This window comes from Aquarana catesbeiana, linkage group LG02 (genome assembly GCF_042186555.1).
Source record: "Aquarana catesbeiana isolate 2022-GZ linkage group LG02, ASM4218655v1, whole genome shotgun sequence".
Taxonomy (NCBI): domain Eukaryota; kingdom Metazoa; phylum Chordata; class Amphibia; order Anura; family Ranidae; genus Aquarana; species Aquarana catesbeiana.
In genome coordinates, this window is record NC_133325.1 from 598,815,795 (window position 1) to 598,887,883 (window position 72,089).

The 72,089-nt window shown below is 44.4% G+C and overlaps 1 long non-coding RNA gene across 1 annotated transcript; it reads right to left on the minus strand.

The window, feature by feature from the left end:
• Window positions 1–18,907: 18,907 nt before the first annotated feature.
• On the minus strand, window positions 18,908–31,696 carry LOC141130037 (uncharacterized). The gene is made up of 3 exons (XR_012241960.1): window positions 31,292–31,696; window positions 21,247–21,310; window positions 18,908–19,073 (listed from the first exon to the last, which is right to left on the minus strand). It is a non-coding gene; the product is annotated as an uncharacterized lncRNA (long non-coding RNA).
• Window positions 31,697–72,089: the final 40,393 nt, after the last annotated feature.

Below are 72,089 nucleotides of genomic sequence, written 5' to 3' on the forward strand. Positions count from 1 at the left end.
CCTGACGTTCTTTCTAGTCTATTCCCCGCCCCTTTTCGTTCGGCGCAGTGGGGGAAGAGCACATGGCGGATACACAGCAGGATCGTGATAATTGTAGCAACGAGGAGGAGGAGGAAAGCCCGGATCCGGAGACGTCCCGATCCAGAAGGAGATTTAAGGCCTCAAATATGTCCTTTGGGGAGATGTTGGAGATGGTGGACATCCTGAAGAGGGCCGACTATGATGGAAAGTATGGGCCTTACCCCAACCCCAATGTCAGAAAGGCCAAGATCATGGCGAAAGTGGTCAGGAGTCTGCACCGGAAATTCGGGGTACGACGATCGAAAGATCAGCTCAGGAAGTGGTGGTTGCACCTCAAATTAAGAGAATATGAGCAGTACAGAAAGATCCGGAGAGTGCTGCAAAAAAGTAAGTAGTTGTGTTGTGTTCCTATTCTTTTGATGTTTAGTACGTTCGTGCTGCTCCATGTGCTTTTAGGAACTGTTGTACAGTTTAAAATGGCAACTTTCATGTTCATGGGCACATTATTCGTTCGTATCAAACATTTTTCTTTCGGCCTATAAAACACCATTGTTTAGGCCATATGCATTTGGTCACCATTTTTACGCCCTATACTTGTCTTAAAAGAATTTGGTTGTGTAGATGGCTTTGTTACTAGAATTAAATGCAAACTAGATTCTGTATAAGGAGAGGACACTCAGCAGCTGTTTTCACATCTGGACACTGGAGCACTAGTGTGGGACACAAGAACACCATTTTTATTAAGGGGCCCACACAGGTGCTCCAGTGTACACTATAGGGGGGTCTCCATCTGTGAAGCTTGTACCAAACAGGTAAAGTATTGCAGCTTGACAAAGGACACAGAAAATGCTACATTTTGGAACTCTGCTAAACTTGCCCATTGTACCCCACTTCCAAGCAATGTTTCCTATTTATAGTTCTGCCATCAAATATCTGTGTGCTAATTATACCTTTTTGTTTTACATAGGGGAGAAAAGACTCGGAGGATACCCCTCATCCAAGGAGACCAGAGCCCACCCCCCTCTGGAAGAAGGGGAAATCCACCCAACACAAGCAGAGCAGGAGGAGGAAGACGTGGTGGAACTAGTCACCACAACAGGTGAGTGTCTGCGACCACAGGCTCAGGTAAGAGATGGATGCCGGCATATTTTTGAGACCTAATTTTTTTTGGGGTTCCTCTCTTTTTAGGTGATCGTGATGTTGTGGATCCAGATCCTTTCACATCCGAAAGTGCCCAGATCCTGATCGGGTAGATCATGGGGTGTAATTTACAATTGGAAAACATCAAGAAAAACATCAATGATGTTATTGGAAAAACTAAAAACATCATTGATGTTTTGGGGCGAGTTTAAAGCCCCTCCAAATCCCTTTGTTTTTTGGTGTGCTACAATGTGCAAAATGATTTTGTGAGTTTTCCAAAAGCCAAATTTGGAGGATGCACACAGTGTGTCAACATGTGCTATCTGCCATCACGGGAGATCAATGGACGCGTTTTGGGGGTGTAACCCCTTCCTCAATAATAAAGTAGCTGAGAGGAAGGGGTTTATCATCCCAAACACGTCCCTTGATCCCCCGTGATGGCAGCTAGCACATGTTGAAATTTGTAAATTGCTGTGCATCTTCCAAATTTGGCTTTTCCTGGGGTGACTTCACACCATCTGAATGCAATATCAAACACAGTTCCTAAATACTCATGTCTGATATTGCCTTCAAGTTCTACAGTTTGTAAGTTCAAGATTTGTGTCTTTCTTGTTGGTTTTACACAGGCCTGTTTTATCGTAAATGGACATTTCTATTTTTGATAATGCTACCCCAAAAATTGGTATACAACATACATGTTGGTTTGTTTGAAAAACCTTTGGTAAATGCACATGTGATTGTGCAGGTATAAAAAAGTTTGTTAATCAAGAATGTGTGGATTATTGTCTCAATGCTACAACACTTTTTGGGTGATGTCATTGCTGTTTTCAGAGAAAATGGGGATTATTTACTAAGGGCAAATCCTCTTGACACTACAAGTGCAGTTTCAGTGCAGTTGCAAGTGCACTTGTAGTGAAATGTGTCTTTGCATTTAGTAAATAACAGCCAACAGTGCTTTGTATAAGGTTACACAATCACGCCATTTTCTGGAATAAACACATTTCTGTCAGGGTCAGCTAAAACAAACACAAGCAGTAAATGTCCACAAAGAATGTTTTTTTTTGTTTTTTTATTATAAAAAGGCTTCACATATTTGCTGGAATATTGATGGCCCCCCTTCCTGCAAAGAACTCCAGGTATCGTAACCGGACATCATGGGCACTCAAGGAGGGCAAGCCAGGACGGCCGCTTTCAAGCGCCGTCAGTGTGGCTTCATGTATCATTCCGGCCTCAGGCCCAACTGAGCCAGCATAGTTGGCCGAATGTTTCCTTAAAAAGTTATGGAGAATACAGCACGCCAGTATAATATGGTTCAGTTTATACTCCGCCATATGGATAGGTGTCAGAAATAGGCGGAACCGGCCGGCCAGGATCCCAAATGTGTTCTCCACCACTCTTCGGGCTCTGGCCAGCCGGTAATTAAAAACCCTCTGTTCCAGGGTGAGTGTCCTCATCGGGAATGGCCGCATCAGGTGGTCCCCCAGTGCAAATGCTTCATCAGCCACGAACACAAATGGGAGTCCTTCCACATTGTCCTCTGGAGCTGGCAAGTCCAAGCTACCATTCTGGAGACGCCTGTAGAACTCCGTCTGGGCGATGACTCCACCATCGGACATCCGGCCATTCTTCCCCACGTCCACATACAAGAAGTCATAATTAGCCGACACCACCGCCAACATCACAATACTATTGAACCCCTTATAGTTGAAATAGTACGACCCCGAGTTGGGTGGTGGGACGATGTGGACGTGTTTCCCATCAATTGCCCCTCCGCAGTTAGGAAAGTCCCACCGCTGGGAAAAGTGGGAGGCCACAGTCTGCCATTCCTGTGGCGTGGAAGGAAACTGTTGAGGGAAAAAAAAAAAATTACTATTTTTGCTCAGAAACATGGCAAGCAGATTAGGCACAAACATTATGGGGCAACCTCCAGATAGCATTTATTAAGGGGAATTTAACAACACCAAAGTATAAGGTACACCTATCATATCCCCGCCCCCTCTCATGGGCCATTTCTAACATTATGGGGTGTGTGGAAATCATGGACAGGTAACCCTCTTCACTTCATTGAGAGATGAATGCCTAAATACAGGGTATTACTTGGAACAGCCCCTCCTTAGTTACACTATTGGCAGCCCACTGGACAGGTAAGAAGTGTCATAATACAAAGATATAAATACACACTGTACACATTTGAGCACATTTGAACATTCTGCTATTACCTGTCAAGATAATAATAGGATACAAAAACTTGAAACAGTACCATTTGAAAGTATACAGGCAGGCCCTTGCACTACATGCTTTGGGTAATTCATCCATAAATCAGAGCAAAAAACAGATGGGTATAGTGTGTATGGGTTGGGCAAAGTCAGCAGATAGATGATTGAGGATAGATAGAGAATTGGGATCAGCTGACTTACCAGTTGGGGGAGGGAGGGTTACTAAAAATGATTTGGGGACACCACAAAAAAAAAAGCCTCTGGCACTCTGCCTGAATTTAAAGCTAAAATAGCATTTCTAAACATTTTAGGGGGTGTTTGGGGTAAAGCACTACTATGGAGCTGATAAAATACATTGTTAAGTGACTACATGAGGTGAATATATGGCAGGAGAGAACATTTTGGGGAGGTTATTGAAGGCCAGTCTGTATGAAGGACCTAAAAAAATAATTACATAAAAATCCAGCATGCATGAGAACAAAGGGGACATTCACAGCATATTCCAATCATGGTAATTAGGGAACGAGGAAAGAAATACAATATATTAGCAAACATTCAATACAATAAAATGTGATAGTAAAGGATAAAAATCTTACCTTCATATACTCCTTCTGCAGGACCTGGATGATGGCAGAACAGGTCTCTGGGATTATGATCCCCAGAGCCTGGGGGGAGATGCCTGTCGAGAACTTCAAGTCCTGCAGGCTTCTCCCTGTCGCCAAGTACCGCAGGGTAGCGACCAACCTCTGCTCTGAGTGATGGCCTGCCTCATGCAGGTATCCTGCCTGCTAATATAAGGGGTCAGCGAAGCCAACAGACGGTGAAATACGGGGTCCGTCATCCTGAGAAAGTTCCTGAAATCATCAGGATTATTCTCACGGATCTCACGGAGCAAAGGCATATGAGAGAACTGGTAACGCTGAAGCAACCAATTCTTGGTCCATGAACTCCTCCCCACCCTGTTCATGGACTGGACTTGTGTCAAGGTCAGGACCCCAACACCAAGCCCCTGCACAGCACGAACTCTACGAGGAGTACGCATACGCAACATGGCTAGAAAACGGTCGGCTGCTCAGAACGAAGTAACAGAACGCACTGAAGAACAGCAAGGCCTGTGAAGAGCGACCTGAAAAACAGTAACGAACGAACAAGAATACAATGACTAATTAAAGTCACACGGAACTTGCTTGCACGCACTGAAGAGCAGATACAAACCAACAAGCACAAACTGAACGGCAGAAAACGATCTGAAAGCCACGAGTCTGAAAAAGCGCGAATCGTCTTTCACCAAACTTTTACTAACACGAGATTAGCAAAAGGAGCCCAAAGGGTGCCACGCTTGGTTCTGAACTGGCCTTTTCTAGTCTCGTCGTACGTGCTTGACGTCACCGCGTTCTTGGCGATCGGAAATTCCGACAACTTTGTGCGACCGTGTGTACGCAAAACAAGTCTGAGCCAACATCCGTCGGAAAAAATCCTAGGATTTTGTTGTCGGAATGTCCGAACAAAGTCCGACCGTGTGTACGGGGCATAACAGTTATAGGCCAACAATTACATCATAAAATTGACTTAGGAAAAAGTCCCTAGCGAGACCTTACAATGTAAAAGTAAGACATATGAAACAAAAAATAAAAATGGACTGCCAGCAGTACCTGTATGTGTGCAGTGGTTTCTTGGCTGAAAGTAGAGAAGTTTTTGAATAGACAGATAAATGTAGGAGCTGTGAACTCAGATCATAGGCTAGTCTGGAGAAGTGAGTATTGAGAAACTGTTTAAAGACTTGAAGGAGAGCATCTCATGTCAGGAGGCAAGACACTCCACAGGAGGGTTTCAGTATGGGAAAAATCATTGATACCTCAGTGAGGTGATTAAATAAAATGGGAAGTAATCCCTGGCACTAATGAAGGCTCTTAAAACAGAAGTTATTATTATTATACAGGATTTGTATGTCTTTAGTGAAGTTTTTAGAAATAAGTGAGCTTGTATAACTAACAGAGTTATACATTGGGGAATCAGGTGAATTTAGTATATCTCATCTTTTCCAACAAATCTTGCTTTGCCTTAAAAAGAAACTCAAATGGTTCGTTGTAAATTTTGATAAGGTTTAAATAGGATATCTATATCTTTTCACTAAATTTGTGTTACAAAATTATGTATTACACAGTGCATCCATGACACTGGATATACAGAGGATTTTGTGTTTTTTTTTAATGAAACAGAGCAACAGAAGCAATTTGCTTTTGGATTTTCTCTGATTGGAATTGTCTATTGCCTCTTGTGCACAAATTAGGGAGAGAGGCAGACGAAGGGGGATGAGTTTCTCCTCTAAATCATTCAGTTCTGTGTGTAAGTTGAATCTTGTGCTACTAAGCTTTGTAAACAGCAAGGTTTTTCAACAAAGCAGATAATAACCAAAACATGTAAAAGAAAAGAAGCCTATTCTTGCACATGCTGGCTTGAAATGTAAATATGTGAAGAAAAGAAACCATTTTTAAAATGTAAATAATAAATTTAGTCCTGATGACAATAAAAAGAAATAACTCATTAACAAAATCACTATACTGTAGATGCCCTTAAATATACCTAAAAGAGTGTAGCACAATCAAAAATAAAATATATGAAAAAAGCACCCACTTCTATGTGTTAGTGCAAACACAACACTTAGACAGGCCACAGATGGTGCAAATTTCTTTTCTGCAACCTGCGTCTGTGGACAGATGTGCTCTTCTATCTGTCACAAAACCTCTGGCAGCACTGAATGCCCGTTCATAAAGCACGCTGGATGCAGGGAAACCCAGCAGCTCAATTGCATACTGGGCAAGTTCTGGCCAGTGGTCTATTCTCATGACCCAGTAACCCAGTGGATCGTTGACTTGAAAGCTCTCCATGTCTGTTTTCGCCCCTAGGTAATCCCCCATCATATGATGCAGATGCTGTTGATGGGATGTGAAAGCTGACAGCCCTGGGCACGAGGACTAAATTTTTTTTGAAATGCATCACTGAGGCAGCCCCCTTCTCCACCGCTCTTCCTTTGACCAACAGAAGCCTCAAAACTAGCTTTTCCATGAGACTGTAACCTACCAGAGTCTGGAAAGGTGTTATATAACTTCCTCTTTAAGGTATCCTCAAGATATTTCATCCTTTGCTCCCTCTGTGGGGGCATGATGAGTTCTGAGACCATTTCCCCGTTCAACAGTGGTCAAGGAGGGTTGCCAACCAATAATGATCCTTCTCCTTAATGCCATGAATGCTCGGGTACTTTCGCAGGCTTTGAAGAATGATAGGAAAAGTGATTTCAATTCCCCTTTTCCTCATGGGAGAGAAGCGGGAGTAGGCAGTTTCAAGTTCCCCTTGGGAGCTCGCCCTCCCAGGAGGATCTTATAGTGCGCACGTGGCTTGGGAGAGGGATACAGGTGACCTCTTCTGAGTCTCGTGTGTAAGCCCGGGAAAATCCAGTTCAAACTATTGAACTATCCAGTTTATCTGGCCCCATTAGTGCTATAAAAAGGGGGTTCCGTCCCGTCAGGCTCAATCGCCTCAGAAGACTGAGCTGTGGTCTTCTAGGGGTCATCCCCATTGAGCAAACAGTGTCTTCTGAGGCCGGAAGATGAGCCTGATGAGACGTCTGATTGAGCAGGCAGACAAAGAAGCCAGTGAAGCCTGGATCAGACAATGTTTGGACCTACCACGGTCGTCGGGTCAAGAGGCTTCGGTGGGAGCCACAACAGCATCAGCAGGAGTCTGAAGCCCGGCGGCCGAAGTCGGATTGTCGGCAGGAGAACTATCGCGCTGTGAGCCTGGGTCTCATCCGGAGGAAGAGGAATCGGAGCCGCGGGAAGAAGTTCCTAGTCGGAGGAGGAGAGGTGGCGTCACCTCATAAGCTGCAAGTGAATCAGCAAAGAGGAGGCGCATCCCGCGCCGCAGACACTCCCCTTCGCCACCTTGAGCAACTAGAAGACAGGGGAGGTTCTCTCCGAGACACAGCGGAGCAGCGGGATTTGTGGACGGAGGGGTGGCCACCAGCAGGGCTAGAAGAGCAACTGTAACCTCAGCGGTGGGCGCGGCAGAAGGCATATGCCTTATGTAATCCTGTCATGTAATCCGATGACCACGCCCCCTTGTGAGGTCACAGTCCCAGCATGCCCCGGGACTGTGACCTCACAAGGGGGCGGGTCACCGCCTATATAAGTCCGTTGCAGAGCGCTCAGAGAGCATTCCAGCTGGAGAGAGCGTCGTGTCAACATCTCTGGAAGAGAAGAGGGAAGAAGACGATCCAGAAGTCCGGGCCACCGCTTGCAAAAGAGCTGCAGAAGATAGCGGTGGAGCCGGCAGATGATCCGGACATCGGGAGAAGATGCCGGAGAGACCCCCGAGATAGTACAATGTACCCGACCAGTGCTGTTAATCACAATGTCCACATTCACCACAACGCTGGTGGCCTCATTTACATATGCAGTGCTCCCTGATGATCGATCTATGCTCAAAACGCTTGTCAGAGAGCATTTGACAGGTGGTGAGGAGTTGTATAACCTCCTCATTGACTGCTTTAACATTTTGGACCCTGTACAAGCATCTCTATTCACTTGAATGGGTTGCAGTCGGCGGTTGCTATGCCTGCTGAAAGTGACAGTGGGTACAATTTCTGCCATGCCTTTGAAGCAAAGCATTGCAGTCGTGACATAAATACACTCCTAACTGCTGTAGCTAAAGGGGGGAGGTGGTAAAACCATCCCAACCTAATGTGAGAACAAGTCTAGTAGTAATAGTGCAGCTAGTCAGTGTCCCTATTCACCACCACACCAGTTCCAGTGTCAGCATTAGACCTCGTTCACGTGCGCAGTGCTCTATGAAGTGCAATCCATATTTGGATCACTCTTCAGAGAGCATTTGACAGGCAGTGAGAAGCCATTGTATCATTTGGATGCAGTGTTGCATGATTAATTGTCATTCAAACTGTGACAGTGTAGAAAATGGAAAAAATGGCCAGGACTGGAAGGGGATGACGCAGTCTGGTCTTGAAATGGTAAAGGGAAGCACATTGCTCTCTAACATATAAGCACAATATATGCTTATTTTATATTGTGCAATATACATATATAGAAAAATATTATACTGTATATATATATAGTATATACACAAGAGTAACTCCACTTTTGATGAAAAAAAATTTCCCTCTGAGTGATCTATGTACATTAAAAGGATTTTAACAAACTTTGTTGCAGATTCCTACCTTTTGCTATTCTGAAGAAATCCCTGTGTGTTTCTCTGTGTCCATGTCCTAAGTAAATCTAATGGGAGTGGTTTCATAATTATCAACCAGCTGTTGCACCTTCAGGGCTCTAATGAGGAAAATTGCAGGGTCTGCACCCCTTTAGACATGATTTCCCATTGGGAATATCTTACCAAAAATGAAGTTTTTGCTGCAGGGGAAAAAAATCTGACTTGTATCTTAGTGCAAACTTGCTGAGAAAATCAGTGAGCCAATCACACAAGTAGGAAATTATGTTTACTGAAAACTACTGCAGATTGAAAAGGAAAGGTCATTTTTAATAACATTCAATCACAATATGACTTGTGTCGCAATTGTATATGCTATATTATTTTTTTTATTTGCCTTTTTTTTTGCCCATGAAAGAGGAATTACCTCTTAAGCCATACTGCAGGCAGAGCTTTTATTTTATCTACTTACCTTAAAAGGGAAATTTTTAGTTAATTTTTCTAATTGACGTACGTAACAAAAAAAATGTCCCTATAATGCCACTAGATGGTGCTATCACACCATTCATAGTAACAGAAAAAAGTCCTGCATGGAATGTGTGTTTAGTCGGGGAAGATGAAATTGGAATGTAGTCATTAATCCTTCTAGTTAGCAAGTGGGAAATGATAGAATGTGTCAAACTGGTCTGAGAGGAGATCTTGTATTTTCAATGGAAACCTTAAATAAGGAGATTTTCCTTGACCTCTGGGGGGCACTGTGTCGTAGGAAATAAGCGCACGCAAACATTTATTGTACTCCATTACATTTAAATTGAATGCTCCTGACCAATTTTGGATTAGGATTCTTAATTTGCCGATACCCAACAATTTGTGTTATGTCTGTTATTCATGAGAGCACATCAATATTATTTTCAGATTGTTTTGGCTGCGTTAGGCATTAAAACCACTATTTCTGTTACAGCAAAATTAACGTAAAAAAACCCAAAAAACAAAAAACTGCAACTAAAGGTCAGGGATACTGCGTTCAGAAAAAAATAAAATAAAAATAATTCTGTATTCTCTACATAGTGTCCGCAATTCAACCAATAAATTTGGTTTCCAGATATGGCGTTTTATTAGAACTGGTTAATTTTTTATAATGATAAAAACACAATTATCTGTATAGGTTCTTTGCGAAGGAATAAATGAGACACGGTACTGATGTATATGCATTTATCTTCTTATATATTTATTCATAGAGCGCTCATATTCTGCGGCACAGAGAACAGGGTACCATCAACATTAGTTACTGCCGCGGAGAAACTTGCAATCTAATATTTGTTCCACAGTCGCAGAGGCACGGATAGATTAAATTTCTGTTATTTGTCAGTTTGTGGGAAGAAATGGAAGCATCCGGAGGAAACCCACGCGAAACACAGGATGAATATAAACGCCATGCAGATAACGTATAAGAATCAGTCGGAATTAAACTCAGGATAACAGTGCTGCGCGGAGATCATTATTGAAACGACTTCGTATTATGCCTCATGTGAATACTTTACGCTTCCACGTTCCATTTGGCAGAGCCTTTAGGAACGTGATCCATGATTTACGTCCGTCTAGCGCTTGGCATTCTCAAAACACAGAAATATGGAAGTCTCCGATTCAGGTTCCCTCCGCTGATTTTTTTCAAGTACGCGACGGGTTAACTGTAGTCAGAGGGAAGGCGTCATTGTCGTGCGGTCTAACAGTTCCTTTGATACGCCGCCGCCTGCGTGAGTGATCAGCGTTGGAGGGGGCAGAGGAGGTGCAATTAATGTGACACATCTGATGATATTGGATTAGTCCGGAGTGCTATTGAGATTCTTCGCTATGGCTTACCAACGGTCTCCTTTCTAGATATTTAAATCAGAATGACTGACACTACTTAACTGCTTTTTAGCAGCATCGCTCCTCCAAGGCTAAGCAGCACGTTGCCTTGTTGGCCACTCTTACAGCAGAAGGATTAATCACAATATGCTCTCTGCCTGAATGCCTGCTCTTGAGAGTAGCAGTAATTCATAAATTTGTGCATAGCGCAAAAAGGATGGGCATCACATTCTGCCATGTCGTTGTTTCAAAGACATTGCTCAGCTTGTTCCAAGAAAGACTACGGCATAATGCATGCTAGGCTTGTCTGGAATCTAATTACATGGTTCAGTCTGTTTGGTTGTCTGTAGATAAAAGTGTCCTTTTTTTTTAATGACTTCAAACACGTGTCCTACATTTCATAAAGTTGGAAAACAGCCTGGTAGCGCAGTGTATAAGGAATGTACAGTAATAAGTTGAAGATGATGAGATGTTAAAGTGACCTGTCATCACTGCGTAAAGAGACATGGATTTATTTCCAAAGTGAACTGAAGATGTGTTGAGCAGTCTCTTGTTAACTGCCCTTTAATCCCATCACAATGTAACAGCAGCGGTCATCACTTTTTCAAAGGTCATATCCTCTCTCGGCTCTGGATAGGCACTAGTTGATTCACCTGCAAGATTTTGATATCACTTAGAGACTCCACTGGTGGCATTCTCCTGCAGAACTTTGACCCAGCCTTCTCCTACTAGACCATAGAGAAAGTGGATTCTCTAGCTTTTTCTCCTCTTTATTTTGCAGAATTCACCATAGTAGAACGACACCATCACTCGGCTTTGTACTGACTGTGGCAGGTTTGGTGGGGATGTCCTGCTATCGGAAATTGTTAGAGATAGAAGTAGCCAGAAAAAAAACCCCATGCAATACTTTAACCACTTCAATACAGGGCACTTCCACCCCCTTCCTGCCCAGGCCGATTTTCAGCTTTCAGCGCTGTTGCACTTTACATGACAATTGCGCGGTCATGCAACACTGTACCCATATGAAATTTTTATCATTTTTTTTTAAACAGATAGAGCTTTCTTTTGGAGGCATTTACTCATCACTGGGTTTTCTATTTTTTGCTAAGTAAACAAAGAAAAGATTGAAAATTTGGAAAAGAAAAAAAAACGTTTTCTTCGTTTCTGTTATACAATTTTGCAAATAAGTAATATTTCTTCTTCACTGATGTGAATAAAGCTACACTAATGATACTTAGCACTGATAGGCTGCATTTATGGGCACTGATGAGGCTGCACTGATAGGCGGCACTGATATGCTACACTGATTAGCACAGATATGCGGCACTGATGGGGCTGCACTAATAATCAGTGCCCTGATTATCATTGTAAGGTCACTTTCACACTGAGATGTTTTAAATGTGTTTTTGCGTTAAAAATAGCGCCTGTAAACTGCCTCTTCTGCAGCCCCAGTGTGAAAGCCTAAGTGCTATCACACTGGGGTGATGCGCTTGCAACAAAAAAAGTCCTGCCAGCAGCATCTTTGGGGTGGTGCGGGAGCGGTGAATACAGCGCTCTCAAAATGCCCCTGCCATTGAAATCAGTGGCCAGTACTGCTGAAGTGCCTGCAAAGTGCTTTGGCAGCAGCAATTTGCGGGTGCTTTTAACCCTTTTTCAGCTGCAGCGGGGGTTAAAAGCACTCCGCTAGCGGCCTAAAAGTGCAGCTAAAATGACTGTAAAGCGCAGCTAAAACTAGCGCCGCTTTACCATCAACGCTGCCAGCGCCTCAGTGTGAAAGTGGCCTAAATGTCCCTTGTAACTGGAAAGCCAGTTATCGGCTCACCTTTCCTCAGACACTAACAGCACTGAGGAAAGGAAATGTCGATAACTGGCATTTGTTTACATGTGATAAACTATGATTGGACACAGCTGAGGTAAGGTAAAGAGCCTACGTCATTGGCTCTTTACCCTGATTGGTGATGCGCTGTGTTCGAGGGACACAGCTCACCACTGATCACCCCACGCTGGGCGACCCCGAGGACTCGCACGATGGACGTTATATGATATCCAGTCAGAACGGTAAAGCCACCACCTGGCAGTCATTCCGCTATAGGCTGGGCGGGAAGGTGTTATAGTATGTGTAAACCCAATCAATATAACCTCATAAAAGCCTTCTTGTGTTAATTTAATCTGAAAAGTAGTTTTTACATTTGCAGCTCCCTTTACGAATACCTGGTGATCATGCCATGAAGGTCCCTGTACAGGCTTTTTCTATTACAGGTGGTGCCCGGGTTACAAACAAGATAGGGTCTGTAGGTTCGTTTTTTAAGTTGAATCTGTTTGTAAGTCAGAACAGGTACATTTTTTAAGTGTAGCTACAGCCAAAAAAACTTTTTTAAAGCTTTTTGGATAGCATAGGGAATGGTTAACAATCCTGTAATGTTTGTTTTGCTGTCTGTGCCCCTGTTCAGAAGATTTCACCTCACTTTCTGTCCCAATGACAATTGGATTTTGAAAATTTTGTTATGGAAACAAGCCGATATACCATCAGTGGAGGTACCTTTTTCCCATAATAACTCTTACAGGAATGAATTTCCCTTCCTAGGGGTAGATATCCTCTCACTTCCTGTTGTCTCCCTCCGTTTGTAAGTAGGAGTCGTTTGTAAGTCGGATATTTGTAACTAGGGGACCCCCGGTATAGGGTGAAAATGCTGTGTCTCGACTTCCCAACTGTACTTCTGTGCTGTCACCCTGTCACGATGTTTCAACACACATTATGCAGGCAGGATCCACCGTTGTTTCTGTTGTCAAACCCAACATTAGAAATGCCATGCAGCCTTTGTTGGAGATGTAGACTGAAAGTGGTTGCAATGATGCTGCAAAAGATCAGCAGCACTGAGTCCCAACAAGTGATCAAAGAAAGGTCTCAACAGACTTCTATTTAAAAAAACATGTTTATGATACAGTGATTTGACAAACAAAATGTAATTTAGATAGGGTTTACATGAACTTTTACAATGGAATTCTGGGCTAAACCTAACTAGTCCTAAAAAACGTCACCTCCTCCCTTCTAACATCTATGCTGATTAACTGGTGTAAATAAGATGCATATAGTCCTATTATCAGCTGGCTCCGGTCCGGTCACATGATCCCCTCTGTCACCCAGTGGCAGCTGCAGGGGAGAGTGCTTAAAACAGGCAGGAATGCCTGACAGTGGCTCCCATGTTCCAGCAATTGTTGGCGCATAGATCATGCTTTCCTTGTTTTTTTTTGCCTTCCTCTGGATCAGCTGTGGGTATAAGAATTGTGTATATGGGATTGTATGTTTTTTTTGTTCTTTTTTCTCCCTTGGTTGAAATAGATGGATTTGTATCTTTTTTCAACTTGACTAACTAGGTATAACTATGTACTATGTATTTTAGAATCATAGTTACCCAGGTCGATGCAGCAGTGGTCCAATGCTGCCTCTAAGGCTGAGAACCAAGTGATCAAACACTGCCGATCGCTTGGTGCTCCCTGAGCAGAGAGCTGGTGACTGTCTGTCACCTCTGCCTGTTATGCCCCTCTAGCGCTCACTGGAGCCCTGGGCTGTGGAGGAAGAGGGAGCGGCCGGCTCAGGCTCTCAGCAGCTCATTGAGAGGCTGAGCCGGGTGCCGGTCTAGGCATGTGGGCTAATCCCAACCAGATGGTCACAATCTTTCCCAGGCCTGGACTGGCTCTGTGACGTCAGCCAACAGCATTCTTCAGCCCGCTGTCTGCTAAGAATGGGTCACAGGAGTGCAGAACGAATTGCACTCCTGTAATCCACAGGCGAAGTTGAGCCAATCGAGCTTTGGCTGTACTTCTCCTTTAAAGATTTCTTTTTTACATGGTTATCACTGGCACTGGGAAGAAACAGCATCAAACTCTTCCTGTTCACTGCAGTCCTATTACCGTTTTACATTATGTCCTTGCATGGTAGCTTCCACTAATTTAGGCTTTGGGAAATGTTTTAGTTTTTTGTAATGCGTGCACTGCCAGGTTGTTGTGTACTTATGCTAATATTGCTTGTGTCAGATTACAGTATTTTCAAGTACAAATACCTTGTTCAAATCTGAAGTCAGGCTTTAACAGGTTGGGCTTAAATACAAATGAGGCACTGGCCTGAAGTAGGCATGCAGCAAGGGAGGTCAGAGCTTCTGATCTGCATACTTGTTCTGGGTCATAGATAGTATTAAGGCCAATGATTCAACATGACAGCCTGGGAAATAATACTTTTAAAGGAAAAGCTGGCAATTGCAGCTCCATATTTCCTCAGTACAAGTTTACTTTAAAGTAGTACTGTGTCTAAATGTTTTTTTTACCGGGATGCATTTTCTGAATCAAGATAAAAAAATACCCCACCTGTTCTACTTCCCATCTTTCCTACACACCTATCTGGCTTCATATGACTTCTTCAAGGCTTTCTCCCGCTCCAGGGACGCTATCCTCAGTTCCTGTGAAGTGGTGTGACTTACCAGCGCTGTGTGTGTCTTTGATTGCAGACAGCTCGGCACTGGACCCGACAGTAGCGCACACACGCTTGGTTTGCTTCAGGAGTCACCTGAAGGAGGAGAGGGGCCTACAGCGCCAGCGGGGACTGCGAGAAGAGAAGGAAATCGACATTTCTATTCAATACCATTGCACAGGGTAAGTGTTATCTTTTTTTTATTTATGTATTTATTTTGACTTAAATGTCACTTTAAGCTACTTTTCATGAAAATTCCATTTGACAACTACATTTAAGGCCCTTAACAGTGCAAAAATGGTGGGCCACACTGAGTACTGGGACAAGGTTCTCTGACCCAAAGGTGAAGAAATCGAAGCGTGGCACGTTTTCCAAGTTGAGTAGGGTGGGGCTTGGTCACATACAATGGCAGAAATTACAGCTGCTGTCTCCTGACATTATGGTTACCACCTTTTGGTCCAAGGACAACTGAAAAGGATGGAGTAGGGGGTGTTACATCGTAGTTAAACCAGTGTGGTATAATCATAATAAAAGTGTTATTTTGTAAAGTGCTGAGCAAACTTGTTCGTTCTATATATAAAGTGATCAAAAATACCATTAGATGTGGGTAGACTAAAGCCTCGTACACATGATCAGATTGTTGGCCAACAAAACCGTGGACTTTTGTCCGAAGGGCGTTGGCCCAAACTTGTCTTGCATACAAACGGCAAGGAATTGTCGGCCAACAAACACGAACGTACTGGCGTACTACGTAGTTTGTCAGCTCTTTAGCGCCACCCTTTGGGCTCCTTCTGCTAATTTCGTGTCAGTAGAAGTTTGGTGAGTGTTGATTCACGCTTTTCATTTCGCACTTTTCGTTCAGTTCATTTCTGAACGGCCGTTCGTCAACCAGACATGTTGCGGAATCGGAGGAGATAACGTGTTATTTTTTTTATTGGCCTTGGAGTTATTGCTTTGACATTATTTTTTTAGTTGAATAATGATTTGATTTGGTATATGTTCTATATTTTGGATGCATAGAATGCACTTTTTGGTTAAGTTCTATTGGCAGATAGCATGTCTAATTTTATTTGTTTTCTTTTTTTAACACACAATAAAAAAATTGTGTAAAATAATACTTGGCTATGTGTTTTACTTCAAATGACAGTTTGGGAGTAGGCAGTTACATTTAAAAAAATACAATGTAAAATTGACAAGGGACACCAACATAGTTGTATCTTTGATCTTAAAAACTACGGGATAATGGTGTTGTGGTAACTTGCCCAAAAAAAGAAAAAAAAAAAAGCATAATAATATTATTCTTGATATTAATAGAAAAAAAAGCCTTTGAAAATTAGTTTGCAATAACTCCATCAGTATCACCAGCAAAGCAGCTTCATTATTATCCCATTAAAGAAGACGAGAATGTGCGCTGCATTTCGAGATTTCATAATTTGCCACGTCACGAATGTTAATTCTCCATTACGAACGTTAGTTTACAAGACCGACTGCTTCCGACTCGTCCTTGCTTCCGAGCATGCATGTTTGTACTTTGGACTTTTGTCCAAGGAACTTGTGTACACACACTCGGAAAATCCGACAACAGACATTTGTCCACGGAAAATTTTAAAACCTGCAATCCAACATTTGTCTGTGGAAAATCCGACAACAATTGTCCGATGGAGCGTACACACGGTCAGATTTTCCGCCAACAGCCTGTCAACACACAATTCCCGTCTTAAAATCCAATCGTGTCTACGAGGCTTAAGGAAGGGTTATCTCTTCCATCAAGTTTTTATTGCTACCTGTGTACCTGTTGGACAGAATTTTCCTTATATCTGTCATAATCACCTTAATTACCAGGACATCGCTAGGAGTTGAACTTCCGGTTTCCCCTTTTTGGAGAGGATTCTCTTAAAACCTATCTGTATTTTAATACGTATTCTTTAGGAGAATCCACTAGCTGCTGGTGATGATGATTTTAGTGATTGGTGACAGATTTCACAGACTAGTCGTAGCACAATTTCCCAACCTGCCAAAGTTTGGTTTGTACTTGAAAGATCTCGAGAACACTTTCTCTTAATTAGAATTGATTTGACATCCAGATATCCGCTTTTCCAGAGTTCATTGCTCCCAAGTCTAATCAAAGTCAGCAGCCTTCTGTCCTGCATGCGTACCATACGGCTTGTTAAACCCACACGTCTCAATGGGACGAGAAGACGTTTAGCTGTACACCTTTGTACGTCTTTGCTCGTAACAATTTATTTTGATAAAGGATACAGCCCCCTACCGGCTCCTCCCTCAAAGAGTTTACAGAACTGTCTGTCATATTAAACTGTTAAAGGCAGGAAATTCCTGGTATGCAGGAGACATTCTTGCTTACTTATCTAGATACCTGTATAGTTTACATTAAAGTGATATTAAACCCTAAGTTTTTTTTTGTTTACAAACTATTTTTATTTATAAAAAGTACAATACAGGTAGTTTACACATAAGGACTTATCACAATATATTGTGTGTTTGTTGATAGATATTACTTTATTTATTTATTTTTTGGAAAGTCTTTAAGCATTTTCAGCAGCTGATTTATTCACTTATTGAGTATGTAGCTTTTTCTTTTTATCTCTTAATCCTTGCTTGTGTTCCAGTTAAAGCTGATGTCATGATCATAGCCCCTAGTTTCATGCTTCAGAGTGGCTTCTTTCTCTTGCACCATCCTATGGTGCCACCCTTACATGCAGGGACTAGAGTTGTGTCTCCCTAGACTGTGTGCATCAATGGAAACACACAGTCCTGTTGCCCAGAATGACAAGGCATTCCACTGTTTCTCCCTCCTCCTCCCCCTCCCTTCTCCAGGCTAACAGACTGACTGGAGACTGCACTGTCCACTATTAACTCTTATCTTTGAAGACCGGAAGTTCAGGAAGCAGCACTGAGGCTGGATTCACAGCTATGCATTTTTAGTGCTTTTTGCATTTTGCGGATTTGCACTGCAGAACATGTTCCATAGGAAACAATGGTAAATGGACTGTAGTGCAAATCTGTCAAAAGCACTAAAAATGCATAGGTGTGAATCCAGCCTGAGGCTGGATTCACACTAATCCGTTTTTTGATGCATTTTGCAGAAATGCAGGGAAATATTTTAACATGGGTTCCTATGGAACATGTTCACATCAATGCATTTTTGTGCCTCTGCGTTTTTTGAAAGGGTCGGTGACTTTTTTTCCCGCAAAATGCAGCGTTTTGCATGTAATAGAATTCAATAGACCCGCATCCAAAATGCAAGTACTGCGTTTTTACCGCGATTTTGCCCCGATTTTGCCACAATTTGCGTTTTTTTATTTTATTTTTTACACTGTATATAGCTGGTTGCTAAGGAGGGGGCTGAGAAGCCGCCTGCTGTGTACTTTACAACCAATGAGTCATCAGCTGTCAGCTGGCTTCCCACTCAATGTAAAAAAAAAATGCCGGGTAAAAAAAAAATTATGAAAAAAACCAGTGTGGGGTCCCCCCCGAGGTCCATACCAGGACCTTGGGTCTAGTATGGATTTGGAGGGGACCCCCACACACCAAATTTAAAAAAAAAATGGCGGGGGGGTCCCCCCATAATCCATACCAGACCCTTATCCGAGCATGCAGCCCTGCAGGTCAGGAAAGGGAGGGGAGGGGAAAGGGAGGTTCCCCTCCTGAACCATACCAGGCCGCATGCCCTCAACATGGGGGGATGGGTGCTTTGGGGCAGGGGGGCTCTGCGCCCCCCACCCCAAAGCACCTTGCTCCCATGTTGATAGGGACAAGGGCCTCTTCCCGTCAAAACTTGCCTGGTGGTTGTCGGGGTCTGCGGGCGGGGGGCTTATTGGAATCTGGAAGCCCCCTCCATGTGAATGAGTATGGGGTACATTGTACCCCTACCCATTCACTAAAAAAAAAAGTAGTGTAGTGTTAAAAAATACAGTAGACAGTTTTTGACAAGTTTTTTATTAAAACTCTTCTTCTTCTCCGCTTCTTCCTCCGGTCTTCCTCCATCTTCTCCCGCATCTTCATCCTCCGGTCTTCTCCTTCTCCCCCTGCTTCTTCTTCCGCTTTTCTTCTGTCTTCTTTGTCTGGTGTTCTTCTTCCTCTGCTGCCGCTCCCGTTGACAAACCTCCTCTGATGCTGCGTCCCGCTGATCTGTTGGCGCCGATGTCCTGCTGGAGAATGTTGATAATATTATGCTCAACTTTCAATGTTGAGAGTTTAATACTACTTTAACTACTGTTATGTTCACCACTACAAGTGGGGAAGCGGAAAAAATGTTTCAGGTTGCATTCAGGCTCTGTTCACACCTACAAGCTTTTTTCTGCTGTAAGCCTCAGCTCTAAAAACGCCCAACAAGACAAATCCCATTCATTTCAATGGCCCTTATTCACATCTGTGCATTTTATCATCTGAAGCAAAATGCCTGAAGCTCAAAAAAGTACAGGAGCTTCTCTTTTTGGCAGATTACAGGCGTTTTCTGCTTTTTACATTGATGACCTTTTGACCTGTACAAAAACGTGGCAAAATCGCAGCAAAAATCACAGCAAAAAACGTATGACTTTCTGCCTGAAAATAAAATGCCTAGGTGTGAACAGAGCCTAAGCTCAAAAAAGAACATGAGCTTCTTTGGGGCAGATTATAGGCGTTTTCTTGCTTTTTACATTGGTGACCTGTACAAGATTGCAGCAAAAATTGTGACAAAAAAATGCGTGACTTTCTGCCTGAAACAAAAACGCTTAGGTGTGAACAGAGCCTCACACCTGAGCATTTTTTAGCTCATAAAACGCTCGCAAAACACCCAAAAAAAGCCTGAAAAACGCCCAACAAGCAAAATCCCATTCATTTCAAAGCCCCCTGTTCACATCTGAGCGTTTTATCATCTGAAGCAAAATGCCTGAAGCTCAAAAAAGTACAGGAGCTTCTCTTTTTGGCAGATTACAGGCGTTTTCTGCTTTTTACATTGGTGACCTTTTGACCTGTACAAAAACGCAGCAAAATCGCAGCAAAAAATCATGGCAAAAAAGTGCGACTTTCTGCCTGAAAACAAAATGCCTAGGTGTGAACAGAGCCTAAGCTCAAAAAAGAACATGAGCTTCTTTGGGGCAGATTACAGGCGTTTTCCTGCTTTTTACATTGGTGACCTGTACAAGATTGCGGCAAAAATTGCTACAAAAAAATGCGTGACTTTCTGCCTGAAACAAAAATGCCTAGGTGTGAACAGAGCCTCACACCTGAGCATTTTTAGCTCATAAAACGCTCGCAAAAACACCCAAAAAACGCCTGAAAAACACCCAACAAGCAAAATCCCATTCATTTCAATAGCACCTGTTCACATCTGAGTGTTTTGTCACCTAAAGCATAACGCCTGAAAAATGCCTTAGTCCCCTTTCACACTACCACGACTTCAAAGTTGCGCGATTTTGCCGCGATTTTACAACAATTTCAGGGAATGTCTGTGTAACTCGTATCAAAGTTGGACCAAAGTAGTACAGGAACTACTTTGAAGTTGTTGCAGATATGAATGGTACTCATTGGAAATCATAGGGTACAACTTGTCATGTGACTTTGCAGTCCCAAGTCGCAGGACAAGTCGCACAAGTGTGAAAGGGGACTAAATCAGCATATGGAGGCCCCGCCCCTTATGACGTCACCACCCATCATGCCCCAGGCAGCGACGTCATAAGGCCTCCGGGTGACATCGCCTGATGACCCCACCCCATGCCAATATAAGCAGTGGCACACCGCGCACCCAGCATTAGAGCTGGAGAGAGAGTTGAGTCAACGCCGGAGCTGGCTTAATAAATTACTTTAAAAACCTGTGTACTGTGTTTTATTTTGGACACTTTTTTTTAGGTGAATAGGTAGGGGTACAATGTATCCGATACTCATTCACATAGGGTGGGGGCCGGGATCTGGGGGCCCCCTTGTTAAATTGCAGATTACGATAAGCCCCCGTCCACAGACCCGACAATCAGCGGCCAGGGTTGTCGGGAAGAGGCCCTTGTCCTCATCAACATGGTGACAAGGTGCTTTGGGGTGGTGCAGGGCCCCCCATATTGCGGGCATGCAGCTTCGTACGGTTCAGGAGGGTGGTCGCTCGCTCGTCCCCACCCCCTTTACTGACCTGCTGTGCTGTGTGCTCGGATAAGGGTCTGGTCTTTTTTTTTTTTTTTTTTTTAAATGTTAATTCCTGGCTGTCGTGCTGATGGACTTTTTGAGTCACTGACCTGGAACATGTATAGATGTAAGAATTTCCTTACACCATTCTGGCATTCATTTGCTTATTCCAGTTCTGATTTTAAAAACACAGAAACCAGACACAGATAGGCAACTAACACTTACATAAGGATACCAGCATTGGCAAACCATATGGCTGGTGTACTTTCACGCATTGGTGACTGTTCACCTGCAAATAAGCACATCAAATACAATTTTATTTATCATTTGTTCTAAATCACTAAGCATGAACAAAGTATGACTTCTAAGAACAAATTCAAAGAAATGCATTTCTTGCATAGACCTATGAAGCTGAGTCACACAACGCAGATGGATAGGGAGTTAATTGAATCAGCGTGATGCTGAGCTCCACCCTCCAATTATGTTTAAGGGCCCGGCGATAGACTCACAGAGGGATTTTCAAAGGCAAAGAAAACACTGAGTCAGTGTTCAGAAAAGAAGCCGTGTTAGGGCAGGTTTTAAAGAATGAATGTTAATCTGTTTTTATTGACATGCCAACATATTAGGGTGTTCTGTGCGGTGATGCCCAGGCAAGACGCACTAGAGCTATTGCTGTGCATTTTTTTCTGATGATAAGATGCTATAAGAAGTGTGAATACAAGTTTTCAATTTTTTGTGTTCAAAAAGATGGTCTGCTAAAATTTGCATCTAGTGTCTAAAGCCCCATACACACTATTAGATTTTCTGCAGATTTTTGTCTTCAGATTTATCAAAACTATGTAGTGCAAGGGCCTGCCTGATCGCATACAAATTGAAACTATTAATGTTTGACCTCATATTACATGATCAGAAAAAAAGGGGGGATTAACTGTGCATAGGTGAAAATGTGTAAACAATAAGAAAATTGAAAAAGCTGCGGATTCCTATATGTAACACAAAGTAAAATCGTCTTCGAAAAAATGGAATCGCGCTAATGAGAAACTGGTGTGCGTACAAGTGACGCTCAGTTCTCCTTTGGGGTAAATCCCAAATAAAGTGTGTAAACATATGAATTATATAAATCACCAATATATAAAGTAGAATGACAAATAAGTAAATCATCAAAAGTGCAATCTTGATGTGCAACAGTGAAAGGAATACATATGTAAGTCCATATAAAACAACAAGATCAATCACTCAGGTGTTTGTTGAAATTCAATTGAGATCCTGCTAAATAAGGACAAGGTGCTTAGGTCCACCACCACATATAGAGTGACTGGCCGCTTACCAGAAACTCATGACCCCCGCTACAGAGGGTCTGAGTAAGCTGTTAGATCTGATTGCTCCGGACCACCACCGAAAAACCGAACATTGGCACTGGGATGGAACGTCAGGTGCCTTGATGGGGATGGATGGATCGGCTGGACGTCAGACTCTCAGCAGAGTGATAAAACCATATACGGAAAAAAGCTCCAATAGTGTAAAATCTTAAGGCTTTATTGAATCAAAATAAATGTATATACTCACATGTAAAGTGCAGAGATAAGCGCCTAGAAAGAGGTCTGGAGCACCAACGGTATGCTCACAGACAGCCCGTCCTGCTGGTATCACAACATCGGTGGGAGGTGACGCGGACACGTCGCTCTGCCCTACGTGGCGTTTCGTAATAAAATTAATAAAATTACATCTTCCAGGGGCCACTGGAAGACGTAATTTTATTACAGAACGCGCGTAGGGCAGACCGATGTTGTGATACCAGCAGGACGGGCTGTCTGTGAGCATCCGGCTGGTGCTCCAGACCTCTTTCTAGGCGCTTAACTCTGCACTTTACATGTGAGTGTATACATTTATTTTGATTCAATAAAGCCGTAAGATTTTACACTATTGGAGACTTTTTCCGTATATGGTTTTATCACTCTGCTGAGAGTCTGACATCCTGCCGATCCATCCATCCCCATCAAGGCCCCTGACGTTCCATCCCAGTGCCAATGTTCGGATTTTCGGTGGTGGTCCGGAGCAATCAGATCTAAGGCCCCATTCACACTAGCGCGTTTTTTGATGCATTTTGCATTTTGCAGAAATGCACGGGAATTTTTTAACATGGGTTCCTATGGAACATGTTCACATCAATGCTTTTTTGTATCTCAGCGTTTTTGGAAAGGGTCGGGGACTTTTTTTCATGCAAAAAGCAGCGTTTTGCATGTAATGGTTTTCAATGGACAAGCATCAAAAACGCAAGTGCTGCGTTTTTGCAGCGTTTTTGCAGCGTTTTTGATGCGTTTTTGCCGTGTTTTTTTTATTTTTTTTTATTTTTTTTTTTTTGTAATTTTTTTTTAAGACTGTAAAAAAAAATGAAAAAAAAAAAAAAAAAAAAAAACGCAAAACGCAAATCGCGGCAAAAACGCGGCAAAAACGCCGCAAAAACGCGGCAAAAACGCGGCTCAAAAACATGGCAAGCATGAAAAAAAACCTCCAAAAACGCTCAAAAGCAACATGCATAGGTGTGAATCGAGCCTTACAGCTTACTCAGACCCTCTGTAGCAGGGGGTCATGAGTTTCAGGTAAGCGGCCAGTCACTCTATATGTGGTGGTGGACCTAAGCACCTTGTCCTTATTTAGCAGGACCTCAACTGAATTTGAACAAACACCCGGGTGATTCATCTTGTTTCATATGGTATTCCTTTCACCGTTGCACATCAAGATTGCACTTTTGATGATTTACTTATTTGTCATTCTACTTTATATATTGGTGATTTATATAATTCATATGTTTACACACTTTATTTGAGATTTACCCCAAAGGAGAACTGATCGTCACTTGTACGCATACCAGTTTCTTATTAGCGCGATTCCATTTTCTCATATTACATGGTTTTGGTAAATCTGAAGACAAAAATCTGCAGAAAATCTAATACTGTGTATGGGGTCTTAGGCTGGGTTCACACCTATGCAAAAAATAGCAGGAGAATGTGACTGGCTCTCTATGGAGCCGGTTCCCATATCTCCGCAGCAGGTCCCGTGCGTTTTGCACTAAAAACATGTGCCTTTTTTGGTCCCTTTCAAGTCTGAATTCAGCCCAAAATTTGGGCTGAAATCGGACCTGAAACGGTGAACCAGCACGCACCGGACCCCTGCCGTGAGGAGGATGCGGCTCAGCCTTAATCTCTTTTTGGGCTGCATTCATCTTCAACTGAATAACTGCTAAATTCAATCCATATTCATTTACCTATTTCAATTCTCTTCTGTTTGGTGGCAGAACACAGTATGGCTGGGTAGAGGGCTGCATGGGTAATGTTGGAATAACAAGAACACGTAATTGGTGATACTACCTTACAATGTGCAAAAAGTGAAAGGTTTACTGTTAATTTTCAGTTGTCAGAAAAAAAACCAAACTATCCTAAAGCCCCGCACACACTATCAGAAAATCGTACAAAAAATACAGCTTTTGAAGCGATCATACAATAGATACTCTGATCGTTAGTACACAGATGTTGTCTGAAATTTTCTGAAGGGACAAACAAGAACATTTTTCTCGTACGGTACCAGATCGTACGATTTTCATCTAATCAGTACAGTTTTCGGCTGAAAATATAATACAAATACACTACAACACATTACGTTACTCTAGAATTTTTATTCTGTCGTACGAGAATTTTCGTACTTTAGTAACCTATTCGTTTTTGATATGGAGATTAGCATCCAAAAAAAAAAATTGGACAATCATTCTTCCTATAGTCTCATTGTGTGCACTAGGCTTTAATGGGATATGGCGCTCACCTAAGTCACAATAAGGATAGAATTGCTTCACAAACACACAAACAAATCAAGATCACAGATGGAAAATGTACCCTTAGGCCTGATTCACACCTATGCATTTTTAGTGCTTTTTGCATTTTGCAGATTTGCACTACAGAACGTGTTCCATAGGAAACCATGTGAAATGGACTGTAGTGCAAATCTGCAAAATGCAAAAAGCACTAAAACTGCATAGGTGTGAATCCAGCCTTGTGCCCCGTACACACGGTCGGATTTTCCGACGGAAAATGTGTGATAGGACCTTGTTGTCGGAAATTCCGACCGTGTGTAGGCTCCATCACACATTTTCCATCGGATTTTCCGAAACACAAAGTTTGAGAGCAGAATATAAAATTTTCCGACAACAAAATCCGTTGTCGGAAATTCCGATCGTGTCTACACAAATCCGACTGACAAAGTGCCACGCATGCTCAGAATAAATTAAGAGATGAAAGCTATTGGCCACTGCCCCGTTTATAGTCCAGACGTATGTGTTTTACGTCACCGCGTTTAGAACGATCGGATTTTCTGACAACTTTGTGTGACCGTGTGTATGCAAGACAAGTTTGAGCCAACATCCGTCGGAAAAAATCCTAGGATTTTGTTGTCGGAATGTCCGAACAAAGTCCGACCGTGTGTACGGGGCATTAATGTGATTGTAAAGTCAGAAGGTTTTTATCGTAATGCATTCTATGCATTACGATAAAAAGCCTTCTGCGTGCAGTAGCCCCTTCGGCCCTTTAAGGCCTCGTACACATGGTACTAAAATCAAAAGTGAAAAGTCTGAAGACGAGCTGTCTGCAGATTTTCGACAGACAATTTGACTTTTACATCAGACAAAAGCTGGATGTGCAGGCTATAAAATTTTTGTCTGATGTGAACTCAACATCTAAATTTTTGGATGGTCCGTACAGAAATCCGTCACACAAAAGTCGAAAGTACAAACACACATGATCGGAATCAAGGAATGACTGGAAAGAGTTTGGTCTTGTAAACTACCGTTCGTAATCTAGAATTAACATTCGTGACGTGGCAATTGATGAAATGTCAAAATTTTCATCTTCTTTAATGGGATAATAATGAAGCTGCTTTGCATGTAGTTATGCCAAACATATTTTAAAAGGCATTTGTTTTGTACGATCTAAAAATCGCGAATCAACGCTCACCAAACTTCTACTAACATGAAATTAGCATAAGGGGCCCAAAGGGTGGCGCATGAGAAATTAACTTCCTCTTTATACTCTCATAGTACGTCACTATGTTCGTGTTTGTCAAATGACAATTTGCGGATAGTTAGTATGCTAGACAAAATCCTGCACACGCCCTTTTGACAAAAATCAGACGCTCGATTGTCCAACAATCAAACCATGTGTATGAGGCCTAATACTTACCGGAGCCTTATCTCTGTCCAGCGATGTCCACGAGTGCCTCAGCCATCTGGGCCTGGCTGAGACACAGCAGCGGTACCATTGGCTCAAAGGCAACTAACCAATCAAGAGAGAGAGGGGACGAGGCCGAACTGCAGCTCCATGCCTGAATGGACACACAGAGCTGCAGCTCGGCTTGGGTGCCCCCATAGCAAGCTGATTTCTGTGGGGGCACTGAACGGGAGGGAGGGGCCAGGAGCACAGAAGAGGGACCCGAGAAGAGGAGGATCGGGGCTGCTCTGTGCAAATCCACTGCAACAGATCAGGTAAGTATAACATGTTTGTTATTTTTATATTAAAAAAAAACAAGACTTTACAATCACTTTAAGCCTGGTACATACTGATAGTTTGTTCAATAGTTTTTCAACCTGCTGGATTTAACAAAAAAATAACTGACATCTCTGGTCGGAGCCGCTGTACTAACAGTCTGATGTTAGTACAGCGATCTTCCCCGCTGTGTTGCTGTGTTCTGACAGGGGGATGCCCCCCCGCCAGAACACTCCAGTCAGTGCTCTCCGCCACTGGCTGAGACCACTGCTGATCGGGAGCTGGTCAACTGCAAGTTTTTAGTCCAGACAATCGGCCCATGTGTACTACGCATTAGATTTATTAATAAGTCTATGCTTTTATATATGTAAATAACCCTTAAAGCAGCAGTAAACCGTGGCATTAAAAAAAAAAATCCCTGCAAGACAATGACATAGTGTACTAGTATGCATAGCATACTAGCACAATATGAAATACTTACTGTACCTTAGAACAAAGCACTCTAGCGGTGCACTGTCACTGCTGACAGAGCTTTCATCTTTACCCAGTCTAACGTCCGGGTTTGCAGGCTTGAATGGCTAAACTGCATGATGATGTCACCACCGTATGCATGCCATGGCACAGAGCTCCGAAGGAACGGCACAGGTATGCAGCTCCATGGGAGCGCATGCACCAGTGATGTCACCGGCTGCCCAGTGGCGTAGCGTGGGTTGTCAGCACCCGGGGCAAGGCAAGTAATTTGCGCCCCCCCCCAACCTGCGGACTTTTAGCTATCCCTGAGTCCCTTCAAATACAATAGTACTGACCTACCTGATTCCTATACTGACCACTACACTACATTGTCCACTACACTGACCACTATACTATACTATACTGTCCACTATATTACACTGACCACTACACTGTCCACTATACTGACCACCATACTACACTGTCCACTATACTGACCACTATACTTCACTACACTGTTCACTATACTACACTGTCCACTATACTACACTACACTTGACCACCATACTACACTGATCACCATACTACACTGTCCACTATACTACACTACACTGTCTACTATACTACACTACACTGTCCACTATACTACACTACACTGTCCACTACACTACACTACACTATACTGACCACCATACTACACTGACCACTATACTACACTGTCCACTATACTACACTGACCACTATACTACACTGACCACTATACTACACTGACCACTATACTACACTGACCACTATACTATACTGTCCACTACACTAACCACTACACTACACTGACCACTATACTACACTACACTGACCACCATACTACACTGTCCACTATACTATACTGTCCACTACACTAACCACTACACTACACTATACTGACCACCATACTACACTGTCCACTGTACTACACTACACTGACCACCATACTACACTGTCCACTATACTACACTACACTGTCCACTATACTATACTGTCCACTACACTAACCACTACACTACACTACACTGACCACCATACTACACTGTCCACCATACTACACTATACTGTCCACTATACTACACTGTCCACTATACTATACTGTTCACTACACTAACCACTACACTACACTATACTGACCACCATACTACACTGTCCACTATACTACACTGACCACCATACTACACTGTCCACTATACTACACTACACTGACCACCATACTACACTGTCCACTATACTACACTGACCACCATACTACACTGACCAACATACTACACTGACCACTATACTACACTGACCACTATACTACACTGTCCTCCATACTAAACTACACTATACTGACCACTATACTAACCAGTATACTACACTACACTAACCACTATACTGACCACCATACTACACTAACCACTATACTACACTACACTGTCCACTACACTAACCACCATACTAACCACTATACTACACTACACTGACCTCCATACTAAACTACACTATACTGACCACTATACTACACTATACTGTCCACTACACTGCCCCCCATAGTGACCACTACACTGACCTCCATACTATACTACACTACACTGTCCTGCCTACACTAACCACTACACTACACTGACCACTATACTACACTACACTGACCACCATACTACACTGTCCTGCCTACACTAACCACTACACTACACTGACCACTATACTACACTACACTGACCACCATACTACACTGTCCACTATACTACACTACACTGACCACCATACTACACTGTCCACTATACTACACTACACTGACCACTATACTACACTGTCCACTATACTACACTACACTGACCACTATACTACACTGTCCACGATACTACACTGTCCTGTCTACAGTCTCTCGCGCCCCCCCCCCCCCCCCCCCCAGTAACAAGACTCTCACTCACCTTCTTATCCTGGCTGCTTCAATCCGGAGGAGAAGGAGAAGACAGCGGTGGCTCACATTCTTCTCTCCCCTGCGCTCTGCTTGCTGCCATGTTCAGTGTCCAGCGCCCTGTGATTGGGCGTATGGGGGGTCATGTGCGGAGGCGGGACTTCAGGAGCGATCGAGGACAGGCCAGCCCTACGCCTCACATGACCCCCATACACCCAATCACAGGGCACCGGACACTTAACATGGCGGCCGGAGCCCGGGGACACAGAATTAGAAATTAGGAGGAGGCAGCCAGTGACACATACTGGCGCCCCCCTAAATATCGCGCCCGGGGCCATGGCACCCCCTGCACCCCCCACGCTACGCCACTGCGGCTGCCAAAAGAGAAAATATTGCCCAAATGGTGCACATTTAGGAGATCTTCATTTTACCTACAGTTATTAGTTAGCTTTATTATAAACTTACCTCTAGGTAAAAATCACAAAGTGGACTTTACTACTGCTTCAAACAAATGACTTTCTGTAGTATCTATTTGGAACTGTGGAGGTCTAGGCAATCGCAGTGCACAAAGCTATGTCTGGTAATGTATGTTTGTGAGGTGTCTTGTAAAAAAGCGCTTTTCAGATCACACCACAGCATTTCAGAAGGATTGAGGTCAAGACTCTGTCTTTGCTTTGTTTTATATTGCAGAGTTTTCTTTTTTTTTTTTCTCCATGCTGTTGATTTACTCCTGTATTCTGAATATTTGTCATATTGCATGGTCCACCTCTTTGAGTTTTAAGTCCAGAACAAATGCCCTACTATTTTGCAGGCTCTGAAGGAGCAAAGCAACCAAAGTCCACGATCATTCCTCCACTATGCTACTGTAGATAAGCAGTATTTTGTTCTCTGAAAACATAACATTGTCTATGCAACCTTTGTCTCATTTCTCCACAGGAGACTATTCTATTAGCTCTGTAGAACATCTACGGCAGCGATGACAAACCTTGGCACCCCAGATGTTTTGAAACTACATTTCCCATGATGCTCAACTACACTGCAGAGTGCATGAGCATCATGGGAAATGTAGTTCCAAAACATCTGGGGTGCCAAGGTTCGCCATCACTGATCAACCCCGAGCTAACATGAAACTTGTTCTTCTTGGCAACCTTCAAATTACAACAGTGTGTTCCATATTTTTCTTATGGCAGATTTATTAACACAGATTCTTTCAAATGCAAGATACGCCTGATGGCCTCAGCTGTCAAATTTTTCATCTGTATGAAAACTTTAGGGCAAAATCCAGATAATGTTTAAACATTTATGGTAGTGTGGCTATCCAAACTACTTGTGTTTGAGTAGAGTGGGTCGTTAACTTTTCCAGTTCAAATGAATAGCCACTCACCTAATCTAAGTTGAATGTCAAGTTTGCCAACATTGAACAATGAATCTGACCAAATCCCTTGACAATATTAACAGGCTGTCTGTAATTGCCTTATTTTCACAGGTTAATCTGTGTATGCCTGTGTAGTCTTAACAGTTCTCACAATTCATGGTTTGCCAAGGATAAACTTTGTTTAACGCCTAGCCAGATGGAACTAGTCATATAAATACTATAGGGATGAGGGTTCCTTAGGTATTCCTTTATGCCATTAACCTTCAAATGATCATTCCAAGCTTTACACTACACAGGGGACTTGTTAACGCTATGGTTTTTATATAATGTGCTGCTATCAGCGTGCTGCAAAGAAACCTTATGCTTAGCCCGCCGCAGACAGGGGAACCTGTATATGCAGCCTAGTAGAGATTAAAACATGTAAACAATACTAAAATGATTAAATACAGCGAGCGAAGCACACAAAAGAAACCATAAAAGGCACATCTAAGAGACCTTTTTATATTACGCCACCCAATAGTAAATACACCCAGCAGCATTAGAATGCCCACACCTCCGCTTCATAAACACTTTATTGTTTCCATTTTACAATTAACCAACCCAACTAAGTTGAGCAATTAAGCACAGCGGGTGCTTCCTATTATTTTATATTATTTCAATCGCTTCCATAATCAATGTCAAAAGCAACATGATGGAAAGAGAAGCTACTTACTTTTTTACAATCAAACTACAAATAATTATATTACACAATAAACTGACAAGAACCAAAAAGAAAGACATTTAAATTTATAATAATACACTAGAGCTGCAGGTAAAAAAATAATAGCGCAGAAAATAATCCCATCAGTACTGCAGAATGTCAAACAGACATCATATTCTATAGTGTGCTGCTATTTTGTATTTTTCCAAGACTTTTCTCTCCTCTAAAGCAAATCCTTTATCTTTTGCTCTTCACCCTATGTCAGACGGCTTGCATTCTCTTTTGTATACCTGTCTAGGGATTCAAACGCTTCTTTTGGTTCAGTTCCAAGACCCTCAGCATCAAGCTCAAGGTCTTTTTTTTTTTTTGCAATCTTCAGATTCAATGCGGTTCGCAGACTCCCTTTCAGCCCCTGACTAGTGCAGTATGCCATTAGCCTATTCCCTATTGTCCTCACTACAGCCAGTGCTAGGCAGCACGTGCATGTGGCAGCGTGTCGTGCTGGTGTGCTGAAAGCCTGCTTTTCTCAGCGCAGACTGCAAAGTTCAGGCACAGCAGGGGAACATATAATTAAACAGAGCCAGACTGTTCAGTGGGCAGTCAGTCACGGATATTTAATTAGCCAAGGCTGGCGGCTGGTTGGTTTCTTGGCTGTGGTTTGAAGATCAACAACTGGCAGGTTTCATAGGTTTAATATACGCGGCGGTTGCATTAAATTTGAGATCACAAATGCTGGCTGATATGTCATCATGAAGCATTCCTAAATTGACAGACTTTTATGGCATTATGTTACACACAGAGACAAATTTTATAAGATGAGCTCTCATGAGCATTTCCACTCTGTTATCATTGTGTTATACTGTAGCTATTTTCTTCACTTTTCTTGATTTGTACAGAAAAAAATTCTTAATAAATATAGAATGGTTTATATTACACTATTCTAGAACCATGCAATACGCTGTTATTGCACTATAAATAAACTAAATATTTGCACAATGATTAATACCTTTTATTACAAAAATACAACTTGGGCCTTTTATTTAAAAGGTAAAGTATTATGGTTTTGTGTCAAAGTTACTGTTACGTTTATTTTTAAGTGTATATGTTTTTCAACTGAAATTTTTACATTTTTAATATGGACATTATTTGTTTTTCAAATAAACATTTAATGACAATGGATTCTCAGAGCACTATTGGTTTTCCATATAGAAACCACAGCAATCGTTTTTGACCTACTTGAACCACACTATGGGGTTTATTTACTAAAATTGGAGAGTGTAAAATCTGGTGCAGCTGTGCATGATAGCCAATCAGCCCCTAACTTCGGCTTGTTCAATTAAAGTGATTGTAAAGCTTTGTTTTTTGTTTTTTTTTAAATAACAAACATGTCATACTTACCCGCCACTGTGCAGTTCGTTTTGCAAAGAGTGGCACCGATCATTCTTTTCTGGGGTCCCTCGAAGACACTATCAGCTCCTCCCCGCATCGTATAACCCCCTTGGAGAAGCGCTCTCCTGGGGGGGTTACCTTGCGGGCACACTCCCAAGTCCAGCATTTGCGTCCATGGACGCAGAATGTAGGACTCGGCCCGCCCCCCTGGCGCCTGCATCATTGGATTTGATTGACAGCAGCGGGAGCCAATGGCTGCGCTGCTATCAATCTAACCAATCAGCTGCAAGCAAAGTTTGCAGTACATGAACTATCACTAAATGTGGACTGTTTAATGAGTTTGTAGCATGGATCACTTTATTGCAATATCATGATCGCTATATTAATTTCCATTATGAGAACTTTATATGTAATAAATGCAAAGTAAATATGCTGCTTGGCACACTCACATTACAAAAGTAATAGTGATATAAATTAATCAATTGTACCTTCTGTCCTGGCCTGGGGGTTCCCCTCGTGCTTCTCTCTCCCCCCTCCTCCTCCTCCTCACGTCACAGCCAGAACCCACCCCAGGCCGGGGAGAAGATGCAGTGAGGGAAAGCTGCGTGGAGGAGGGTAGACGGAGCATTAGGCTCCGCCTCCGCAAGTCACCTTACATGCAGCCAGTCACCGGCCGCCTATGGGGGCATGAGTCGCTCCCCCCTCGACCAAGCACGCCCATACAAACCATACTATTACCCATGATATTTGCAAGTGCCGGCGCCGCTACAGCAAGTGCACGGCCACCGGGGTCTGCATACGTGCGTGAGGCGGCTGCGGGATTCGGAAAGACGGGTCGGGGGGCTTTCTCTCAAGTGCCGCCCTAGGCCTAGGCCAAAAACACAGCACTGGTAGTAGGGGAGGTGCTTTTACTAGTGAAAGGCATGGATCCGTGTTCCTGCCTTACAGGAACACAGGATCCATGCCTTCTGTACTAACAGAACGACAGTCTGCCTTTTTTACATAGGCAGACTGCCGTTCTGTCAGTGGGTGCTGATGGACATTGGGTCCATGGAACCTGCTGATCAGCTCCCGCTGTGTAAAATCACAGTGGGAGCCGGCCGCCAGCAGCGCACACTTACGCCCAATACCCAGAAGTGCAGAATCATGTATATACGTGATTCTGCACAGCGCAGGTGCCCTGTAGCAGTAAATGTGCTATGGGGCGGTCGGCAAGTGAATAAACAAAACCTTGTATCTTGTACTTCCTTGTACTTGTAAAATATGCTTTGATTGCTATGCTATAAACATGAGTCTCACAGACACATATAAACCCAACCATAAACCTTAAAAAAGCTTCCAATACACACTGTACACACTGAATAAACAGAGAGCTAACATTTTGTCTGTCTGAAAAGAACTTAATTAAATAGTCAGGGACTGCAAAGCAACCAGCAACTGTTGAGACATTGAACACTTTGGTGAGAAGTATGGAATGTATGGTATAGTGCAGGAGTCCATAATGTACAGCATAGTGTATATAGTGCAGGAGTCTTTAAGGCAATGAGCAGGGGTCAGAGCTGTGCAATGCACAGAGTGCTGCAGTTAGTGTTGGCTTTAGAATGCATAACATAGAGTGCAGGGGTCCAGGGTGTGTAATGCAATGCGTTCAGGGATCAGGAGTATGAAACGCACGAATGTGGTATATAACACACAGAAAGCAGGGTCCAGGAGTACATAATGCACAGAATGCAAGGACAGGAGTGTGTAATGCACAGAATTCAGGGTCAGTATGATGTTATGCACAGAATGCAGGGGACAGGACAGAGTGTGTAATGCATAGTAGGAGTCAGGGGTAAAAAACAAAAAGAGTGCAGGAGTCAGGGGCGTATAGCACACAGTGTAGAGGTAAGGAGACTATAAAACTCCCAAGCAATACTCTCCCCTACTTTACACTTTCAGCAAAAATCCCCACTCCCTCCCCTCCAGGAAAAAAAATAATAAAAAAATCCAGCACTAATCTGCACACTCACCGCTCCCAGAACAAATCATTGCCCCCCCCAGCACAAATCCTCTTTCCCCCTCCCAGAACAATTCCCCCCAAATCTCCCCCCCAGAATAAATCCTCTTCTACCTCCCCAGTCCTCTCTGTCAGCACAACCCCCATTCCAGTAGAAACTTCCCTCACTGAATTTACCTCTCCAGATCACGCCAGCACAAATCCCTCTTCCTGTTATGAATCCTCTCCCCACTTCTACTACTAATCTACCCCCTCATCCCAGCACAAACCTTTCTTCATCCTCTTTCAAACCCTCCCAGCACAAAGCCTCCTTCCCCAATCCCTCCTCCCAGCACAAATCCTCCTTCCTCAATCCCTCCTCCCAGCACAAATCACCCTCCCCCAAATCCTTCTCCCGGTACAAATCCTCATCCCACTTCTAACACAAATCCTCTCTCCCAAATCCCCCTTCTAGCACAACCCCCATCCCAGAATAAATCCTCTCCCTGAATACTCTCCAGCACAAATCCTCTTAACCCCACACTCCCCCAAATCTCCCCTCCCAGCACAAAAGCCCCCATCCCACTTCAAATCCTTCCTTCCCCAATCCTCTCCAGCACAAATCCTCCTTCCAAATCCCCCACACCAGCACAAATCCTCTCCCCAGTTCTAGCAAATCCTCCCACCTAAATCCCTCTCCCAGTACAAACTCTCCCACCCAAACACAAATCCTTTCCCCCCCTTCTAGTACAAAGCCATACCTCCCAACTGTTCCAGTTTTGTCAGGACCTTCCTGAGATTTTAACAAAATCCTTAAGTCCTGTGAATTTTGGGCTGAGTCCTGAAGCCCAGTGCTGGAACAAATCACCACGCTAGCACTGGCACCTGGGACACTTGCTTGTATTGCTTGTGGGGTTACTGGGGTCTCACACCATCTCTCCAGCACAAATTCTCTTACCCCCCCAAATCCCCCCTCCCGGCACTAATCCTCCCTTGCCCCAATCCACTCCAGCACAAATCTTTCTTCCCCAAAATCCCCCACACCAGCACAAATCCTCTCCCCAGTTCTAGCACAAATACACCCACCCAAATCCTGCTCTCAGTACAAACCCTCCCCCAAAACACAAATCTTTCCAAACAAGTTCCAGCACTGGGCTCCACTAAGTGGAGCCCCGGGGCCCACTCACAGCCTTTATGGCAGCCAGCATCTCTTTGATTTGACGAGAAGGGGAAGGGGATATGTGCTGGGAGGCACTTTGGGTGGTGAGAGGATGTGCAATTCTAGAAAATGTCAAACCAATGGGCAGTAGCTTTTCCAGCAGTTTTTGTTAGTGTGTGTTGGAGTTGGAGTAAATAGGGATAAATGATAGAGCATTTTAAGGGAGAGAAAGTTACTGCTATACTGCGCCATATACAGAGCTATACAGTGCTGCCTAACAGTGAATCACAGTGTGGTGGGTTACAAAGTTTGGACTGTGAATTGTGCCCTCTGTATTCACTGTGATGTATTATGCATTCTTGGGGGTGGGCAGCAGCATTAACTTGCTGATGAAACAGACAAAGCTGTTTTTTTGTTAGCAGGACATCACCATATACTAGTGCTGTAAAGTTTAATGCACCAAATAACTACATTACGAAGTACACCAAAGCACCATGTCCTGCATTCCTATATTTTCATTACTGCTAATAAAGTTAGGGAATTCCCTCAGTTCACCATGTCTGATAGGCAGGGCAGGACTTAGGGTGGTGGGGGCTCCTGGGCTTGAGTCACTTTCGGGCCTACCTTCTATACATATGCACAGCTCTATAAAACAGAAATAGAAAAGGACAAGGTGTGCCAGACTCAGTGCAGTGTTAAAGAACTTCTGTTTAATTGGATAAGACAAAACAGCCAAATGGCTACTCACAGAAGTAGATAATATATAAGCGTATAAGCGGGGGATACTGTACTGGTATTCGTCCTAGGTCCCCGATTAATAAAAGCAATAAAAATGGACAAAATGATAATTACCGTATTTATCGGCGTATAACACGCGCCGGCGTATAACACGCACCCCAAGTTTAGGAGAGAATTTTAAGGAAAAAATTTTTTAGGAAGCAATTTTAAGGAAAAAAACTTACATTTAAATGCCCATTAATGCAGCCTTATCAGTGTCCATCTGCAGCCTTGTCAGTGTCATTGCAGCCTTGTCAGTGTCAGTGTAGCCTTGCCCCAGTGTCATTTGCAAACTTGTCAGTGTAGCCTTGCTCCAGTGTCATTGCTGCCTTCTCATTGCAGTCTTTCAGTTTTAAAATGGCGCCGCCGAGATACAGAGCCGGCTTTAGGCCGCTCTCGGCGGCTTTCGGCGGCTCTCGGCCGCCCTCGGCGGCTTGCGGGGCTGGCGGGGCCCGTGGGGCCCCCTATTGGCCAGGGCCCATGGGCTTGAGCCCCGTCAAGCCCAATGGAGAATCCGGAACTGCTGATAGGCAAAAAAGGAAAAGCAAAGGTTCATCACACGGAGCTAGAAAGGGGTGAGCAGGTTACGTATCTGCAGGACAAAGAAGTGGTCAGGATGCACCTTTGAAATGCAGGGCAAGTCTGCCTTTTCTTCCTGGCAGTGTGTCTATACAGCCAATGTATGCATAGGAAGTGGTGAAGTAGGTAACCAGGCCTTCCTTATCCTCGTTCCTCTTCTCTCAAGTGCAAAACAGCAGTTTCATCAGTAGTTGCAAATGCACCCTCTTCTCTCTTCTCTTCTACAGCAAATCCAGCTGTTGGCCTGAAAACTGGCTTGGAGGAGCCTGCAAAAAATATTTCAGCACAGCATTCAGTAGCATGCTGCAAGAGGATGCACAGGAATACATTTTTTTTCAAATTCTTTATTTGTAAAGAAAAATAAAGTATCCATCAATAAACAATATAACAAAGGCACCAAAGGTGCCATGGCACATCAACCGTAGTTACAGTTCAGGGTAATACAGTCAAATGTGGAGGTGCTCGGAAGCAAGTCAGTGCAGCATCACTGCCGCACAGACGAGCCTTCCATTTAAAAAAAAAAGAAAATCAGGTGGTGGTGACCATGTGCATTCTGCTTGTGTTGAGTTGTATGAATGAACGCTTCACATTTTAGGATAGAAGGAAGCTAGATGGTATAAACATAGGGTCACCGTGAAGGGTGCCGAGACAAGATGTGAAGAGGATGTGGAGGGGAAAAGGGAGAAAAGAAAAAGCAGGGGGGGGGGGGGGGGGGGTTTGGAACCAGGGTGATGGGACGCATACATGCTACAGTACGAATGACAGGAGGACCTCAGTCCCCAGAGCAGCTATCTAAGAGGGACTTCCGTTTATCTGAATACATGAACATGTTCCAGTATGCCCATGTTTTCATATATCGTTCTCTTTTGTTTTGTGCGCTAAGTACCAGATCTTCCAGAGTATTGACACTCCTGACCTTATTGAGCCACATGGCGATGGAAGGAGGATTGGGGTCTTTCCAACACAGCGTGACACAAGCTTTGGCAGCATTAGTCAAGTGGCAAAGGATTGATTTTTTGTATGTCCGGATCGGCATCTGTGAGCAGTGGAGCAGGAAGAAGACCGGATCCTGCTGGAATACATTTTATCAGATTTAAGAAAGAGAGTGCCAGGAGCATAGAGGGAGGAAACAATAGGGAGGGAGAAGCAATTGCAATTGATGTTCCTGTAGCTGCAGCTTACTGTCAAGAGATGAGGCAGGATATTGTCTGGGGCTGCATGAAGAGAACTGAAGGGAGCATCTGCCCTATTCCATTGAATGGCACTGCTATCCTCAGATTTGCTCCACAGAGCTCACTAGTCTGGGATTTATTTAATGCATCCTTTGCTGACAGTACCATAGTGATTTGCATGCAAAGTATCATATGTGGTAAATCTTACAGTCATTTGGGTACCACATACTTGAGGAGACACATGACTATTCACCACAAAGCTTGGTGAAAGCACCCCATGAATTATATAGGCTGCCAGATAAAGGCCAAGATTCCTTCTACTTGCCTACCCTTTTCACTGGTCTCTCCATAAGAATCTCCCTCTGCATTCACTCCAACATCTGTGGTCCAAAACAACAGGGATGGAAGTCTGACTAGGGGTTTTAGAAGCTTTCACTATGGCACATCAAGCAGGAAAAAATGTTGGCAATGGTTTATGCAGAGTAGGGCCAATAATAGGCTTCAACCTTGCTGTAGTTGTCCTAAACCCTCCACCATCTCCAGCAGCATACTTGACCAGGCAGGTATCTCTTTCCCAGGTTCGGTAGCAGAAGACAAAATTATTCACCCAATCATCAACATGCCCAGCATCTCAATGTCAGCTTGGCAAAATCTCTGGCTTTATAGCTGCTTCCTTCCAGGCTGGTGGAGTGACCCTTTCCTTATCTTTGCAGCCTATGCTGCACTCCAATATCAAGTATTCACAAACATTTTTTCTCCCAAAAGGCCATCTCTTCCCAGCATGTGGAAGCAAATGTCTTCATATCACTGGACCATGCAGTCAGTGGCAGGTTCCATATACACATGATCTAGCAAACATGGGCAGGGATATTACATATCTTTTATGGCGGAGCAACGTTGACAATCTGTAAGGATCCAGGATGAGGCACACTGCTGGAGCTGGTGGTGCCTCCCTGTGTCCTTCAACTTGGTTATGATGACAGACCCCCCTCCTCCTCAATGGCTTCAGCCAATGACTTGTCAGAACCACCAGTCCCCCCCCCCACCAAGAGACCAAGAACCTAGGCAAAATTTTTTTAGGTTGTTTTGCTGCTAGTATATCTGGGGGACAGAAGCCACATTAGGATAGAGATTTTGTCAACTCTGCAGGGGCAAGCTAAGAGGTGATTGACCCCATGCCACCTTGTCCCAGGAAAGGTTGAATGCATTTGCACCAACCTGCTCTCTTTCCTTTGGCAGGGAAGTTTACACACCTTCCTTGCCTGGCACATTTCTCAACCTGGTGGTACAGTGGTGCCTAGTAAACTACCACCTCATATGCGATATGCCCATGTGCTGGAACTCAATAATGGTCATGCGGCAGTGGCTGCACTTGCAGCAGTGAGCAGTCAATGAGTATTTATGTGCATATGGAACAAGGATGGGATAAGGTGCTTGCCTAAATTAGGCTTTAAGGTTCTTCTTTACTTCACATTGGGCAGGCCTAGCTACTAACAGCAGCCAAAGGCAGCACCTAAACCATATTATCTTTGATTATATGGGGTCAAAGTAGGATGCCTTTTTAACGAACAACCCCCTGGACTTTTAATTGTCAAAGATAGGCCACTAGACCGCTAGCTAGAGCTTGTCCAGTATGCAATCCAGCTGCTGGAATGCCCTGTGGCCTGTGTGCATTCAGAACAGGCATTTAAAGCAGTGGGTGGTTTTGTTACAGTAAAAAGTATCCACCTGACCCCATACAACAAAAAACATGAAATCACCCCCGGACTTAAAATGAGGTGAATGCGGTTAGCCAATAATTGACAATGAGTAAATGCAGTCTCAAAATGTATTAAAATTGTCATGCAAACATAAACAACATGAATCATAGCCAAGCCACTGAAATTATACATACAGTAAAAAATGTCATTACACGTATCATGGTATAAAATGTAGATTGCAAAGTACACAGGCATAAAAAGTATCCCAACGTTTTGCAAGACCATGCTCGCTTCATCAGGGGTAGAGGCGTGTGTAGTACATATGTAGGGGGTATAATAAACCAAATAAGTATCAACATAGAGATGGTATCATGACAATTAGTCAAGAGGGTCCAAAACGCATGGCCCTATACTCACCAGAGGCTGGATCGGATTACCAAATGCTGAATACCCTATACAAAGTTGACCAGCAATGACAAGGTGCCACACCTGTTTCCACAGATGCTCCTCAGCTACCTCATTTGTGAAATAGTTTTCTTCAGGGTCAATCATGCATTGTACCTTAAAGTTTTTGGTGTATTCTGGTGCTTACCTTAAAATTATTTTTAGGGTTAGGGGGGTCCTGCTTGTGAGAGCTTACATTCTGAAGTTTCCAAAGCTGCTCTACAGCTGCCAAATTTTGGCATTTTCTTCTGCAGAGTCAATGCTGCGTTGTACCTCACAGTTTGCGGTGTATTCCAGTGCTTTGGCACTGTCAAGGTGCCATACATAATCTTTCTACAGCAGCTTCTCAACTACAAAATTTGGCCAATTTTTTGTCAGGGTCAATCCTGCATTGCACCCCAAAGTTTGCTGTGTATTTATGGCTATTGAGTCTCTGAAATAGTATACTCTAAGGCTAGATTCACACAAACCTGTACGGTAGAGCTTGCGGGCAGTCGTCAGTGTTTGTTCTGGTAGGCAACAGTGTCATGCATATTTTAGTGCATCATGCTGTCTACTTTTTTTCCTTTTTTTTCCTTTATTTGAAGTGTCACACAGTGTCAAGTCTCTGGTGCAAAGCCGGATTGCTGAGAGCAGCACCATCTTGAATGTAAAGCATTTTAGGGTGTGCCCCCCAAGTATATTTTTGTATATTGTATGGACCCTGACCAGATCTCTTGGGCTGGAGCACCCCTCCCTCTCTTCATTATCTCTTATTAGTGGTCACCATTGCATAGGAGGAATCCCTTCAGTTCTCCCACATAGAGGAGTTTATCTCCCATGGTTCAGACACAGGTACTTTCATTCTATTACTAGGGTAGGACCCACTAATTCAGGGTACTTTGTCGCAGTAAGTATAGTGTGACCAAACCCCCGTATTTTTGAATATGTTCAGGTGTTTTTAACTAGCCTTGCAGGATAAATGTAATTTTTTATGTGTGCGCTGTAATCTGTTTTGTACTGTTTTTGGTCTTATAGCAGCACCATCTTGAATGTAAAGCATTTTAGGGTGAGCCCCCCAAGTATGTTTTTGTATATTGTATGGACCCTGACCAGGTCTCTTGGGCTCCCTCTCTTCATTATCTCTTATTAGTGGCCACCATTGCATAGGAGGCATCCCTTCAGTTCTCTCACATAGAAGAGTTTATCTCCCATGGTTGAGACACAGGTACTTTCATTCTATTAGTACCGTAGGACCCACTAATTCGGAGTACTTTGTCGCAATAAGTGGGCTTAGCACTATATGACCATATAGTGTGACCAAACCCCCCCGTATTTTTGAATATGTTCAGGTGTTTTTAACTAGCCTTGCAGGGTAAATGTCATTTTTTATGTGTGCACTGTAATCTGTTTTGTACGGATTGCTGAGAGGGCGCCCCTTGTGGCTAAAAGGAACGTGCCCCTTGGGAGTGATACAGGGAGTACGGTGCCCAAACGAGCAGGGGTTGCTTGTGCTGCTGCTGGGCAAGCTGGTAAGCAGAAGGCAGCTGGGGTGCGCTGGGTGAGCTGTGTTGGCAACCATGCGAAGAAGGATCTCAGGTATGGATCAGCAGGATAAACCAGGAGCAGAATCAATAGCCAGGCCAGGGGGTCATACACAGCGAGATCAGTCCGAGATGAGTAAGCAACAAGCCAGGTCATACACAGCAGGCAGGACATAGTAGAGTAGTCAGCCAAGCCGGGGTTAAATATGAGGAGACAGACAGGAGCACGGATAAGGACGTAAGCCAGGGGTCAAGCCAGAGATTTAGGATGACGGATATAACAAGCCGGGTCGGTATTGGGAAGTCCAAGAATAAAGATAAACAGGTACAGGAGACACAGGAAGCTGATGATAATCCAGCAACCTGCCTGTTTCAGCGGCAGGTTTAAATAGGCCAGGGACCCACCGTTGCGCATCTGCATGTACCCACTGTCATGCACCTGCGCACGCGCAAGTGCACAGGGATTCGCCTGGCGCCACCATGACGGGTACTGGCAGGATCACCCATCCTACAGCCATCTTCCTGACAGTGCCCCCCCCCAAAGGGAAGCCTTAGGATGCCTAATCGGGCCCATCTTCCGGGTTATTGGGTTCGAAATGTGTAGAAGTCTAGGAGCGTAAATACTACCTGCCAGTTCCCAAGAATTTTCTTCTACTGAGTAACTCTTCCATTTGATAAGAAATTGAATTGTCCTACCTCTCCTGCGGCAGTCCAGGATGGCTTTCACTTCGTACTCTGTTTCCTCTCCCACTGAGACTGGAGGCGGTGGAGCTTCTTCTCTCCCTGGAAATGGACTAGAAACAGATTTAAGCAGAGAAACATGGAACACCAGGTGGATCTTATAAGAACTTGGTAGTGCCAGTTCGAATGTCACTGGGTTCATTTCTCGTTTTATCGAGAATGGACTGATAAAGTTTTGGTCCCAACTTCCGGGAGGGGCAAGGAAGCCTGAGATTTGCCAAAGAGAGCCATACTTTATTGCCAACCTTAAAGACAGGGTTCCCTCTCTTCCTTTTGTCGTATTGCTTTTTTTAGTTCTCTTGGGCTCTTTGCATGGTTACCTGGAGGGTTTGGTAGTTAGTCTGGATAGAATATATCCTGTCTTGAACTGCTAGGACCAAGGCTTCCGGAATGACATTAGGCAGAAATGAGGGATGGAACCCATAATTGGCCCAAAAAGGTGACTGATTAGTGGTTGAATGTACTGAATTGTTGTATGCAAACTCCGCACACAGAAGTAAAGAGATCCAATCGTCCTGGGAAAGAGAGCAGAAACAGTGTAAATATAGTTCTAAGGTTTGATAAGTTCTTTCGGTTTAACCGTTGCTTTGGGGATGATAGGCTGAAGATAGTCATACTTCAATTGACAGCATCCTGAAGAGCTCTCTCCAGAATCTGGAGGTAAATTGTACCCCTCTATCAGACACAATGTTATCGGGTAGGCCGTGTAGTCTGACTATCTCCTTTAAGAAAATTTTTGCCGTGTCCGCAGCAGATGGTATACCTCTCATTGGCAAGAAGTGTGCCATCTTGGACAGACGGTCCACGACAACCAGGATAGTTGTAAACCCTTCTGAGGGAGGTAGCTCTACTATGAAGTCCATAGATATTTTTCTCCATGGTTGCTCTGGCACTGGCAGTGATCGTAACAAACCCCAAGACCTGACGATAGACCCTTTATTTTGCTGACAGGTAGTGCAGGAGCTAACATACTCAATGCAGTCGAATTTCAGAGTAGGCCACCAAAAAGATCGTTGGATAAGTTCCATTGTCTTTCCCACACCCTGAAGTGGCCAGCAAGTTGGTGATCATGCAATGACTTTAGGACCTGGATTCTGGCTTGCTGCGGGACAAAGATTTTGTCTTGATACCAAAGGAACCCTTCCTGGTTCCTTAAGGAGGATCCCTCTGGTTCCGAGCATTGGAAGGACGCCTGTTTAAGTGAAAAGATAAGATCAGATTGGATCATGAGAAAATTTTGTGGAGATAGGATTGTGCTGGGAGCTGTCTCTTTAGGAGCATCAGGAAACATCCGTGACAGAGCGTCAGCCTTCCCATTCTTGGACCCAGTGCAGTAGGTAATGTGAAAATTGAACCTAGCAAAGAACAGAGCCCATAGAGCTTGTCGGGGTTTTAAGTATTTGGCAGTACAAAGGTACTATAGGTTCCTGTGATCCGTGAATATCATAATAGGGTGAGTGGCACCTTCAAGGAGATATCACCACTCCTCCAAAGCTGTTTTGATGGCCAAGAGTTCTCGATCACCTACGTCATAATTCTTTTCTGACTGGCTCATCTTCTGTGAGGAGAAGGCCACGGGGTGAAGTAAAGATTTAGGCCCTGGTGTTGAGATAACACTGCAGCCTTTTTCCAAGTTTTCATCTATGTATTGTCGCAGTGTTCCTAACTCCATCTCACAGAAGGGAAATATGTGTCCAAAAGGGATCTTGGCCCCTGGGAGTAACTCGATAGGACAGTCATATGGCCGATGTGGTGGTGGAACATCAGCTTTTCTTTTGTCAAAGACATCCAGAAACTCCTGGTAAGCTGGTGGTACACTCTGGCTGTTGGCAGGTACAGGGTGAACTGTCAGGCAACTGGTAGCATCTCTGGATTCAGGAACAAAGCAGTGCTGCTGGCAGTAGGGAGAGGTGAACAAAACCTCCCTCTTGATCCAATTGATCTGGGGGTTTGTGCTTGGAGTCAGGGAATACCCAGGATGACTGGGAACATAGATGAACTCAGGATGTCAAAGCATATGAATTCCTGATGGCCATCAGGAGTAACAACAAGGAGAGGAGCAGTCTCTTGTGTGACGGGGCCAGAACAAGGCATGGTACCATCAGCCAGAAGAACTTCCAATCTACATTTCTTGTGGAGAAGGGGCAGCCTCAGGTTTCTTGCCAGGTTCAAGTCCAGGAAGCAGCTGCATGCCCCAGAATCAATTATGGCCCGAAGCTGAACCCCCTCTTCAGCCAACTGCAACGTGACGAGGAGAATGAGATGAGAAGGGGAAGTTCTGGAAACCTGGAAGTACACTGGAGTGTAATTGAGTGGCTTACTGGGCCTTATGGGACAATTGCATAGGAAGTGTCCATTTCCTCCACAATAGAGGCAGAGATTGGCTTGACGACGACGATGTTTCTCTTCAGGGGTCAGTGCAGATTGCACCAGGCCAACTTGCATAGAGTCAATTCCAGGAGCAGATGTACTGGAGGGCACAGTTACTGATGGAGTGGGAACCTTAGGCAGCATCCAGACGGGCCTGGAGGTCTGTGATCGTTCGGCCTGTCGCTCCCGCAAGCGTCTATCCAGCTGGATGGCCACTTCAATGAGACCCTCAAAAGAAGTAGGGGTCCCAACCCTGGCCAACTCATCCTTGAGGGACTCAGAAAGTCCTAGGTGGAACTGGTGTTTTAAAGCTGCCTCATTCCAGCCTGTGTCTGAAGACCAGTGACGGAAGTCCACGGTGTAGTCCTCCACCGGCCGCTTTCCCTGCTGTAGTGAGTGCAGAGCGGCTTCAGCGGTGGCCGTACGCTGGGGATCTTCGTAGAGCTGTGCCATAGCTGCAAAGAATGTATCCACTGTGTTAATGACTGGGTCTTTCCGTTCCCATAAACTGTGGGCCCATGCCTGGGGTTCATTGGACAATAGGGAAATGAGGAACGCAACTTTAACTGTCTCAGTCGAAAAAGTTCGGGGCTGCAAGGCCAGATACAGTAAGCAGGCATTCTTGAAGGATCTGAATTTTTTTTTGATCTAGGAGAATCACTCAGGAGTTGGTACTCGTGGTTCTTGGACTATTGCTGTGGAGCTGGCGGAAGATGGACCTAAACCTGCAGAAGTAGATGGCACTGTCAGTTGTTGCAGCCGACTCTCCAACTGGAGGTAACCTTCCTGTAGTCTTTGGACTGCTTGAGTCAGAGTAATGGCCTGTTGGCACAAAGCCTCTACCAGAGACACACCTCTGCCGGCCTCAGACATGGCTGGATTATACTGTCAAGTCTCTGGTGTGGGGCCGGATTGCTGAGAGGGCGCCCCTTGCAGCTAAGAGCAACGTACCCCTTGGGAGTGATACAGGGAGTACGATGCCCAAAGGAGCATGGGTTGCTGGTAATGCTGTTGGACAAGCTGGTAAGTAGAGGGCAGCTGGGATGTGCTGGGTGAGCTGTGTTGGCAACCATGCGAGGAAGGATCCCAGGTATGGATCAGCAGGATAAACCAGGAGCAGAGTCAATAGCCAGGCCAGGGGTCATACACAGCGGGATCAGTCTGAGATGAGTAACCAACAAGCCAGGTCATACACAGTGGGCAGGAGATAGTAGAGTAGTCAGCCAAGCCGGAGTCAAATATGAGGAGACAGAAAGGAGGTCGGATCAGGACGTAAGCCAGGGGTCAAGCCAGAGATTCAGGATAATGGATATAACAAGCCGGGTCAGTATCGGGAAGTCCAAGAATCAAGATAAACCGGTACAGGAGACACAGGAAGCTGATGATAATCCAGCAACCTGCCTGTGTTAGCGGCAGGTTTAAATAGGCCAGAGGGCGCCAACAATTGTCACGGTGTGTGCACCCACCGGTGCGCATCTGCATGCACCCGCTGTCGTGCACCTGTGTGCGTGCATGCACATGGGATTCACCTGGTGCCACCATGACGGGTACTGACAGGATCACCCATCCTACGGCCATCTTCCTGACACACAGTGACACTTTATTCATGGCTCCGCATAGCAGAATAGTGCATTGAGCTTCAGTGCAGGAAGATGCGATGCCAGTTTGTTCCTGAATAATTCAGATGCACTGAATATTTCTGCTCTGCACTGCACATCAGTGTTGTGGTGTGACTGAGTCACATAGAAAACAATTGTTTTCTATGTGCCCTAGAGGTGACTTGCATTTATCTAGTGCAGAAAAATGCAGGTCGCCATACATAGTGTGAACAAGCTCTAACTGTAGTTTTGTCATTGAAACCGACTGGCCTCTCCCTATTAAACTGCTCAGTAACAAAAAACCCTTACATAATGTGTATGGAGTCAATATAACATTCATCTTTCTTTTTATGTGAAATAGATACACTTTTTTTAAATTAAACTCTAACTGTTGTCCCTCCTGTTCAAAATGCAGCCTGCCAGCCTTTCCTTGCATGAAATATATACACTTAAATTTTAAATTTATTGCAAAACTGCATGTGGTCTGTTATATTTTAAATGAGGTCTACAAGAGATTATTGTTATAATGTCCATGCAGTATATACAATATGGGTTCATTTTAACGGTAAGAAATAAACACTTTTTTGGATTTTGTCCTCGCAAACTGCATGATGAAAGTATTTTATCAAACATGTTTTATATTTTCCCAGAAATGTATCAAAATAATGTCTATGCATTCCATATTCCTTTTTAATGTAAAAAAATGTAAATTTCAATGCAAGATTAAACCCCCACTTTGCATATGCGGCGGTTTTGCTGCAAAACATTATTCATTTTTTTGGTGGTATTACTACTGACAATAAATTAATACTTTCCACTGTGCAGGTGTCCTAGCAATCACTATCTCACTGCCTGCATCCCGGGCATCCTTAGAGACATTATTGACCAAATATAGTCATGGCCATGTGCAATATAGCTTTGGACAAATTTTTGGTTATTCGGAGTTTCGAATGTATCCGAATCTCTGAATGACATTAATAACAAATTTTGTTGCAATTTGTTTAGTTTCGTATATTCGTTTACTAACGAATTCAAATTTTTTGAAACGATTGGAACTGAATCAATCCAAAACTGATAGACTGATCTGAATTCTTTGTGAAGAATAGCTGGTTGTTAAGGGGCGGGCCGGTAAGCTGGCTGCCGTGTCCTTAACAACTGATGACTTATCAGCTGTCAATAGGTTGACAGCTGAACGTAAAGAAAAGAATTGCCAGCAATTGAAAATTCAGAAAAAAAAACTGCATGGGTGTTCCCACCAGGCCCTTCAGGTCTGGTATGAATTTTAAGGGGAACCCCACGCCAACATTTTTTAAAAAAATGGCATGGGGTCTTACCTCCTTTTATTACAAGGATTAGGCAAATCCTGGCTCCGAAATTTATGTCTGCTTTCAATTTTATTTTACAGGATAATCCTATCTCGAAGGACACCTCTCATGCTCATATCGTTAAGTCCATATATATTTGGACACGGGCACAATTTTTGTTTTTTCCAGGTATTTACCAAAGCATATTCAAACTATAGTTATATAATGGAATGTACATCCAAATCGGAGGAAGGGTTTAGGAATTACAGCTCTTAAGAATAGCCATCCCCATTTTACATGGGGCCAAAAGTAATTGGACAGTTGAATCAAAATCTGTTTCATGGCCAGGTGTGGGCTCCTCCTTCATTATTTCTTCATCAATTAAGCAGGTAAAAGGTCTGGAGTTGATTCTAAGTGTGGTATCTGCATTTGGACTCTTTTGCTGTGAACCTACAGTCAGGTCCATAAATATTGGGACATTGACACAATTCTAATCTTTTTGGCTCTATACACCACCACAATGGATTTGAAATGAAACGAACAAGATGTGCTTTAACTGCAGACTTTCAGCTTTAATTTGAGGGTATTTACATCCAAATCAGGTGAACAGTGTAGGAATTACAACAGTTTGTATATGTGCCTCCCACTTTTTAAGGGACCAAAAGTAATGGGGCAATTGGCTGCTCAGCTGTTCCATGGCCAGGTGTGTGTTATTCCCTCATTATCCCATTTACAAGGAGCAGATAAAAGGTCCAGAGTTCATTTCAAGTGTGCGATTTGCATTTGGAATCTGTTGCTGTCGACTCTCAATATGAGATCTGTGTCAGTGAAGCAAGCCATCATTAGGCTGAAAAAACAAAACATTAGGTGTGGCACAAATCAACTTTTTGGAACTTCCTTAAAAAGAAAGAACGCACTGGTGAGCTCAGCAACACCAAAAGACCTGGAAGACCACGGAAAACAACTGTGGTGGGTGACCGAAGAATTCTTTCCCTGGTGAAGAAAACACCCTTCACAACAGTTGGCCAGATCAAGAACACTCTCCAGGAGGTAGGTGTATGTGTGTCAAAGTCAACAATCAAGAGAAGACTTCACCAGAGTGAATACAGAGGGTTCACCACAAGATGTAAACCATTGGTGAGCCTCAAAAACAGGAAGGCCTGATTAGAATTTGCCACACAACATCTAAAAAAGCCTTCACAGTTCTGGAACAACATCCTATATACAGATGAGGCCAAGATCAACTTGTACCAGAGTGATGGGAAGAGAAGAGTATGGAGAAGGAAAGGAACTGCTCATGATCCAAAGCATACTACCTCATCAGTGAAGCATGGTGGTGGTAGTGTCATGGCATGGGCATGTATGGCTGCCAATGGAACTGGTTCTCTTGTATTTATTGATGATGCGACTGCTGATAAAAGCAGCAGCATGAATTCTGAAGTGTTTCGGGCAATATTATCTGCTCATATTCAGCAAAATGGACTCATTGGACGGCGCTTCACAGTGCAGATGGACAATGACCCGAAGCATACTGTGAAAGCAACCAAAGAGTTTTTTAAGGAAAAGAAGTGGAATTTTATGCAATGGCCAAGTCAATCACCTGACCTAAATCGGATTGAGCATGTATTTCACTTGCTGAAGACAAAACTGAAGAGAAAATGCCCTAAGAACAAGCAGGAACTGAAGACAGTTGCAGTAGAGGCCTGGCAGAGCATCACCAGGGATGAAACCCAACGTCTGGTGATGTCTATGCATTCCAGACTTCAGGCTGTAATTGACTGCAAAGGTATTTGCAATCAAGTATTAAAAAGTGAAAGTTTGATGGATGATTGTTAACCACTTCCCGCCCGGCCTATAGCAAAATGACGGCCAGGCGGTGGTTCAGTTATCCTGACTGGGCGTCATATGAAGTCCATCAGGATAACAGCCGCCTTGTGACCGTGGGGGCACACATCGTGGCGATCGGTGGTGCGGTGTGTCAGTCTGACACACCGCTACACCAATCTTGGTAAAGAGCTTCCGGCGGAGGCTCTTTACCATGTAATCAGCCGTGTCCAATCACGGCTGATCACGATGTCAACAGGAAAAGCCATTGATTGGCTTTTCCTCACTCGCGCCTGACAGACGCGAGTAGAGGAGAGCCGATCAGTGTCTCTCCTGACAGGGGGGGAGTGCGCTGATTGTTTATCAGCGCAGCCCCCCCTCGGATGCCCACACTAGATCACCAGGGAAGCCCCCAGGACCACCAGGGAAGGGGGCAATATGTGGATGGCCAGATATGTACCCCACGGCCATCCACATGTGCAAATTATGCCCAATCTGTGCCAATCAGTGCCCACAAATGGGCACTGACTGGCACCATTATATAAAATGTAACATCAGTGATGCCCAGCAATGCCACCCATCAGTGTCATCAGTGCCACCTATCAGTGCCCATCTGTGCCCATCAGTGCCTACCTATCAGTGCCCATCAGTGCCCATCCGTGCCACCTATCAGTGCCATCCATAAGTACCCATCAGTGCCACCCATAAGTGCCCATCAGTGCCACCTATGAGTGCCCATCAGTGCTGCATACCAGTGCCACCTATCAGTGCCCATCAGTGCCACCTATGAGTGCCCATCAGCGCCGCCTATTAGTGCCCGTCAGTGCCACCTCATCAGTGCCACCTCATCGATGCCCATCAGTGCAGCCATATCAGTGCCCGTTATTGAAGAAGAAAACGTACTTATTTACAAAAATTTTTAACAGAATCAAAGAAAAACTTGTTTTTTTTCAAAATTTTCGGTCTTTTTTTATTTGTTGCGCAAAAAATAAAAAACCGCAGAGGTGATCAAATACCACCAAAAGAAAGCTCTATTTGTGGGAACAAAATGATAAAAAATTTGTTTGGGTACAGTGTTGTATGACCGTGCAATTGTCATTCAAATTGCGACAGCGCTGAAAGCTGAAAATTGGCCTGGGCAGGAAGGTGTCTAAGTGCCTGGTATTGAAGTGGTTAATCTGTCCCATTACTTTTGGTCCCATAAAAAGTGGGAGGCACATATACAAACTGTTGTAATTCCTACACCGTTCACCTGATTTGGATGTAAATACCCTCAAATTAAAGCTGAAAGTCTGCAGTTAAAGCACATCTTGCTTGTTTCATTTCAAATCCATTCTGGTGGTGTATAGAGCCAAAAAGATTAGAATTGTGTCGATGTCCCAATATTTATGGACCTGACTGTACATCATGTGTTCAAAGGAGCTGTCCATGCAAGTAAAACAGGCCATTGTAAGGCTTCAAAAATGAAACAAATCCATCAGAGATAGCAGCGACGTTAGGGGTAGCCAAATCAACAGTTTGTTACATTCTGAGGAAAGATTAACGCACTGGTGAGCTCAGCAACATAAAAAGGCCTGGATGTCTATGGAAGACAACAGTGGTGGATGATCGCAGGATCCTCTCAATGGTAAAGAAAAAAACATTCACAACATCCAGATATGTGAAGGATACTCTCCAGGAGTTGGGCGTATCATTGTCAAAGTCTACAATTAAGAGAAGACTTTAGGAGAGCAAATACAGAGTGTTCACCACAAGGTTCAAACCATTCATAAGCCTGAAGAATAGATTAGACTTTGCCAAAAAAAATCTAAAAAAGCCAGTCCAGTTCTGCAAAAGCATTCTTTGGACGGATGAAACTAAGATTAATCTGTACCAGAATGACGGGAAGAAAAAAGTGTGGAGAAGGCTTGGAACAGCTCATGATCCAAAAGCACACAACGTCATCTGTAAAACATGGTGGAGGCAGTGTGACGGCATGGGCATGCATGTCCTCCAGTGGCACTGGGTCATTGGTGTTTATTGATGATGTGACAGGATACAGAAGCAGCCAAATGAATTCTGCAGTGTTTAGAGATATACTGTCAGCTCAGATTCAGCCAAATGCAGTAAAGTTGATTGGACAGCTCTTAACAGTACAGAAGGACAATGATCCAAAACACACTGCAAAAGTAACCTAGGAGCTTTTGAATGGAAAAGAATTGGAATATTCAGCAGTGGCCGAGTCAATCATCTGATCTCAACCCAATTGAGCATGCATTTCACTTTTGAGGCAAAATTAAAGGCAGAAAGATCCACAAACAAAAAACGTGAATATGGATAAGGGTGGTGCTGAGTTGGTCTAGAGAGTAGGGTAAACCCACATCCCCAATGTGTCTAGGCAAATGGAAATTTGTTCCTCTTGCGGGACTTTAAAGGGAGAACCTACTCCGGAGTAATAAGGAGTATAAGAAGTGTAGATTTGAAATGAAATTGGGTATTTATTGAGGTATAGACCTAAACAGATCTACAGTACACAGGGTAAATGTACAGGGAATACAAAGGGATACAGGATGCGTGATACAGACAAAAAAATGCAATACAGTGTGCAAAGATACACAATCATAGAACTCCGGTACATATGGGACCACACATGTGGGGAGTACTGACGCGTTTCGAGATATACTCTTCTTCAGGGGTGTCTGATTGGAATCAGCACAAACAGATGTATGTCTATAATTTAAAAAGACAGTTATGAGCCAAATGTGAAACATTGCATAATCAACATCAACATGAGAAAAGATGTGACCATTCTGGTGAAAACATATGATATGTATATAAGATAAGAGCAGTAAGTACTGACCATGTGGTATTGCTTGGGGGAATGTGTATATTGCTGCATCCATTTAAAAACATTCAAAAGGAGAGGGTTGGGGGGACATGTCGCCACTGAACACCGAGGTATATGCTCGCTCCTGGTCCAGGTCGGGCAGGCCGTGTGTACCTTGTCCCAGTCAATTTACCAGGGCAATATTCCCCCAAAAGAGGGCGTCAAAAACACCAGTGAGTATGGTAGTCCTGGGGTGGGCTCCAATCTGCAGGGAAGTAGGGGGATATGGGGGGTTAGGGCGGAGCTAAGTACATACCTGGGGGGGTCTGGGGCCACAGTTGTTGTACATGCCATATGTATACATGATTGTGCAACGGTAAAATGAGGGGATTACCTGGAGTGGGTGGTTGGTTCTGTGCGGGCAAAATCCTGTTCGGTATTTGCGAAGGGCTGGCACAGGCAGGTAATGCAGTTGCCCAATGTGGCAGAACATGGCACCCCAGCAGAGTGAAGCCCGGTGTCAGGGAGGTCAGAATGCCTAGTGCCGAACAAGAGGGCAGGGAGGCTGTCCAAGGGCACCAATGCACCTAGAATTGTAACATCAGGTACCAAGGCACCGCCACTCTATGCCCCCACTGACAATCGCATTGGCGGGCCTTCTCCGAACTCTGAACCTTTATGACATATGGACCAGGTAAGGACCGAACATCTCCCACCCACTGACCCTGCCACAGAGAACCTTAATGTCATTAATTTGTCATCTTACCCTTTATCAGACACACAGATACAAGTTCTGGCCAAGGGGTTAAGTTTCTGTCCCAACCAGGAGTTGGATCAATTTGAGGTCATCAAAGACATCCAACTCTTTGCAAGAAAACTAATACTCAAACAAATGTATACTAAAGAGATACCCACAAGACCCAATTTTGAGCAACATGAACTCAAGGCTCTGGACACCCTTGTAGAGCTTCTTGAGGAGAACGACACACCAGATCTCATTGATCGTATAGACCTAGAGCAGTTGCTCGGTTGATTCGACCAATCAGACCTCTCCCCCACCACGTGTCCTCAAAAATAAATCTGACAAATTTCCTAATCTAAACACCAATTCCAATGTAGCAGCATTTGTCAAACTCACCACCAGGGACATATGCAAAATCAAGTCACCTGACCTTAGGGATGACAACTTGACGAGATCTGAGCGCAAGGCTCTCCATCTACTATAAGACCACCCCACAATAACTATCAAGCCCTCCAACAAAGGAGGCAATATTGTGGTGATGGATAATGAGTTCTACATTAACATGTGCACCCGGATACTTAGCAACCAAGACTGGTATTGCAAGATACCGGCAATCAGAATCGAAAAATTCCATAGGGAATTTTACAACCTGATTGACCACGCCTATAGCGTAGGCGTTCTCAACAAGGCGGAATGGTATTTTATATGCACCCAACACCCACGCACACCTACCTTCTATTCCTTACCCAAAGTGCACAAAAGTCTGACCTGCCCACCTGGGAGACCGATCATTTCGGGCAAAGGCTCCCTCACGAGAGACTCAGCCAACTTGTAGATGGATACCTACGTCCCTGCGTTCTCAGACTTCCCAGCTATTTCCGGGACACATCACACCTCCTACAAAACATCGACGGCCTCTGCATCCCTCCCAAGTTATCATCGTGGCAGTGGATGTGGAGGCCCTCTACAGCTCAATACCGCATGACAAAGGTCTCTCCTGTGTACAACGCATCCTCTCTCTTAACAGTCAATACGACAAAAAGACCAATGAATTCCTACTGGCGGCACTGGAATTCATCCTCCAGCACAACTATTTCACGTTCAACGGCTCCCACTACCTCCAGGTGCAGGGCGTTGCGATGGGGACCTCATGTGCCCCATCATACACCAACCTGTACCTGGGGGAGTGGGAACACATGATACACAAATCCGCGCACTTCGCCCCATACATGGAGAGCGTCGTTATGTGGTACCGCTACATCGACGATGTTCTCCTTGTGTGGAACGGACCTACAGTCCTACTGCTTGCCTTCCTCGAATTACTTAATGACAATGACTTCAACCTGTCATTCACCATGACCTGGGATAAGGCGTCCGTCACCTTCCTTGATGTAACCATCCACAAGGGTAGTGACGGATCCCTCAGCACTAGCCTTTTCAGAAAATCTTCTACAGGCAACTCCATACTCCATGCCAGTAGCTTTCACCCTCAGCCTCTCATTGCTTCCATTCCGTACAGCCAATACTTGCGCACCAGAAGGAACTGTACCGATAAGGCAACTTTTTTTAAAGAGGCCAAGATTTTACAAACACGCCTACGAGCAAGTGGGTATTCCAATACCTGCCTCAAAAGAGCATACAAGTGGGTTTGTGCCAGAACCCGCAGTGACATACTGTACAATCCCTTGACCATAAAACCCAAGTCCAAACCCATTTCCATCATAATGAGGTTTTCTAACCAACATGCGGCAATCAAGAGAGTTGTATTCAAATACTGGCACGTGCTCACTATGGACCCCTCTATTGGTCCTTTTGTACCCACCACCCCTGCATTTACTTACAGGCGGGCTGGATCCCTTCAAGACCAGCTGGTCTCTAGTGAATTCAAAGGGAGGGGGAAACGTGACCCCTGCAAAAATAAAGGCACCTTTACGTGTGGTGGATGCAACTACTGCAGGTTCCTTAACACCTCCAAAAACATCACTCTGCCCAATGGCGAACCCTTCCAACCCAGGCATTATGCCAACTGCAAAACATGTTGGGTAGTTTACCTGCTCACATGTGAATGCACCAGCTTCTATGTAGGGAAAACCATCCAGGAGTTTTAGCGCAGGGCCTACACACACATTACAGCCATGCAAACTTGTAACCCCAACTTACCACTCGGCCGACATGTCACAAATGTACATGAGGGCATCTGCCCCAAATTTTGCTTCATAATTCTCGATCGCATACACACTGGTATGCGCGGAGGAGATGTGAACAAAATACTCTTACAGCTCGAGCAGAGGTGGATTTTCAGATTAAGAGCCACCCAACCCCCGGGACTCAATGCCTGCATATCCTACAGACCCTTCCTGGAAGGTTTTTCCTCAGGGGGCTCCGAGTGGGAACCTGATGAGGTTCCCCCTAGCCCTCCTACGGTCCAACCTCCACAGGTTCTATTTTTCCTTTTTTCTCCACCTTGTGTTCATGGCTCTACAGCAATCATCATGGACCCTTCTGACATAACAACCCACCCCCTGTTTTTTTTTTTGTTTTTGTTTTTTTTTGTTTTTTTTAGCACATCCATGCTATGTATATTTGTTGTACTTTCTTGTATATAATTGTATATAATGTACGCATGTTCTATGTTCTATGTACATGCCATTTTTTTTCTTTTTCGTAACATGATCTAGGCCATTTACATTTACTGACTGCCCCAGTGTGCTCTGCACTTTCCTACAGTCTTGCCCACATTTTTTAGTCAAGTAACCTTTTCATTTATCAATTATTTATTTTTTATTCAGTGATCTTGTTTTGCTTTCTTTTTCTGTGTGCTCCGTCGTGCTTCTTCCTGACCTCCAACCCACTGCCACACTGAGCTCGCCCCCCTGCCTCCAGATTGTGGGTGGCCGACCCACCCCAGATGTAGCACAAGGCTATTCTCCACTTGGCGCAGGGGGGCCGCCTGATGCAACATTTGTTGTCACAGGCGGCATCCCCACAAGTGGAAGATCCGGGTGGATTTCCCGACCTAGCTTTTTTTCCCGTTCCTGCATCGCGGGCCTTCGACGCGGGTCTTGGTTCCCGCCCCTGTGCACTATACTTCATCCCGCCGGGGGCTGTGTGTCACCGCGCCCAGAGGTACACATGCACTCCGGACGCGGTCTCCATGGGGACCGATGCACGCCCCCCAGGCTCGGGGGGCGTCTACCTTTCACCTATTGGCCGCACTTGCGACCTATCGCGAGCCCAGCCACACTATTTGAACTTAACATTTAGCACATACTCTCAGGCTCCCCTCATATCTGCACGCCAGCTGTACACACCGCTTCGTTCCCAGGACCTTCCTCAGGTAAACTTTTCTCCATGCATGGCCCTCTGGCGCCATCCCTTGGGCAGTCCCAGACCCAGATTCACTTCACAATACTTCATGCCTGGATCTTACCCCTATATTTTCTTCCAGGCTGGACACCCCGAGCCTCCCCCTGTTTGGACCCCTGGCCAGGCACCCATTCCTTGGTGCCCTTAGACAGCCTCCCTGCCCTCTTGTTCGGAACTAGGCATTCTGACCTCCCTGACACTGGGCTTCACACTGCCTGGGTGCCTGGTTCTGCCACATTGGGCAACCACATTACCTGCCTGTGCCGGCCCTTCCCACATACCGAACAGGATCTTGCCCGCACAGAACCAACCACCCACTCCAGGTAATCCCCTCATTTTACCGTTACACAATCATGTATACATATGGCATGTACAACACCTGTGGCCCCAGACCCCCCCAGGTATGTACACAGCTCCACCCTGACCCCCCCCATATCCCTCCTTCTTCCCTGCAGATTGGAGCCCACCCCAGGACTACCATACTCACTGGTGTTTTTGACACCCTCTGTTGTGGAATATTCCCCTGGTGACTTCACTGGGACAAGGTACACACGGCCTGCCCGACCTCAGTGTTCAGTGGCGACATGTCCCCCCCAACCCTCTCCTTTTGAATGTTTTTAAATGGATGCAGCAATATACACATTCCCCCAAGCAATACCACATGGTCAGCACTTACTGCTCTTATCTTATATACATATCACATGTTTTCACCACAACCACAATGGTCACATCTTTTCTCATGTTGATGTTGATTATGCAATGTTTCACATCTGGCTCATAACTGTCTTTTTAAATTATAGACATACATCTGTTTGTGCTGATTCCAATCAGACACCCCTGAAGAAGAGTATATCTCGAAACGCATCGGGTACTCCCCGCATGTGCGGTCCATATGTACCGGAGTTCTATGATTGTGTATCTTTGCACACTGTATTGCATTTTTCTGTCTGTATCACGCATCCTGTATCCCTTTGTATTCCCTGTACATTTACCCTGTGTACTGTAGATCTGTTTAGGTCTATACCTCAATAAATACCCAATTTCCTTTCAGATCTACACTTCTTATACTCCTTATTACTCCCGAGTAGGTTCTCCCTTTAAAATCCCACAAGAGGAACAAATTTCCATTTGCACAAACAAAAAACTAAAGACAGCTGCAGTTAGAGCCTGGCAAAGCATCAGAATTGCCAGTAAAGGATTCTCAACAAAATATTAAAAATTTACATTTTATTTATGATTATATTCATCTGTCCAATTGCATTTGAACCCCTGGGGGGCCTGCATTTGAGCCCTGGGGGGACTGTGTAAAAAAATGGTTGCAGTTCCTAAAATTTGGACTTGATATTTATTTTCAACCCTTTGAATTAAAGCTGAAAGTCTGCACCTCAAATTCATTTGGATTGTTTTGTTTTAATTTTATTCTGGTGGCATACAGATCCAAAAGTATGAAAATTGTGCCCGTGTCTAAATATATATAGACCTAACTGTATTACTGTACTTTTGAATCCTGATAAGGATCCCTTACTCTGTGCCAGCTATAAACCAATTTACTTAATACAGATTTATAATTACATGCATAAAAATTATTGCGGCGCTGAAAAGTTAAAGAATGAAATTGAAGAGTGGGAGGAATCCAATCACCAAATATATTGTGCAGATGTAGAAAGAGTCACTCGTCACCACGTGGTAATGTAGTCTGCTTACCAGAAGGTGTTAAGGATTAGGCATAGATGATAAATTCTCAATAGCATCCAGCAAATCCAGCCCACTGGAACCCCTCATCAGACCACAACATCCGTGGGATTTCCTTCACATATAAACATCTCCCAATGGTCTCTTCAGAATTAGGCATTCAGGCATGTAGTCATCATATATCCGAGAAAAGAAAATGAAGGACCCATAGTGAAGCCCGTAATGATAGATAAAAAAACTTTTATTGTAGTAACTTACAGTTGAAGCTTAAAACAGCATGCATCAATGATAGGAACAAACGGCTGCAGCAATCAGCGTACAGATGTCAGCCTGCCTGACATGTTTCATCATAACAGATGTCTTCAGAGGCATGGCTACAGCTACAACCGCACGCTATATATATGGTATGGTTAGTGGATAGATCAGAGGGGATATAATCAAACTCATCACTAACAGCTGGGTAAGATGTGTGTCTTGTGCAGCGCGCCCTGGTGCTGACAGGATAAACCTGGCTAGCAACTGATGACGTGACAGCGCACGGCCAATTAGAAAAAAGAGAAGATAGGAACAAAAAGAGGGTGGCAACAGATGACTTAGTGCCACCTCATTGGTTAACCTATCTCTCAGTGAACAGAAAAATTGAAAAATGCCAGATAAGCATGAACAGGCGACGAGGAAGAACGCCGGCTGTGCGGTCCGGCTCAGGGACATGAAAAAGGCTAAAAATGTATTTTTAATTGATCAGACAAAAACCTGATATCATATAACTATACAAAATAAAAAAATGGAAAAGAATTAACACCCGCACAGATAAGCTATGAAATTAACGCCTGTCATGCAGTATAGATCAAAGGCATAGAAAAAAACGCTAGACTTTGTATAAAAAAATCAAAATTTGAAGAGGGGGTACCATCCAATTATGTCACAAGAGTTGCCGCCATCCCTGATGTAAGGAGAAAAAGAAATAACCCCTCAGGAAATGGTGGGACTTTAAAGGCAATAAAAAGCAATTTTATTGGTACAAATATACAAAAATATACAAAAAATCTACTACAGTCACATAGAATAATAATTTTAACAATAAAATCAGGAATATACTGATGAGCGAACCAAATGTGTATTCATGTAGTCTGGACGCAGAGCACAGTGCAGGTTTGCGTACAGGCTGGGTGTAAAAGACAATTTGAGTGTTCATAGCTTACCCCAATGCTGGTATGTGAGGAATGTGGAAATTAGATGTAAATAGATGCCCGAGCGGGGGAGCGGATGTCCCTTAAGCACAAGCAGCTCCAGGAGTTGTAAAAGGTAGCAGCTTCATACAATGTATAATCTGTAGGGTAATACAGGAGAGGGAAGAGCTTACTCACCAGCAAGACAGGAGTATTTGCTGTGTGTTGAAATATCTAATGTGCATAAAAGGGAAACTCCATCAGAAGACACAATAAAAAGGCTCCCATGATTGGGGGTTGCCAGAAAAATGACAGTACTGACAAAAGGATGGAGGACAGCATTACCTTATCTGAGGTGCTGTGTTGCAGTATATTAGGTAGTTCAGATTGTGCAGTCTCTAACCACCGCCGCCGAGCCGGACTGTGAAACCGACACGGCGTCCGGTGGTTAAATATAGAGGGGAAGGGGAAACACTTGCGGTGCTGATTGGCGTCTGAGTTCCGCCAATCACACCGCCGCTCCAATCGAAATGTGGACACCATGGAGACCCCACAACGCTGATCCGCCTACGGACGCTGGGAGAGGGGATCCATGGCAACGCTGCGATGCCGCTCCATCCAGAGGGGAGGGGAAAACGAAAGCCCAGACAGCAGGGAAAAGGCATCCTGTGCAAAGGCGTTCCGCCCAGTCAATTAGTATGCAGACAGGGCATACAACAACCCGAGCGCTACAGCCCAATCCACAAAGGGGGCCGCTTGAGAAAAACATTGTAACCTAAAATTTAAAAATATGTACGAAGTGGGGAGTGGGTCAATAGAAGAAGGAGGAGCAGCGGCGATAAGTAAGCACAACTACCTAAATGAAATGGCTACGGAGTCACCAATCACATAGTACCCTCAGGTGATCACAAATCACATAGTACCCTCAGGTGGTCGCTGAATAGGCACCACCGGGGGGGAGTGGGACCCTGGGCGGGAACTGCACGGCACCCCCCCACAGCGGACTGTGGGAGGGGTCATGCAGTAACTGCCCACCGACGCATAAAGGGGCGACCGGATCCGCAGGCATGGATGGGCAGCCGTTGGCCGCCAACCACCCCGCGAGCATACCAAGGGCGCCCATAAAGAGGCCCCCCAAGGGACGGCAAATCCCGGGAGGCCCCCGTGCGCCGGGCGGGACAAAGAGGGGCCAGAACTGTGGTAGAAAAGTTATTCCCCGAGTAACGCCGACAGTGTGCCTCAAGTGATGATAGAACCCGGATACACTAAGGAGGAAAAAAAAAAAAAGGGGAAGAATAACATATTAAAAGTAACCAAGAGGGACATAACAGCACCCTACAAATCAACACCTTATAAATCCTTCTCACAAACCCCAGAAGAAAAACCCTCTAAAGAGGGTCTAAAACTCAAGTGGTCATTTAGGCCGGGGGGTGAGGTGGCAGCAAGGTCCATGATCCAACGGGCTTCTCGCTGTAGCAAGGCCTTGTTCCAATCCCCGCCCCTCGGGCTAGGATGAACTCTGTCCAAAATTAAAAAATAAATGTTGGGAAAGATGCCATGATGCATATTCGCCACATGTCTACCCAATGGGAGCTCGGGATTCGCTTTCCTCATGGCAGTGATGTGCCGTGAGGCTCGCAAAGAGAATTTTTGTTTGGTCTTACCTACATAGAATTGATGACATTGGCAGACTAAAAGGTATATCACACCCTCAGTCTTACAGTTTGAAAAATTACATGGTCTATATGGATGCCCATTTGGGAGGGTCACGTTCTGTCGTGTATTCATAAATCTACATATGGAGCATCCTCCACATGTGAATGTTCCAAACCTCTTGCAGGGATCCCCACGCGATTCGCCCACAAATTCACTGCGGACCAAGTGGTCACGCAGGGAACTGGTACGTCGATAGGTGATCGCTGGTCGTGCGGGTAAGTGTGGACGTAGGGTGGGGTCAGATTGTAGAAGGTGCCAATGTTTGTTGAAAATAGATTTGAGCGATGCCCTTCCATGCCTGCGGATCCGGTCGTCCCTTTATGCGTCGGTGGGCGGTTACTGCATGACCCCTCCCACAGTCCGCTGTGGGGGGGTGCCGTGCAGTTCCCGCCCAGGGTCCCACTCCCCCCGGTGGTGCCTATTCAGCGACCACCTGAGGGTACTATGTGATTTGTGATCACCTGAGGGTACTATGTGATTGGTGACTCCGTAGCCATTTCATTTAGGTAGTTGTGCTTACTTATCGCCGTTGCTCCTCCTTCTTCTATTGACCCACTCCCCACTTCGTACATATTTTTAAATTTTAGGTTACAATGTTTTTCTCAAGCGGCCCCCTTTGTGGATTGGGCTGTAGCGCTCGGGTTGTTGTATGCCCTGTCTGCATACTAATTGACTGGGCGGAACGCCTTTGCACAGGATGCCTTTTCCCTGCTGTCTGGGCTTTCGTTTTCCCCTCCCCTCTGGATGGAGCGGCATCGCAGCGTTGCCATGGATTCCCTCTCCCAGCGTCCGTAGGCGGATCAGCGTTGTGGGGTCTCCATGGTGTCCACATTTCGATTGGAGCGGCGGTGTGATTGGCGGAACTCAGACGCCAATCAGCACCGCAAGTGTTTCCCCTTCCCCTCTATATTTAACCACCGGACGCCGTGTCGGTTTCACGGTCCGGCTCGGCGGCGGTGGTTAGAGACTGCACAATCTGAACTACCTAATATACTGCAACACAGCACCTCAGATAAGGTAATGCTGTCCTCCATCCTTTTGTCAGTACTGTCATTTTTCTGGCAACCCCCAATCATGGGAGCCTTTTTATTGTGTCTTCTGATGGAGTTTCCCTTTTATGCACATTAGATATTTCAACACACAGCAAATACTCCTGTCTTGCTGGTGAGTAAGCTCTTCCCTCTCCTGTATTACCCTACAGATTATACATTGTATGAAGCTGCTACCTTTTACAACTCCTGGAGCTGCTTGTGCTTAAGGGACATCCGCTCCCCCGCTCGGGCATCTATTTACATCTAATTTCCACATCCCTCACATACCAGCATTGGGGTAAGCTATGAACACTCAAATTGTCTTTTACACCCAGCCTGTACGCAAACCTGCACTGTGCTCTGCGTCCATGCATTGTTAATTTTTAACATATGGGTGCTTTTTACTTTTTTACTTTTTTAAAGTACCCCAGCCTACTTGGCCCCCTTTTTTGTAACAACTGAATTTTAAAAATGAATGCATCCCTCGAGTTATGTGTCTTTTTCAGACCCTACCGATGACAGTACGGAATAAATTCCTGCCAAAAATTAAGCTTGAGTTTGTGCAGTTTTTGTGGGCAGGTCATCCACCAAGGATTAGAGCAGAAATATTGACTAATGGGGCGTACACACGGTCGGACTTTTTGGTTACAAAAGTCCGACAGCCTGTCCGACAGACTTTCGACAGACTTTCGACTGACTTTTGGTGGACTTTAAACTGACTTTCTAAAGACCGGACTTGCCTACACACAATCACACCAAAGTCCGACGGATTTGTACGTGATTACGTACACCGGACTAAAATAAGGAAGTTGATAGCCAGTAGCCAATAGCTGTCCTAGCGTCGGTTTTTGTCCGTGGGACTAGCATACAGACGAGCGGATTTCATCAGTTCTTAGAGGCGTTCCGATTGCGTGATTTTCAATACTCAAATGGTTGTAAATCCATAAGGGATATACATGCCATGCTTACACTATTGTTACTGACCTGGCAGGCAATACAACTACGAGACATAGTAGTCTTATTTCAGTACCACAGGGTTCAGAATTTTTAGATTCGCCGACTAGTTTTGAGCGATTGTGTGTAGAGGACCGACCAGCAAGTCGGGGACTATCTAAGGCATACGCTGTGTTAATAGCACTCTCTAATTCCCATGCTCCCTTTTTTATGTCTGCATGGGAAAAATATTTGAAAATGATTTTCAGCTGATCAAAGAGATTTTATCTATTATTTCATACATAAATCTTCTATTTCTTCAAAACTGCAGGAAGCAGGGTACAAGCTTTTAACCAGATGGTATAGATCTCCAGAAAAGCTGCACCGAATGTTCTCTTATGCTGACCCTATTTTTTGGCGATGTAGAGAAGAAAGGGGAACACTTTTCCTATTTTTTCTGGAGATGTCCCAGAATTCGGCCCTATTGGCAAGAGGTGTGTGCTTTCACTGGCTCACGCCGATATACGTCGGCATTTTGAAGCGGGAAATCGATGTTATGGCAGCAGCTAGCTACCATAACCCCAGTATCCTCTTCTTCAGTGAGCGGTCTGGTTTCAGATAAAAGTGGTCTCTGCGGTGGATTCGCTGCAAGATCACTTTAATCACTGCTCTCACTGCTAATCACAGTGTAAAAATAAAAAATAAAAGGTAAAATAAATAAGAAAACATTTGTTTTAAATGCGCCCCGTCCTGCCGAGCTCGCGTGCAGAGGTGAACGCATACGTGAGCAGCGCCTGCATATGAAAACGGTGTTTAAACCACACATGTGAGGTATTGCCGCGATCGGTAGAGCAAGAGCAATAATTCTAGCTCTAGACCTCCTCTGTAACTCAAAACATGCAACCTGTAGAATTTTTTAAATGTCGCCTATGGAGATTTTTAAGGGAAAAAGTTTGTCGCCATTCCACGAGCGAGCGCAATTTTGAAGCGTGACATGTTGGGTATCAATTTACTCGGCGTAACATTATCTTTCACAATATAAAAAAATCGGGCTAACTTTACTGTTGTCTTATTTTTTAATTCAAAAATTTGTATTTTTTCCAAAAAAAGCGCGCTTGTAAGACCGCTGCGCAAATACGGTGTGACAGAAAGTATTGCAACGACCTGCCATTTTATTCTCTAGGGTGTTAGAAAACAAATATATAATGTTTGGGGGTTCTAAGTAATTTTCTAGCAAAAAAAAATGTTTTTAACTTGTAAACACCAAATCTCAGAAAGAGGCTTAGGCTATGTTTCCACTAGTGCGACTTTTCATGCGACTTGGGACTGAAAAGTCGCATGACAAATTGTATCCCATGATTTCCAATGAGTACCGTTCATATCTGTGCGACTTCATGTCGCAGCGACTTCAAAGTAGTCCCTGCACTACTTTGGTCCCACTTTGATGCGACTTGAGGTCCATAGATACAGGCATTGCTTCAAATCGCGGTAAAATCGCGGTAAAATCGCGCGACTTTGGGGACGCAATAGTGGAAACATAGCCTTAGTGATTAAAGATATCTCTGGTCTCTCTGTTTATCAGAACCTAGCAGCATGTTTGTTATATCTCAGCCCTCTCTCAAGGGGTAGATATCGCCTATTGGTGGTAAGACACCTCCCTAATGTGGTGAGGGCCTGTATACCGGCACATTGGAATTCCTCCTCTCCACCAAAGGTGAAGGGGAGCTTACAGCATCGGTGAAAAAACAGAGGCCTATTTCCATAAAAACTGGAATGGATGGATTCATTTCACTTCAACAGTGAAATATAAAGGCATTCTTTCCCTGATCCTGTGTCCAAAATACCATCATTTAATATGGCGGTCAATAACACTATGGAAGAAAAACTTTTTCCTTCCATAGGAAATGATGCAGAGGAAATGATGCGGGGCTCTGTGTATCATCCTCGCAAATGAAATATACATAATGTTATTAAATAGAAATGTAATAGTCATGTATTGCTTTCCTAAGAGTCATGGGCCGAGCAGGATCGCCAGGTACATATGGGTGTATTGTAAATGTATATGCTGTACTTGACAATTAGATTGTATAGTTTATATTTATAGTTCTTGTTTTGATCTGTTGTATAATAAGGCTTATAAATATGGGGAATTTTTAATAATGGGAAATTTTTAATAAGTTGTTATAGAGTAGTAAAAAAAAAAGGCATAGGGGCCCCCACAATCTATACCAGTCCATTATCCGAGCATGCATCCTGGCAGGCCAGGAAAGTGGGGGACGAGTGAGCACCCCCCTTTCCTGAACCACACCAGACCACATGCCCTCAACATGAGGGTGCTTTGGGGCAGGGGGGCTCTCCCCAAACCACCATGTCCCCATGTTGATGGGGACAAGTGCCTCTTCCCCACAACTCTGGCTAGTGGTTGTGGGGATCTGGGGGTGGGGGGCAAATTGGAACCTGGAAGTCCCCTTTAACAAGGCTTGATGGGCTGCATGCTCATGTAGTACATCCCATTGATAAACCACTTCACAGGCAGGTTTAATGTTTTACTTGTAGCGCCCTCTGATGGTTAGATTGCTAGGTAAATTTAGTTTTTGGCTCCATTGTAGTGAATTGAGCAGTGATTGATTGTGTAGGTCTGCTCAGGGCTTTGATTACTTATCCCTGCCTCTGGAAGAAATTTCCAGAACATAGGGCTTGGAGATTCAAATGATCAGTTGGGGAGGTGATAAATGTGCAAGAGGAGCAGAGTGCTATTTCATCTCCAGGAGGGTTCCAGTCCTCCTGGAGGGTCTATTGCCTTTGGCAGATAGCCATAGAGACAAGAGATTGTAGTCTGGGCCTCAGCAACTGCTGGACTGAGGGCCTAGGGAAGATTTACAGTGAAATATCTAATTAATCTCCCTCCCTCACTCTACCTACAGATGCTGGGTGGCAGACAGCTCCTGGAACACTATGAGTAAAAACATTGATGGGGACTATAAGTTGTGCAAGTGCCAGAGGTTGCGATATGGACTGCTGGTTTAGGGTCTTTATATACTAGTCTTTCCCTGCTACCTTCAGAAAAGCTACTACTGAAGGATTAGAGAGAGATTTGTCTTGAGACCCCAAACTCCCCTCCTTTTAGACTTTTTTTAGCAATAGATACCAAAAAGACATCCCCTAGACCAGTAACGGTGAACTTTGGTACCCCAGATGTTTTGGAGCTACATTTCCCATGATGCCCAACTACGCTGCAGAGTGCATGAGCATCATGGGAAATGTAGTTCCAAAACAGCTGGGGTGGCAAGGTTCACCATCACTGCCCTAGACCGAGCCTGAATTGTTGGTGTGCATGGGACTGGTAGCCTCTGTACTATTTGGGAGAACCTGGGCATATTTTCAGCAGCCCCCAAGATTGCTCCTGTTTCTTCTTGCTGGAGGCTGCCATTTTGTTGAAGCCCAGAGTAGTCCCTTCGTCATTGGAATGTCTTCCCCTTTCCTTAGTCTCAAAAACTATACGTCAATTTCTTCAAATATAATATGTACATTTCCAGGGTTGATTGTAAGTCTTCACTCAGATAGAGAGGAAGGCTGACAGAAGCCTTCACAGGCTGCTATGAGGGAGAAAGGAGAGAATATCAGATATAAGATAAGACATAGGGATGAGCTTTCTGTTCGGGTTGAACATGAGTTCGACTCGAACATTGGCTGTTCGCCCGTTTGTCAAAAACCGAACATTATGGGCCATTCGCGCCAAATTGGAGCAGAGCGTAACGACCCATAATGATTGGCCAAAGCATGCACCATGACCTGCATGCTTTGGCCAATCCCAAATATCTATCTATCTATCTATCTATCTATCTATCTATCTATCTATCTATCTATCTATCTATCTATCTATCTATCTATCTATCTATCTATCTATCTATCTATATCCACTGTATCCAGTATAGCTACATCTGACTGCAGGCCGTTCCTGGTGTACTTTTTCTAATACACTTCAGGCGGAGTACACAGTACTGTGCACCCATAGTGCAGCTGCTACTAATTTTCTGGTGGTGTACACAGTACACCCTTAGTTGTTATTACACTTCTGTTGGTGTACACTGTACTGTGAACCCATAGTGCAGTTGCTACTACTTTTCAGGTGATGTACACAATACAGTACACCCATAGTTGTTATTACACTTCTGTTGGTGTACACAGTACCATACACCCCTAGTGCAGTTGCTACTACTTTTCTGGTGGTGTACACAGTAAACAATACATACAGTGCACCCATTGTTGCTATTAGACTTCTGGTGGTGTACACAATACCGTGCGACCCTAGTGCAGTTGCTACTACCTTTCTGGTGGTGTACACAATACAGTACACCCATAGTTGTTATTACACTTCTGTAGGTGTACACAGTACTGTGCACCCCTAGTGCAGTTGCTACTACTTTCCTGGTGGTGTACACAATACATACAGTGTACCCATAGTTGTTGTTAAACTTCTGTTGGTGTACACAGCACTGTGCACCCCTAGTGCAGTTGCTACTACTTTCCTGGTGGTGTACACAATACATACAGCGCACCCATAGTTGCTATTAGACTTCTGGTGGTATACACAATACCGTGCACACCTAGTGCAGTTGCTACTACTTTTCTGGTGGTGTACACAATACAGTACACCAATAGTTGTTATTACACTTCTGTTGGTATACACAGTACTGTGCACCCCCTAGTGCAGTTGCTACTACTTTTCTGGTGGTGTACACAGTACACAATACATACAGTGCACCCATAGTTGTTATTAAACTTCTGTTGGTGTACACAGTACCGTGCACCCCCAGTGCACTTGCTACTACTTTTCTGGTGGTGTACACAGTACACAATACATACAGTGCACCCATAGTTGTTATTACACTTCTGTTGGTGTACACAGTACCGTGCGACCCTAGTGCAGTTGCTACTACTTTCCTGGTGGTGTACACAATACATACAGTGCACCCATAGTTGTTATTACACTTCTGTTGGTGTATACAGTACCGTGCACCCCTAGTGCAGTTGCTACTACTTTCCTGATGGTGTACACAATACATACAGTGCACCCATAGTTGTTATTACACTTCTGTTGGTGTACACAGTACCGTGCACCCCTAGTGCAGTTGCTACTACTTTCCTGGTGGACAGGAGCCACACTGGGGCAGAGATTCTGTCAGCTCTGCAGGGCCAGGAATGGTTGTATGCAACAATGGCACCAACCTCCTCTCCGCCCTCCGTCAAGGACACTTGACTCATGTTCCCTGTTTGGCTCAAGTCCTGAATTTGGTGGTGCAGCGGTTCTTGAGCAGGTACCCTGGCTTACGGGATCTCCTGAGGCAGGCCAGGAAAGTCTGTGGTCATTTCCTCCGGTCATATAATGCCAGTGCTCGGCTGGCTGACATTATTATTATTATTTTACAGGATTTATATGGCGCCAACAGTTTGCGCAGCACTTTACAACATTAGGGCAGACAGTACACTTACAGTACAAATCAATACAGAGGGATCAGAGGGCCCTGCCCGTTAGAGCTTACAATCCAGAAGGGAGGGTCAAGTGGAAACAAAAGGTAATAACTATGGGGGATGAGCTGATGGAGAACATGAAAATACAGTTGTTAGGTGTGGGTAGGGTAGGCTTCTCTGAAAAGAAGGGTTTTCAGGGATTGTCTAAAAGCTAATAAAGTAGGAGATAAGCGGACAGATTGGGGTAGGGCATTCCATAGGATTGGAGAGGCTTTGGAAAAGTCCTGGAGGCGAGCATGGGAGGAGGTGATGAGGGAGCTAGAGAGGAGGTCTTGAGAGGAATGAAGAGGACAAGTAGGTTGGTATTTAGAGACTAGGCTAGTGATGTAGCTGGGGGTGAAATTGTGGATGGCTTTGTACGTAGTTGTTAGTATTTTGAATTCAATTCTTTGGCCGAGCGGAAGCCAGTGGAGGGAATTACAGAGAGGAGTGGCAGACACAGAGCGATTGGTAAGGTGGATGAGTCTGGCAGCAGCATTCATGATGGATTGAAGAGGTGATAGACTATGTAGAGGTAAGCCAATGAGAAGGGAGTTGCAGTAGTCGAGGCGAGAGATGACCAGCAAGTGAATAAAGAGCTTTGTAGTGTCATTGGCTAGAAAGGGGCATATTTTGGAGATGTTACGGAGGTTGAGGTGGCAGGATTTGGACAGTGATTGGATGTGTTGCTTGAAGGAGAGTTCAGAGTCCGGGACTACACCTAGAACCTTGGCATGTGGGGATGGGCTTATAGTTGTGCCATCGATTTTTGACAGAGAGATCAGGGGAAGGGGCATATGGGGGAGGAAAAATTATAAGTGCGGTTTGGGATAGATTGAGTTTGAGGAAGTGGTGTGACATCCAGACTGATATATCTAATAATAAATTAGTGATATGTGAGGAGACAGAGGGAGTGGGCTGAGGGGTAGAGAAATAGATTTGGGTGTCGTCAGCATAGAGGTGGTATTGGAAGCCATGGGAGGCTATCAGTTGACCCAGGGAGAAGGTGTAGATTGAAAATAGGAGAGGTCCAAGAACAGAACCTTGGGGGACCCCAACAGAGAAAGAAAGAGGAGAGGAGGAAGTAAAGATGTAAGAAACGCTAAAAGTGCGGTTTGATAAGTAGGAAGAGAACCAGCGAAGAGTACAGTCACAGAGACCAAAGGCATGGAGTTTTTTGAGGAGGAGGGGGTGGTCAACCATATCAAAGGCAGCAGAGAGGTCCAGGAGTAGGAGTACAGAATAGTGTTGATTGGTTTTGGCCATTAGTAGATCGTTTGTTAGTTTTAGGAGAGCAGCTTCTGTGGAGTGATGAGGATGAAATCTTGACTGAAGGGGATCAAGAAGGCTATTATCAGTAAGGTGGATGCTCAGTCGGTTGTAGACCATACGTTCGAAGAGTTTGGATAAGAAGGGGAGCAAGGAGATGGGGCATAGTTGTTAAGATTAGATGGGTCCAGTGAGAATGCAACCTGCCCAAGAACCGCCTCATTTGTGATATGCCCACCAGGTGGAACTCAACATTAGCAATGCTGCAGCAGCTGCACATGCAGCAGAGGGCCGTGTGAGTATGGCACCAGGACAGGGTCAGGGGAGCTTGACTTTTTTTCACCACGCCAGTGGCTACTGATCAAGGATGCATGCACTGTCCTGTCACCATTTGAGGAGGCCACAAGGATGGTGAGCAGTGGCAGTGCATGCATCAGTGATACTGTCCCTTTTGTCTTCCTGTTGGAGCACACGCTTCGTGGAACAATGGACAGGGCACTTGAGGCAGAACAGCGGGAGGAAGAGGAGGACTTCCTTACCTCTCAAGGCCCCCTTTATCCAGATAATAGTATTCCTGCAGGCCCGCCGATCACACAGGAAGAAGAAGAGGAGGAGGTGGATTGTGTCAGCATGGAGGTGGAGGATAACACTCAGCATCAGCAGCAGTTTTCAAGGGATCGTTTGCAGTCCCCAGAAACCCATGGAGTTGTACGTAGCTGGGAGGAGGTGGTTGAGGATCACGTGATCCTTAGTGACCCAGAGGACTCAGGATTGAATGCTTCTGTAAACTTATGCTACATGGCCTCCCTGATCCTGCAAAGCCTGCGAAAGGACCCTAGGATTCGTGGTATCAAGGAGAGGGATCATTACTGGCTGGCAACCCTTCTAGATCCATGTTACAAGGGTAGGGTTGCAGAACTTATCCAGCCTTTGCAGAGGGAGCAGAGGATGAAACATCTTCGGGAGGCCTTGCAGAAAGGTTTGTGCAATGCGTTTCCAGAGCCTGGGAGGTTACAATCTCCTGGTGCTGGACAACGTGTTGCTGAGGCTTCATTCAGTCACAGAAAGAGTGGTGGAGAAGGTGGCTGGCTGACCGATGCCTTCAGACAATTCTTCAGTCCTCAGCACCCAGGTCTGATCAGTTCCAGCAACCATCGCCAGTGTCTGAATTACATGGTGCAGGAATATCTAGGGGCAAGATCTGACTTGGAGATCTTTCCACCATAACATCCACTGGGTTACTGGGTCTTGAGGATGGACCACTGGCCAGAGCTTGCTCAATATGCAATTGAGCTACTGGCCTGTCCTGCATCCAGTGTTCTTTCAGAATGCACATTCAGTGCTGCTGGAGGCTTTGTAATCGATCACAAAGTGTACCTGTCTACAGACTCTGTTGATCGGCTCACATTCATAAAAATGAATCAGTCTTGGATCACCAGCTACCAAGAACCTGATGCTGATGTAATTGATTGATTTTTCAATGGATGTGGGATCCCTTGAAGACTGCATATGCTGAGTGACTATCCTATTATGCTGAGTGACTATCCTATTCCTTCTCAATCTTCATGATGATAGCTTCTAGGAATATTTTTGGTTCAGGGCACCACCATCACTGCCTAAGGCCCAATTTTTCTGCCTCTGTTTAACAGGGGCGTGTAATTACAATTTTTGATCTAATATTTCACAGCAGGGCCTATTCCTGCGCTCAACAAAAGTATCTGTGAGGCTTTACAGTGTTGCGCCTCCACCACCACCACCTAAGGCCCAATTTTTATGCTCCTATTTAACAGGGGAGCGTAATTACAATTCTTGATATAATATTTCACAGCAGGGCCCATTCCAGCACCCACCAAGAGTAACTGTGAGGGCTTACAGTGTTCTGGTACCACCAACACCTAAGGCCCAATTTTCCACAGAGTGTATAGGGCAGGCCGTATAGTATATACAGGCAGTCCCCTATTTTCAAACATCCGACTTACAAATTACTCCTACTTAGAAACGGAGGGAGAAAACTGGAAGTGAGAGGGAATCTACCCCTAGGAAGGGAAATTCTCTCCTGTAAGAGTTAATATGGGAAAAAGGTGTCTCCACTGATGCTTTATCACCAATCCTTGGTTCCCTAATAAACCCCAAATTTTCTAAATCCAATTGTCATTGGGCCAGAAAGTGAGGTGAAATCTTCTGAACAGGGGCACAGACAGCAAAACAAATGTTACAGGGGTGATGATAACCCTTCCCTTTGTTATCTAAAAAGCTTAAAAATAGATTTTTTGGCTGGAGCTACACTTACAAAAT